This window comes from Nothoprocta perdicaria, unplaced genomic scaffold, assembly GCF_003342845.1.
Source record: "Nothoprocta perdicaria isolate Ctin4 unplaced genomic scaffold, notPer1 scaffold_288, whole genome shotgun sequence".
Classification (NCBI taxonomy): Eukaryota; Metazoa; Chordata; class Aves; order Tinamiformes; family Tinamidae; genus Nothoprocta; species Nothoprocta perdicaria.
Window position 1 is genome coordinate 132246 of NW_020455519.1, and position 54930 is coordinate 187175.

The following is a 54930-nucleotide window of genomic DNA, read 5'->3' on the forward strand; positions in this document are numbered from 1 at the left end:
GGCACGGGGTAGCGGGGGGGCAGCTGTAGGGAGCAGGCGGGGGGGCACAGGGGCTAAGGGAGATGTGAGTACCAGGGATGTGGGTACCAGCGGGATGCAGGTACCAGGGGGATGTGGGTACCAGGGGCATGTGAGTACTAGGGATGTGGGTACTGGGGAGATGTGGGTACCAGGGGGATGCGGGTACTAAGGATGTGGGTACCAGGGGGATGCGGGTACCAAGGGGATGTAGGTACCAAGATACGGGCACCAGGGTGATGCAGGTACCAGGAGAATGTGGGTAGCAAGATGTGGGTCCAGGGGGGATGTGGGTACCTGGGATGCAGGTACCAAGGGGATGTGGGTGCCAGGGATATGGGTACCAGGGGGATGCAGGTACCAGGATGATGAGGGTACCAGGGGGATACAGGTACCAGAGATATGGGTACTGGGGAGGATGTGGGTTCTAGGGGAATGTGAGTACCAGGGATGCAGGTACCAGGGGGATGCGGGTACCAGGGRGATACGGGTACCAAGGAGATGCAGGTACCAGGGGGAACTGGGTACCAGGGAGACGCGGGTACTGGGCAGAAGCCGTTACTGAGGCTGTGGTTGCCGGAGCTGCGGGTACCAGGGGGATGCGGGTACCAGGGGGATGCGGGTACYRGGGATACGGGTACCAGGGATGTGGTGCCTGGAAGATGCAGGTACCCGGGGCGTGTGGATCGCGGTGCCGCAGGGCTCGGAGATGGGCCCTGGGCACCGGCAGCAGCCCCGGGGCGCCCGGTCCCAAGGGAGCCGCCACCTCGCTGGGCGCTGTGTCCCCCACCCCGCAGGCTCCACACACCTCCCAGGCTGCCCCGCGCGGCCTCTGCCGGGCCCTAATCCCTAAATCCCAGCGGGATTAGCGGCCCGGAGGCGGGCGCCGGATCCCCGCAGGCGCTCGAGCCCCGACTGACCCGTAACGCCCGGGGCCGCGAGAGGAGCCCATGGCGCTGGTGAAGAGCGGCTGGCTCTGGCGGCAGAGTAAGTGCGGTGACGTCCCGGGGGCGGCGGGGACGGAGGCAACGGGGGCCTCACGGCAGCCATGTGTCCCCCTCCGTGTCCCCCTCCGTGTCCCCTCTCGGCGGCTCCCGCAGGCTCCATCCTGCGCCGCTGGAAGAGGAACTGGTTCGTGCTCTACCTGGACGGCACCCTGGCCTATTACCAGGACGAGAGGCAGCGCGACATGGAGGGGCGCGTGCACGTGCGGTACGGCTGCCGCGACGTGCGCGCCGGCCGCCAGTGCCGAGGTGAGGCCCCAGCGGAGCCCTTGGATCCTGCTGGGGGGGGGTCGGGGGGCGCCAGGACGCCTGGGCCCACGCGCCGGGCCTTGCAGCGCCGCAGCCGCCCGAGGGCAAGAGCCGCGAGTGCCTGTTGGTGCTGGCGCTGCGCGACGGCTCCAGCACGACGCTGTGCGCCGAGAGCGAGGACGACGCCGTGTAAGGGTCCCCCCCTTCCCCAGGCGGTTATTTACCCACCCCGCTTACCTAATTTGTACCCGCTCCGGCATGGGGCGGCGGGTGGGAATCGCGGCGCGGCCCTCACGGCCCCTCTGCTTGTCCCRCAGCGCCTGGAAGGAGGCCGTGCTGGAGGCCAGAGCCACCCCGGTGAGGATCCCCCAGGGCCACCCCGAGCTGCTCCCGGAGGGAGGACAGGGAAGGGAGGCGACGGAGCCGCTGGGGACACGGGCAGGGACACGGGGACAGGGGCAGAGTTAAGGTGACAGGGGCAGGTAGGGTGACAGGGGAGGAGTTAGGGTGACAGGGACAGAGTTACGGTGATGGAGGCAGTGAGGGTGATGAGGAGTTAGGGTGATGGAGACAGAGTTAAGGTGATGGGGGCAGATTTAGGGTGACGGCGCACAGTTAAGGTGATAAGGGCAGAGCGAAGGTGACGGGAGCAGAATTAAGGTGACAGAAGCAGTTAGGGTGACAAGGGCAGAGCTAAGGTGACGGGGCAGATTTAGGGTGACGGGCAGCTTTAAGGTGACAAGGGTAGAGTTAGGGTGACAAGGACAGAGATAAGGTGACGGGGGCAGAGTTCAGGTGACAAGCACAGAGTTAGGGTGACGGGCACAGAGTTAAGGTGACAAGCACGCAGTTAGGGCGACAAGTGCAGAACTAAAAACACCCCAGACCGGGTGCACCCAAATCCCCCTCTCCATCAGCACCAAGGTCCCCCCCGGCCGGGACGGGGACGGTCCCTGCAGGGGGAGCAGGGCAGGAGGGTCACAGCGTGTCCCCTGTCCCCAGGTGCACGTCTACGACCCCTACGATGACGACTACTACCAGACGGTGCCGCTCGACTCGCACCAGGCCGCCTAYGTCAGCTCGGGCTACTACGGCAGTCCCTATGGAGGTGGGCACCCGGCCCTCCTTTCTCAAGGGACGAGGGGCCCGTCTGCACCCCCAGGGGACACCCAGGTTGTCCCCGAGTCGCGCAGGTGGTGGGCTGAGTCCTGGCACACTCGGTGCACCTGGAAACAGGTTGCAGAGTTGAAGGAGGTTGGGTTGGGTGGAGGTTGGGTTGGCTTGGATGAAGGTTGGGTTGAGTGGAGGTTGGGATAGGAGGAGGTTGGGGTGGGTGGAGACTGGGTTGGGTGGAGGTTGGGATGGGCTGGATGAAGGTGGGGTTGGGTGGAGGTTGGGATGGGAGGAGGTTGGGGTGGGAGGAGGTTGGGGTGGGTGGAAGTTGGGTTCGGAGAAGGTTGGGTTGGGTAAAGGAAGGGTTGGGTAGAGTTTGCTTTGGGTGGAAGAGAGTTTGGGTGGAAGTTGGGTTGGGCGGAGGACGGATTGGGCGGAGGACGGATTGGGCAGAGGATGAGTTGGGCAGAGGATGAGTTGGGTGGAGGTTGGGTTGGGTGAAGGATGGTTTGGGTGGAGGATGGGTTGGTGGTGGACAAGTTGGGTGAAGGAGGTTTAGGGTTAAGGATGGGTTGGATGGAGGTTGCGTTGGGAGGAGGTTGGGTTGGGTGAAGGAGGGGTTGGATGGAGGTTGGGTTGGGTGAAGGTTGGGTTGGGTGGAGGATGGTTTGAATGGAAGACAGGTTGGTGGCGGACGGGTTGGGTTGGATGGAGTTTGGGTTGGGTGGAGGTTGGGTTGGATGGAGTTTTGGGTTGGGTGAAGGACGAGTTGCGGGCAGGACATTCACTGGGGCTCCCTAGAAAGGTGGGAAGCAGATGCCTCCCACAGGGACGGATCCCCAATCCCTGCTCCCCGCTCATCCCGAGCGGCCTCCCGGGAGCCGGAGCGCGGCCGGCAGCGGGCGCCTTTGTGCCCGCAGCTCCGGGCGGCACCCGCGTGGTGCTGCGCGAGGATCCCTACCGCGTCTCCGGAGACCAGATGGCCCTGGGGCTCCTGGCCGGCGCCGCCACCGGTGCCGCCCTCGGCTCCTTCATGTGGATGCCCTGCTGGTTTTAGGGAGCCGCTCGCCCCCCCAGAACACCCCCAAACACCCTCTCCACCCGCCCAACCTGCTTAAATCCCGGGATGCGCCTGGATTGAGGCCCTTTGGCTCCTTTGAACTAATCCCCCTGGGGGCAGCAAGTAGGGAAACGCGGCGGGCGCTGCCCCCTGGCACTGTCCTCACCCTCCTCCTCCTCCGGCCTTCCTCCTCCTCCTCCTCCTCCTCGCATCGCCGCTGCTGCCGCCCCCTCCATGTGAACCTTGCTGGCTTCGGTGGAGAGAAAAAGGGGAAAGACAAGCGGTTACAGGATGGCTAATAAAGGTGGCGCTTCCCAGCCCGTGTTCCTCTCCGTGTCCATGTCCTGCCGGTGGGAAACACTCCGGTCTCGCGGCTGCCTCCCGATTCCAACCGCGGCGACGGGGCTGTCGCCCTTGGCCGTTTCGGTGGGGAGGGAGCGACGCTGAAGGTCCCAACGCCTCCACGTTTCCATCTGCTTGGGAAAGGGGCTGGTGGGTCCGTGCTCCAGCCCTGGTGCGATCGGGAAGGGCTTAGAAAGGGCTGAAGTTCCCCAAAAAGCCTCCTTAGAAAAGGCTCTGGCAACATCCAAAGCCACAAGAGGAGCAGGAGGCTGGAGAGGAGCTGGACACACTTGGAGACCCAGAGACAGGAATCGATTCGGTTCCAGCATGAAGGGTCTTCCTTCCTTTTCCTCGCTGTCCTTTGGGATTACGGGATACAGGTCCCAGTGACACGAGGAAAAGGAACCACCGACCTCGCAGAGCCTCCAGGCTCAACATGAAACACACCTGGGTGTCCGTGAAGCCCTGGGGACCTTCTGGGGACCAGGTCAAATCCATGGCCTCCTTTTCGGCACCTCTGCTAGAGTGAAACCAGCCCAAAGCTGCCCCAAAGCTGCGACGCCTGCAGAGTGTTTGTGGGGACATAAAATCCAAGGAAACAGCAGCAAGACGGAGCACTTTTTTGGCATAGCTCAGCACAACACAGGAAAAGCAGCCACGCTTCCTTATCCCCCGCCCCGAGTTTCCTTTAAATAACGAGCCCTCCTCCATCACATATCATTGATGTTTATTTCAAGACATGCCACGTCCAAAAAAAAACCAAAAAAAAAAAAAAANAAAAAAAAAAAAAAAAGAAAACTTGCCTTTAACGTTGCGTTATAAAAGCACTTTACATCTCATCCCGCCTCCAAGTTATCCAGGCGCGGAGGGAGCTGCTGCGAGCCCAGGGCCCGAGTTCCAGCTCCCCGCCAAGAAGGCAGAAATCCCGATGTTTGGAGCCCGTTTTCCCAGGGGAAAAACAGTGGGGAGGATGATTCCCGATTCCCAATTCCCTTCTGCCTCCCCGTGAGTACGGGAGAGCCCCAAAGAGGAGCCTGYGGATTTGCCGGCGCCCGCGTTTCCCACAGGCTCTTCCCCCAAAGCCTTCCCAGCAGCTCCCGCCCGGCACATGGGGTATTTACGAGGGTGTCCCCGTAAATAAAAACTCACAGGGCAACTTTGCAACGACTTAGGAAGGGGCAAAACGGGGGCACTTGGAGCGGGGCCTCGCTCCGGCGCTGCCCGCCAAGGCCCTGCGCAGGTTCCTCCGCAGAAAGAAATGGGAACGGGRGGGGAAACACGGGATTACTGGAAAGATTAAAAAAAAATCGGAGCCAAGAAATAAATATCAAGGGGAAACAGGGGTTAGCTGTAAGCCTGGTTAAATAGGAAACTAAATTGCTGGGTGTTTAACCAAACTATACAGATCTAGGAGGAGGGAAGGTAACTAAACCAACTCGGAAGACTGAAAGTAAAAAAATGCTAAAAAATAAAGGCAGAAATCTGGGTAATCTTAAATTTCCATCCTATTAAATCCCTTCCTTTCCATCTAAGCTCTTTCATCTAGATTCCCGGATGATTAAACAGCCCTTCTCCTGATCCACCTACGGCCATGCTGTGGAAAAGCAGAATTCCTCCTCTCCCTGTCCCTGCGGGCCAGGGACTCGGCCTGGCACCATCGCATCTCTAGGAGGTGTTTTGAACCATTCCTTCATCTTTTTTTGCCCAATTTCAGAGCCTCCCGTCAGCTTAAGCTGGCTCTGGAACTCGTTTGAACGTTTCCTTGGGGAGCAGCAAAACGCCTTCCCCGCCGAGCCCCCGAAACGTCACGTTCTGGTCGCTCGGGGAATAACTTAGTTCATTGATGGGCTGGGTAAAAGGAAAAAAAAGCCAAAAAAAAGCAGYTGTTAAAACTCCTCGTGCACCCAAAATGTGCCTCCTTGCTCCTTATTAACGCACGTCCGGCCCGTCCCTCTCCCCAGGCTCCTGCAGAAGCCGCTCGTGGGCCCCACGTCCCTCCCTGCGCTCTCGGCTGCCTCTGCCGCCTACTTAAACCCGGCCCAAGGCCCCGCGTTGATGTTGGGCCCTAAAAACACGTGGGCTCCGACTCTCTCTGCTCCAAGGATTCAGAGCCTGCATTTGAATTGGGGTTTGTTTGTTTTATTATGGCGTGGGTAGTGTTTGCCCCTCGGCACGTGCCTCCTCTGCTTGCATTCCCAGCCGCTTTTCCAGGGAAGGGAACGGAAAGCGGCGGCACAAGCAGTTTTTAAGCACAGGCACCTCAGCTAAGTCCAATTCCAAACTTGCTCAGTTCCCATCATTTCAAAGTGCAAGATCATAACATATTAAAAAAGGAACAAATATTAAGAAATTGTACCTATCTTTTTAAAGTTATACCTAGAATATGCTGGAATATTTTGGCTTTTTTTTTTTCTTTTTTTTCTTATAAATAATGAAGACACCGACATTTTTCCTTGTGTGTGTGTGTGTGCTTGTGAAGCTAATAGATCATCTCCACGAGACAGCCAGCGATGATGAACTGCAATAACGTTATTACTGGAAGGGGAAGGTTCAAGCCAATATTCACACTGCAGTCAATGGAGAGTAGAGGGAGGGAAAGCCGTGATGTTCTGGAGAAAGGTAGAAGCCACGTGGTATTAGCAGGAGCAGCCTCCTTCACTGACAGGCTGCTCTTGAGGCTTTTCCAGTTTTATGTCGATCACTGCAAGGGAGCAGTTAAGGCAAACGGGCACCGTGTCCCATCCCTGCCAAATCCCACCCTGCACACGGGGGTTTTTAGAAGCAGTTTATGCCCATCAGTACCTGCATTTCCCCTGGAAAATCAACATTTCTTGGTGCTCTCGGCTTCAAACAGGAGCCCAGGGAGTTTTCCCAGAGCCTCTTTCCTGGCGTTCGGTTTTTGCTACGTACCCAGCAAGCGGACTACGGCAGAGCCAGAGGGTTCCTCAAAGCCCTGGGCCCTCCTGGGGATCTGCTGGGTTTTGAACGGTCCCCAGAGCCGCTAGCGACTACTGTAAACCGAGGGTTCTTCCAAAGGGAAGCCTGGAGATCCAGGTCCAAAGCAACGTGAGATTGGGGCTTGGCTCTCAGCGCTGCCCAGCAGCTGCTCTAGCTGGTGGGCACCCAAAAGGGGGTCTCACCTGCTGGCTGGAGGGAGAAATAACCCCTCAAACTCTGCAACTGGCCCTCCCTCCTGCCAAGCTGCCTCCCTTGCAAAGAGGGTTACGATGCRACGAGGACACAAGGTCACCCAAGGGCTCTGTGCAATGAGGCAGCCCCTGCCAAGCTACTCCATGGCAGCAGATTCCCTCGGGATGCTCCATGCTTGTCAGGCTTAACGTGTCCTTCCACAGGAGCTCCTGTCCCCAAGGACCCCCATGGCTGGCGGCTCCTGCGCGTTCCCCTTTGCTGTTAWCGCAGCGCCGGGCCTGTCACGTGCTGGATATTCCAGCGAGTCTCTTTTGGGGGCTGAATTTGCTTCTTTGTAGAAGTCAGCAGAAAAAACAACACAAGGAGGGCGAGAAAAAGGCCAGGAATTCATTTCCCACGCTTGGCTCTTTGGTTGATCTAAACCTAAGCACTGGGGGGCTGCTGCACATCAGCCTCATCAGCTCCGTCATGAGAGGCTCAAGATCCTTGAAACCACAGGGTGGAAGAGCCTACAGAGAATCCCCCCTGTTAATCCCGACGGAGCCACCCGTGCTCAACTCTTGCTACCTGCAGCGTGCGGGGAGCCAAACCCCACGCACTTCCATCACCCATTGGCAGCCTCTATGAAGCTCCCCAATAGAGATATCACAGCCCATGAGGCCAGACTTCTGCCTCCAGCTTCTCATTAATAAAAGCAGCTGCTGATTAACCCCCGATCCGATGCAATTCCGGCTTGCCTGGCTAGAGGAGAGGCTCCCGTACGGCAGCGGCGAGTGGGACGTGGTCTCGTCCCGTGTGCTGCAGCTCTGTCCCGCCGCCCCCAAGCTCGGCATGGAAAGGATACTGTCTTCTCTACTTTTGTCTTGTGTGCTTTCCATTCCAGGCAGGGCAGCTGCCACGCGCCGGAAAAGCTGGGGGGAAAAGAAAGAGAAAAGGCAGCGTGAGCGAGCGGAGCAAAATGGTATTTTATGGRGCGGCCCAGCGGATGCAGCCGCAGCACAAGGCTTCAACAGAGCCCTCAGTGTTATCCGCACGACGGGCACCGCGAGCCTGACACCAAATATGACCTTTATTCCCACCCGCTGCAAGCGCCGCTGCTGCTGGCGCTGGGCACAAAGAGCTGCTGGCTGCAGGAGTCAAAGTTGCTGCCGCCTTCCCCGCCAACACGGTGGGAATCCGGAATCTTGCCCTCAGCTCRGCCTGGCTCCGAGGCCACCACTGCTCTCCTGCACATAGCGGGACCTCAAACCATGAGCCCCACGTGGCACAAGTGGCCTCTGAGAGGCCAGTTTAATTCCTTACCTAAGGGATGTTATCACCTCTCCGTCATTCCCAGTGCCCCATATTCCATGGGGAAGTGAGCCAGCCCCRGGCAGCCTGTTTGGATCACGCAGGGAGCTCCTAAAGGCTCCTGCAGGTTTGACCCTCGGTGTCCAAACGATGCTGCCAAGACCCCAAGACCATTTTCTTCTAGTTTGACAGGCCCTGCCCAAGTGAATCAAGCAGGTTTTGGAGCTGCAAGATGGGGCTCCCATCACTGCGGGTGACACACCGGGATCCCGGGCTTCCCATCTCGCCTGTCACCGCTGCGTTGCAGGGGTGCAAAGACAGCTCTGGGGGCTAAATGGGGCTAAAATGACRGGCATAAAAGGGCCAAGCCACCTTCCCCTGTGATTTCCTTCATCATCCTCACTCCTGAGGCCACCGGAAAAAGCGGCACAGCTCCCATTTTGCAAGATTTGGACATGGCCACTTTGTCCAGTTTGTACGGATGAAACAAGGGATGCTGCAGAGCTCCCTTTCCTCAGCACCTCATCCCCAGCATTATTTTCCTTGCCATTCCCGTCAATCCGTGGCAAAGAAAGCAGCCCTCAGGATGGTATCTTCACTATGGAATGATCATGTAACACATAAGGAGATGCAAAGAGTGTGGAATGGGCTGCACTTTTGAGGATGGGTATCCGTGTCCTACCAGCCTGGCCTAAGTTAGGACGACCCTTTGTTGCGTTTGCTCTGAAAGAAAGCAGAAAATTCATCAGCTCACAGATTTCTTAGTGGATCCAACATGTTTTGAGATCCTAGCTGGAAAAAACACAGCCCAAATTTGTATTTWTTGATAGTGACACTGACTTGTGCATGTTCCCTCCCTCTCCCTTGGTAGATATTTATGAGCCTATATAAAGGATGCCCTTTATACTGAGAGGAAATATGTGCTTAAGGGAAAAGAAAAATCAGCTGATAGGAAGCAACTGGATTATTGCATTTAAAACAATTGCATTTAAAACAATTGCATTTAAACCACTGCATTGGCTGCTCACAGTCAGGACAAGTGTACAGTACAGTAATCCTCTCTTTACATTGAAGCCATGAACAAAATTAGGCCTTTAGTTGCATTTCTCCTCAAAATTAGCAGGCTATAAAAGGGAACTGAGCAAAGAGGAAAATCAACTTTCCTTGTTATTAACTTTCTGCTTATCAGTCGGAGCATATGTGAGCAAATCCAATTAGGGAAATTTTGCAATGGCTCAAAATGGAAGAGGAAAATGGAAGATTAGGAGCCGCCAAAGTGTCTTTCCCATCGAATCCCGCAGTCTCCTTCCTGATCCAGTTCTGAAAGAGCCTCCGCTGTCACCAGGCGTTTCTGTTTGTTTCCCAAACGTGGAAACACAGAAAGGATGCGAGGGATCTGGGTGCAGATGGAAAAGGTGGGCAGGAAAATGGCTCACCGAAGCACRGGCAAAATGTTTCCCCCCTAATTCTTATTCTTCAAGAGTGCTGCAATTCACGCCCAATAATTCGCGCCCATCAGACGGACAAAAATCAAAGGAGAGGACAAAGTGCCAAGCTGCTGGWTGGGGCCAGTGTTGGGAGAACAGGGAGACTCGAGGGCTCCTTTCGCTGCTGCCGTGAGAAAGTTGCTCCCTGCCAAGCACCACATTCAGGCTGCAGCTCTTTGAGGGCCGCTGGGGCTCCGGAGCTGGCGCTTCCGCGCACTCCTCGTGCCCCGGGGCAGCCAAATCGGCGCTGACACATTCCGGGCAYGAAACCCAGCAGGATTCCCTGGGCCAGGAGGCAGAGCTCAGATCTTGCAGGCTTTGGGAGCCCACTGATGGCGGCTGAAGCGAATCGGAGGCTAAGGTGCTTCAAGACAAGCTCCCTACCTCCTCCTTCAGCCTCCAGGCCGCCCCAACTATCATTCCCTGTTGAAATTTAGAGGAACCAAAGCCAAGCTGTGTTGTATTTCACCTGCCTAACCCCATTAGGTTTTATTTCACCTATTTAACCCCATTAGGCTTTATTTCACCTATTTAACCTCAGCAGTGGCTCTGTTCTCACTCTATCCATCGTGCATTCATTTTCCCTTCCACATCTGCTTTCCCAGAGCTGGAAGGGAATAGGATTTTGGTGGCTGCAGAGATGGCTCCACTTTAGCAGCTCCMGGAGCTGCAAAAGCTGTAAATTCTGCCCCATTTTGATGGAGTTTGATGGAGTTTGATAGTACACAAGTTGCTGACAGCCCTTCCCTCCTAGCTGTGCTGTGCATCGGAAGAAAAGGAAGAGGAGATGATAGAAGGATCCATATGGATCACAAACAAGTGACAAGGCCAGGGAGGTGGCAAAACCACTTTTCTCCCCAGATGAGACAAGAAATTACTATTTCTTCTACTAACCGATTCGGGAGTATGGATCGATTCTGGATCCCAAATAATCTGACACTTGAACTAAACTCCCTGCAGGAAAATTAGCTCAGATTGTTCTGCAGAGTCAGGCTGTATTGCTATGGAAAAAAGTCAATTAGTTGTGGGAAGCTGCATAAACTGAATGAAATGAAATGAATGAAATGAAACAAAAGAGATTTTACACAGGTTCTAGGTGGGACAGCCATTCTACTCCCCACACCCCTTCCCATTTCCTTGAAGAACTTACTGACGTGTCCATAAAAATCTCAGGCTAAGCAGTACAGAAATGGCGAAGAAATAAGTTGAAAAGAAAGGAAATATGAAGAGCTCGAGAACTGTTTCAACAGCTGCTTTCTAAGCTAGGAAAAAAGGAACTTTCAATTATTCCACAGGCCGCAGGAACAGCTTTGAAGTTCCCCAAAATCCCAATTCACGCCTGCAATGCCAAGATCAAAACCCATGGAAGAAAAACATATCCGTAACTATATAATATTTATGGCTTTTGCTTTGATTTTTAGCTGGAGAAGGAAGGCACTTAAGAATGGCCCTCAGTACAGAGGGATGCAGCCCACAGGTTCCCACGGCCACCCTTGTTGCTGCAGTAACCCAAGGGGTTTCCTTACAAAAGAGAAGCCCCCCCAACCTTCATTTTCCCACTTAAACTCGGGCACGATCCGCACGGGCCTCCCTTACGCAACCGGGAAGTCTCTGCGGATGCCAAYGTTGCAGCTCAGAAACATCTTTCTGCTTGTGGTCTCATTAATTCTTCAGCACAAGGCAAAAAGCTGCAGTTTGGTCCTTCAGGATGCATTAAATGGAGCCACCATCCTCAGCAGCAAAGGCAGCAGCAGCTTTTGGAACTACATCTTTCATCAGCTGCTGATATCCCAAGTTTTCCTGCTGGCTATCCCGGGTTTTCCTGCTGGCTTTTCCAGCTCCTCGCTGCTCCAACCTGAGCAGCGTCCCCTGCCCTTAAAAGCCATCAGCTACAGGCTCTATGGGCTAAGTTACCAGCTCTAGTCATTCCACTCCGCAGGGGATAATTTCACTAGCGATACCCAAAGTGCAGGATCATTTAACAACTTTTACTCCTATGTAAACAACTTTATACCTCTACTTTAGCACTTCTTTCACCGTTTTCCCCCAATTTGGAAGCACCTCATCCCCTAACATACAGTCTAAGCTGTCCAAGATTATTTGTTCTTGTTTTTTTTATGTCTTTCAATAAAAAGCAGTCAAGAATGTCTCACTGTACAGCAGCCTCGAGGCTGAAGGCAGCCAACTTCTCACTCACCTGTTTTACATTGTATCCTGCTTTTGCACTGGTTTCAATGAACATTACATTCAGCTCTTTGGCTTTTCTTTCTCCTTCCTCAATGGACACTTGTCTAGGKGGAAGATAAGAGAGATTTAAGAAAAATAATAATAATTTTAAGAAGACAAATATGTCAGGAATAAAACCCAAGGAGGTAACTAATTTCTTTACAGATCCCAAAGCATTTCATGTTATTCCCTTAACATATGGAGCACAGTTTTAATGAACTGTCACTGTTCTATGGTAAGGGAGAAAAGGAAAAAATTGGCTCCAAGAGCTCCCCAAAATGATCTAGGTATTTAAGGAACAGGGGGTACAACTCTGACAGAAATATTAAGTTTGTTAAGGTGGGAAAAAAAAAAAGATGATTTTTAAAAGGGATGGTTCCTTACACCTACTGTTTGTACCTGAGAAAGTTAAATATAATTGTTACTATTTTAGCTATTCTTCTGTTGATGCCAACTGTGTTGAATATTCCATTCTCTTTCCAACCTGCCCATTATGCTGCAAGCTGGTGCTTGGCCAAACAGCAAGCTAAAAATCAACATTCCTCTACTCACATCCACCTCCAGGGCGCTTAAAAGGAGCTTGAGCATTCCGGAAGGAAACATAAGCATTCCTTTTAAAGGGAATATCTGGAAGCGTGTTACAAAAAATGCCTAGGAGAGAAGAGCAACCTGCCAGAAATAACCATTTGCAAGAGGATGTGCTCGTCCGTACCTCTTATCCGCTAGGTCTGTTTTATTTCCCACCAGCATGATGATGACGTCGCTGCCCCGCTCCGTTCGCACGTCATCGATCCACTTTGTGGTCTGCTGGAAGGAGTTCACATCTGCCAGGGAAGAGYGGAGAGCGGCGTCACTGCGGATATTCCTCGGGGATCCCTCCCTAAAAGGCTCGCGAGAGCCAAACGGGGGCCTCGCGGGCTCTGGATTTGGCCTGGGAGGGTGATGAAGAGCCGGCGAGGGAAACCCTAGGCGCCCCCACGCCAAAGCAAATGGGACTTTTGCCATTAACCTCCCAAGGACTAGCAGGACTTCACTCCCTGGCTTCTATTTCCCCTGCGATGAACTGAATTGCACCATAACTTGATTTTCATTGGGTGGGAAGTGAAAAGTCTTAGCGCTGTTTTCTTAAACTAGATCCTACTTTGTTTAGTTGAACAGAAATCGCTTCCTAGCAGGACAGGGGAGAACGTGGTTTGGCCCTTCACCCTACAGGGCTCACRGCTTGAAAAATATCCCGAGAATGCAGCTCCAGCTGGAGCTTCCTCAGGCTCCAGGGCCTTGCCCAAGCATTTACCATCAACCAGGTATTTTGTACCACTCAARCACTTCTCACTTGCTCATTTTAGATTTTCCCTATGAAACATCAGGCAACAGCCAAAAGTAACTCCCAGTTTGCTGCGGACTGAGTCCAAGACAATTCCAGAATCATTTGCACAGAAATATCAATTTAAGTTATCAGCAGGGAATTTTTCTTAACTGAAAGCCCTGCAAGGCTGCAGAGTGAGAACCTTAGGAAGCTCTTCTGGCCCATTGAAACAGGACCTCATTTGAAACCCCTGTGGAAACGGGAGTCACAGAGCAGCTGCCATCGAGCTCCGCATTGGCCACTCAGTCACACGAGAGCATCCCAGTTGCCAAAGGATTTCTCAGTTCCTAAATCCGGGGGGCTCCGCAGCACTTCTTGGCAAGCGCTGCGTTTTCTTTCTAACTGCTTCTGCTGCACAGTAATATATTGTATGTCAGGCAGGCAAGACTTGATCTCTTGCCAGTGTCTTTCTTCTTCTCTTCACTACTTGGCAATAGGGAATTTGCAAGGCCGATTAAAAAGAAAAAGCGGGAGGAGGTCACAGATAACCTGAAATTTCAGCTCAAATGAGAAGTRCTCTTTTTAATTGTTCAAGTTTCTAGTGGTAAAGCCCTCACTCCTGCTGTCATCTCCTAGTCTTCATAAATGAGAGGACAAGCTCTTTTGCATTTGTATGGAGTTCAGCCATTGCTCTCAGCCATTTCTGGTTCAAAACTGACCAAATCTAAAGGTCWCTAATTCTCTCAGAACAAATTTCTGTTCTTCAAACATAAAGGAAGCCGGTGAGTTAGTGGTCTCTGGACTGAGRGGAGGGGGAAAAAGAAGGGTTGGGAAAAGCACTAATATTTTAGTTCACAAAAAACATACATACCTTAGTAAGAAATGAAAGAGTAGTTGTTAAAGGAGAAGGGTTTTAGTGGTGAGGTTTTACATACAACAAATGTGAAGGGTGGGTAGTTTAAATGAAGGGTTAACCTTTTCCTTCCCMCCCCAGCCCATGCCCAGATCTGGGGGGCGATGAAGTGGAGTGAGACATGAAGGCTCTAAGCTGAGGCCTCAGTAAATAGGCACAAATTAAGGTGCTGGAGACAGAGAGTGAACAGGGAAATGACCCAAAAGCAGATGAGAGGCAGGGGAAAGTGCAACAAGACGGCCAGCGCTCGAGGCTTCGCGAGGAGGGGACAAGGAGGTTAGGAAATAGTGTCCTTTTTAAGGCAGTTTATACATTACAGCCGCCAGGATCAAGGAGCCGGTTTTAAAACACGGCTACAATAAAAGAAAATCCCTTTTTTTTCATGCCAGAATGAGGAACAAGCACATGAGTGTGGAATGACATGCAAAGCTAGGCTAAAGGATGGAAAAGGGGCAGAGTATTAGAAATGCAGAATTCCCCCCACTCACTTGTGATATCATAAACAACAACTGCAACAGTGGAGTCACGAATGTAGCTAGGAATCAAGCTCCTGAACCGTTCTTGACCTGCTGTGTCCCATAATTGCAACCGTACCTAACAAAATCAGTCAAACAAGCAAGAAAAATAAGAAAAAAAAGGTCAAACCCGGTGCAAAATACCTACTTGTGATATCGTAAACTACTACAGCAGCAGCAGAGTCACGGATGTAACTGGGAATGAGGCTACGGAAACGTTCCTGACCCGCAGTATCCCACAGCTGCAACCTGATCTGTGGGTGGGAGAAAATTAAAAAAGCCAAAACTGCCACTAAAACTGAAAGAGTAAATAAAGTTTACTTGAAAAAAAAAAAAAGAAAAAGAAAACTAAATAAAAAAATACATAAGCTCATGCAGGGGATGCCTGGGGACTGGGAGCAGCAGCAACTGCCTCCTTGCTGGGAGCAACCTCTCCTAAGCTCTAACAGTGGCCAGGATGGAAGATGTGCCCCTATCTTGGCCTTCCCCTGTTCTTGGAGTTCAAAAACATTTTCCTGCTGGGGTTTTTCACTGCAAGGAGCTGCAAGGAAATTAAAGCAGGTTATTTAACCTGTGCTCTGCCTACACGAGGCTTGCAGGCCCTGTGYGTGTGACCTCTCGTGGGACACAGGCTGCTTGAGGAATCAGACCCACTAAATCTAAAAAGGGGAAATGGAGGGAATTTTTTGTTTTTCCAGAATAAAACGCTGGTTGTTGCTGTGAATTTAAGGTCTTAATGCCAGGTGACCTGCAGGCAGATGAAGCTGAAAAAACTCTCTTACCAGAAAGATTTGGAAAGAAAAGTCAAAATGGATTAAAAATGACAGAGGCACCAAGATGCACAAGGGCCAGGCTTGTTCAAGGCAACCATGGTCACCGTGAGTTTACCCAGCACTTCTGCAGCACCACGTAAGGTCTCCTCGCAAACAGCTCCACGACTGAAGCTCTTAATTAAGGAGCTGAGCTAATTGGAAAGGCCGGACTTGCTCCTGGGATTTCACTGCACGGAGTGGGACTGCGCTGAGCCAAGGAAGCATGAACGTATTTTGGAGSTATTGCTGCAGGCCAACTTGGTCAGCTTAAGTGATTTTAAGAGCAAACTGGCAACTTCATACGTGACTCAGTCTACATCCTGACCTCCCCTCCTGAAGCATCGCAAGCCAAAGGGATAAGCGGGGCCTCCTCCTCCAGATTCCCACCGTTCTCCACCCTCAAACCATCCCACCTCATCCTTCTCCACAAGAGCAGCACAATTAGGGAGCCCCTTGTGCCCCATGTGAAACGGCAGCGTTAGAGGGCAGGAKACCAACGGTGAGTGCCCATTTCCCCAGAGAAAGGAGCTGTCTCCCCGGCACTCGTGAGGCTGGGAAGCAGCTGGGAAATGAAGGGCTCAGTTTTGCTCTCCGAGGGATCTCAGAGCTCTGTGCTGCACCATTCGATCACAGCAGATGTGGATCCTGCACACAGAGAATTGCAATAAAAGCCTTACTCACTGTTCGATCTTCCAAGTACATGGTTTTCGATAAGAAGTCAATGCCAATGGTTGCCTGTTAACAAATAATATATATTAAATACAATTTTCATTATACATATTATATTTTATATTAATATAAAGAATATAATTCTTTTATATATATATATTAAAGAAAATRTGGGAATAGCTATAGCTATTCTCAGCAGTAGGGAGCACTACTGCTGTATCAGAAYTAAGTACTAATACCAGACCTAGAGGAAAATACACTGGGTTTCTTACTTTAAGGATGGGATTGTTTTGTGCATAGAGCCTGGAAGACGATCCAAATAACAGATTGGTTTAATAAAAGCAATAGTAAATAAAACARCAGAGTGCCCAGGTAATGGGTGAGAAGGGAAGCAGTGGGGTCTAATGGAGACTCTACTCTAGTTCATTGTGTTCGCTCTGAATCGTCGGATTTATATCATTTATCTATTTTTTAATACTTGGTATTACTTCCCTGTAATTAATTCCTTGTTATTTCTATATATATTCCTCGTAATTAATCTTCCTGTAATTAATTCTGCCACAGATTTCAGGTGGAAAGGAGGAAGTCTGCAGCCAGCCATGATCCATAGAGTAAAACTAGCCTCGAAAGACAAATAATTAAAAATAACATTTGTGCTGAGCAGGTTTTTGCAGCATGAAAGCAATTGGCCTTCCTCRCTTTAGTGTCACAACCTTTAAGGGACAAAATTACGACAAAATGTTATTTGTCTGTCTGTCCTCTTCCAAACTGTTTCGTGATGAGGAAAGGCATCAGCAGGAGCTCGAGTCAAGGAGAGGGTTCAGGCATTCAGCACTCCTGAACTTTTACTGAACAGGGAAACCCCAAAGAGGGTCCCCAGGCACAATTTTTACAAAAGGAGCCAAAAAAGAGGCTGCAGAACCCAAGCTGCAGTGATGCCCACAGGTGAGACGCAGGGAAACGTTGTGCAAAGCGTGAGGGGATGCTCAGATGGGGGAAGAAGATACATGGGCACAGGATGAAGCCAATGACCATGATCAAGGCAGGTTTATTCCACTTGCAAAGTGCTGTGTTTTAGTTGCATTTTCCATTTTATATGTTTTTTTTAAACATTTTATATGTTTTATATATTTTATATAAAATTTATATAATATATATATATTGTATATAGTTTACAGAATCACATAGTTTTTATATAGTATATAGTTTTATAGTTTATACTTTATATAGTTTTATATTTTCTTCCTTGACTCGCTAACACCCAGGGATACCCAAGGAAGCCCTAAGGCAAAGCCAGGACTATTCCCAAGTTTTCTCCCAAGCCACAAGCCTTAACCAACAGCCCCCTCCCGCCGAAGGCTGAGGCTAAAGGGAAGCGTGTCCTGAAACGTTCCTCTTGCATAACAGCAGCGTCATGTGTTTGCAGCTCCTGCTCTTTCATTATACATAACACGCCGTGCTGCAGAACAAGGAAAACCTCTCCTGGCATCTCCCTGGATGGGGGACATTCCCAGTAAAGCAGCCAGTATGGATGGCACGGTCCCATTTCCTGCGTTTAGGATTCTAGGCCAAAGCCCGGGGACATCTCAGTTGAGTTGCAAATGCTGCTTGCATGAAAACACCTTAGTAATAAACGGTGGGCAGCAACCAAACACCTCCCATGTAGCAGCACACGAAAGAAAACTAATGAGTAGCATTCATTTCTTTATTAAATTGTGTTTTTTTTTTTTTTTTTTAGATTTTATTAATCTGCAGCTTTCTAGTCTTACCAGCTGATCATGTAAAACCCTTTCCAAATGATAGGTGGCAGCAGCTTTCAGAAATTACGTGTTCAAAATTTATCAGAAATGCTCCAAAAGAGCAAATCTTCCACTAGCTTCCATACAGCCACAGTTAGTAACGTATATGGCTTGATATACATTAGCATTCAAGTACTTGGCTTTAAGAGGTCTCTAAATAATATTGGGCAGGAAATGTCTCTTCTGGCTTGATTCCTAACGTGTCACACAGTTCTGGTCAAATCACTTACATTTATGACTCATTCTCTTTTCCAACTATAGAAAAATAGGATGCATTTTCCTACTTTGGTCATGATTTTGCTAAAATAGAGGATTTTTACTCTATTTTTACTAAAATAGAGGAATGACATAATATAAAGTATATTAATACTAGGAATGCCTTGGTGATAGGTAAATTGGAGCCATCTTGTAAGCCTTTAAGAACTCTTAGAGCTTTAAGTCCCACTCAACAATTTTGCAACTGTTTAGCCTATATGAGACTAGCTTCCCATGGAGACATCTAATATTATCAGAGAGCACAGAGGGTCAAACCTCCTGGAAGAAAAAAAAACCCTAGGATGTAAACTCCATGGAGAAAAGGAGCAGACCTGAAAGAAAAATACTGTGGGAACAAAAAAAAAAAAGAGAGATTAAATGAAAGAACTGCATTCATATGTCCATGTAATTAAAGTGGGTAGAATGTGAAGGATGTTTGCTCCCAAGGGAGCGCTGATGTGTACTCTAGCCCTCCTACACCACGGGAGCTTTGCTTCTGCTGCCATTAAGTGCATCCCATTCCCTCTGCCTTGCCTAGCAGCAGCACGGAAAAACTACCAGGGAGATGGGAAGAAAAGCAGTAATGGGTAAAAAGACTTAAATGAGGGATATTTGGATAGACACTAACTGATAGAAGAGTCGTTTTTTTAATTACCTTCTCCTCCCCACTCGCCCCAAAACCTTCCCTGTTCTTTAGGGAACCAATTTGCTCTGCTTGGCATACGCAGGATGTCACTAACTGTAAATAAGTCCTGAAAGATGCTTTTGTTTGGAGCAGGGCCATCTGGAGCTTGGTGGGGTATTTTATAAACTGCTCTCATCTCAGGCTTAGTCTAGAATTTGAGCACTGGCCTTAGGAGTCTCCCTTACAGACCCTCCAGGCTCAGCTCTGCCACTACTATTTTCAGAAGAGCTTAGTGCCTCTTAGATTTCCGTCACAGATCCCTTTGATTTGTGAACGTCTGGTAGCAAACAGTGGAAAAAAACCCTGGAAGACTTGATTGATATCATTTAGGTGTACATGAGAGATCCAGCCTTTCAAACCAGGGATTATCCTGCCACAAGCAGGACAATGTACAACAAATACTGTCTTGAAGGGTTTGTTCAATGCAGAGCTTTGGAGATTSAGCAGGTAGGAATTGGCCCGATGTCCCAAGTCGTATTCACTGCAGCCAAGCGGATTCTTCCTGTAATGGAAGACCTGGGAATAGTGGGGAAAAAACTGCGATGGATTTGCTTACCTGGTAGGTGTTGTCAAAGCTGTCATACATGAACCTGGTGATCAAGGAAGTCTTCCCCACTGGAAGAAAGGAAAAAAAAAGAGGTTGAAGGAAGAAATTTCAGCGCAAGTCGGAAACAAAGCAGTTCAAAAGGGGTCAGGAGGAGCTTTGCTGAGAACCTCAGAGCAAAGGTTACCACGATGCCCTTGCTGCTGCCTTACCGTGAGGGCTTTGAGGCAGTAGGACCACACTGAGGTGCACGTAGGCAYGTGTAGCGGGGCAAAACACCCATCAGAGCCTTCCCCGGCACAAATGCTCCAGCAAATCCTTCCCTTTCCGGGTAAATACCCGGATTCTGATAGCAATGCTGATGCTGCAGCTCCGCAGGGGCTGCCACTCAGCCCGGCCAGGTTAAGCCTCCTGTTAACTCATGTAACCCTGAAACATGATTTACCTTAAAAGAGAAGGAATAGGAGGCTCCTTTTAAAACAACCACTGCTTAAACAGCTACTGCTTACACCAAGAATCAGCTGAGCTGGCACAAAGCTCAACTCCCACAACAGGATAATTTTTTCCCCATTCCAACCATCCTCACCAAAAGGAACAAGTAAAATACACAGGAATTGGAACCTCTGAAGTTGCCTGTCACAATATATTTAAGTTCCCTTATCCACAGGAGGGGCATTCAGCAAACAGCTGAAGCCGCTCATGAATTTATCACTTCCAGATGCTTCTCAAAACAAAACCAAACAACTAAAATCTGCAGTTTCCCACCACAGAGCTAGCAGCAAAGGCCAGAGCAACATCAGGAGAGAGCAGCAAGATGTGCATGCGCCAAATGTTGGGTTTTGGTGTTCACAGAAGCTTCCAGAGATGTTACTTCTCTGGGGAGGCCGCAGGACCTTCAAGAAATCAAAGGAATTTAAGGAAAAAGTTGCTTATTCTGCTTAAAGCAGCTTTTTGAGCCATCTGCAGCCTGCAGGTAACGCTATCGACTCTACTGCAGAAGAGCTGAACTCAAAGGAATCCAGTCTTTGAGGAAAGGCCTTCCCAAACCAAGAGCTGAAATTCCATGCAGTGTTTATCCTAAATCCTTTCCAACAGCTTGGGAGCATTTTGGAGTCAAGTGATGTTGCCCTTCCCACCAGGCATCTGCTCAGGGGAAGCCTCTCTAGAAACTCTACGTTTCACAAAGGTTTTCTCTTCCTTGAGCTTCATGCATTTAAAACAAAAGGGAGGGGAAAGAGGAGAAAAAAAGGGCTGAAAATACCTCAGAAAGTCCATGATTTCCACTCTAGCTTTAATTAGAAGGAAATGTCAGTTAATCTTCCCTTAAGAAACCCACAAGTTTAGGTCACATAAACAGATAACTTGTCCAGAGGTTACTGGCTTTATATCCTCACTCTTAAGAGAACCCTTCTTATATAATAATTAATAATATATTTAAGACCATCAGTTTTCCCTGTCTTCTAAATATACACAGGGCCCRGATGACCACACCAAATATGTAAACACAATAATTGGATTTATGACAGAGCTGGCAAAATAAGAGCAGATTCCCAGCAAGGAGAATCCCTTAGGAAGGAAGGAAGCAGCAAGGACAAGGCTATCTGGATCATTTTCCTCCCTCTTCAGAGCAGCAAAAAGGGGTCCCAGAGGAAGGTTTCACCCTTCGCTTTTGGATTTGAGATATGGCCACATCAGCCGAGTTTTATTTTTATATCAATTTTTATTCAGAGCTTCGTAATGGAGCATCAAGCTCCTGCGCACGCAACTTTCTTCAAGCAGTGCCAGAGAGGAACCAATTTATGGGATCCCATTTAAATACTTATTTTCACTTATTTTCTGTCCCCTCTTGCTCTTGAGAGGTTAGGAAATTCAAAGGCGCTCCCAGTTTGAGAGTGATGTCAAGCAAGTCGTGGAATCAACACTAAGAAACCATCTTTTAGCAACAGGAACCCAAAGAAAATGAGACTCGGCAAGAAAACACAGTTGAAGGCAACGCTCATGGACAGGAATAACTGTCTGCTTAAAACACAGATTGCAGAACGACTGGATAGACAATCCTGGGGTTTCAACAGAGGAAGCAGATATGATAACCAAGCCTTAACTCTGCTTCTCTAAGCGGCTTTTTCTTTTATTTCAATCTATTGAGTTAACTTAATCTCTCAGAAAAATGCGTCTAAGATGTTAGTTGGCTGTGAAGTAGCTAAAATATCCTTTAAGCCAAGGAAAGTTCCTACGTTGCTGGGACAAAAAATGTTAACATTATCCCTGGAAAAATCAGTGTGGCGAGGAGGGAAGGGCAGGAATACTGAGAATGGGTTTTGTTGTTGTTTTTTTCTTTTTTATCGCGGGACACAGTTTTGGCAGGGGCGCTGAAGGAAGTGCTGCTGGACATACTTGAGGCTAAGTGACAGGAAGGGAGGAAAAAACAAACCCGAAACAATTCGGGGGCTGAGAAGGAGCTCGGCCAGCTGAGTCTGCAAAGACCAAAACGGGACTGAGAGAGCAGGAGGGAAAAAGCAGTTTCTTGCCTCTTTTTTTCCCTCCCATAAATGAAGGCTTAACAGCTAAAAGCTGAGTCCAGACAAATTTCACTCACCAAAGACAGCTTGGAAAATCTGTACCTAAATGATACGTGGTGGTTTCTGCACTGAAACAGCCCCCTCTGAGCTAAAGGGGCTGCCTTATGGCCATAGCTCATCTTCCTCATGATGGGCTGTGTGGCCCATGGCATGGTTTTATGGGCGATATTACCATTTATTTTGGTAAATAAGAACACACAAAAGAGCCAGATAACGCACCAAGGATAGAAAGTTCCACGTGCATGTGGGAAGAACTTACTCACTGTGAGGGTGCCCGAGCCCTGGTTGAGGCTGCCCAGGGAGGCTGCGGAGGCTCCTGCTCTGGAGACCTTCCCAACGCRCCGGGATGGAGCRGGTACCCYRTGCTCTGGGTGTCCCTGCTGGAGCARGGGCTGCACTGGATGATCCCTAGGGATCCCTKCCAACCTCAACCATCCTGGGATTCTGTGAAAGGGTTGGTGGCTGCATCACCACAAAACCAGAGCCAGGTGTCCACACATCAGCAGCTCTCCAAAGTGACAACTGCACCAGGCACAACGACCCTGCTTGGGATACACGAAGCGTGAGGTTTCCATCAGCAAAGCTGCTTCTCGCCACGAGGGCCTGAATTCGAAGCGCAGCACTAAGCGAACGTGCTGGATCCACAGGCTCTGTCTGCAGGCCCTGTGCAGCTGCAGCAAGCGCCCGCAACGGCGGGACGCAGTCAATGGGTTCATGTCACCCTCGCAGCAATTCCCATCTGCCTGCAGCTACTACAGAAGCTCCAAGGTCACTCCCTGGCTTTCGAAACAACAAACAGTGCAAAAACCTCCGAGTAACATCTGCAAAGATAAACTCTGAAATAACCACTCCAGGCACCTTGTCCCAAAGCCTAAARCTTCCCTTATTTTCTCCACGTTCTCAGAGGCAGATTCTGTTAATAAAGACCCAACTTGCTGAAAGCACAAAGCAAGGAGAACCTCTCTGATCACATGCAGAAAAACAAGTAAGGGCACATTCCCCAAATTTCCCTTTCCACTTGCAAGACCCCTTGGAGAAGATGTGGTTGAGGGATAAATGCCAGTGACTACAACTTTCTTTCTTAACTTTATCATCATCTCCAGTGGAAGTTTTTAGAGGTATTTCCTTCATGGGAATCGCCATAATTGYGCTGGACCAGCAGGGATTGAGGATGAGGAAGAGTCTTTGTCAACATGAGGTACAAGGTCTTTTGGGTGCTGGTCTCCAACCAAGTGTCACAGTCACCTGCTTTGCCGCTACTTGAGAGCCCRTACATGAAAGAATCCTGGAAATTCAGACATCCAAGGAAATGGAAGGCTTGAGATAAGAGAACAGGCTTGTCCAGAGCCAGAAAAAAAGGCACTGAGGCAACAAGATGGAAAAGGATAGCTCAGAACAACAATATACTGAACAAAAAACATTTSGGGAGGTTATTTCCAAAGAAGCCCCAAAAAGGAAGATGTTCACACTCGACTTGGTAATCTGTATGAACCAATATTCAAGATTACTTTCAGATGCGTCAGCCAGAACTTTCAACACAGAAACATTGTATGGAAGAGATTAAAGGAGAGKTTTTTTTKKYYTTTTTTTTAAATCCTCCTCTGTATTTCACTGTTGTGTTAATGGAGATTTTACCCAGTTCCCCCCAAAGCAGCACACAAACCTCATTCATTACGCTGCAGAGCCAGCTGCCTGCATTCATTTAACTAACTCTCRGTGAGATTTAAGTTTATTCACAACCAAAGCTGAGCAGTTCGGAGGACAGCATCACATCCCGACGCGCRGAGCAGAGACAAAGCAAGAGCTGATGTCTGACCCAGTCTAAGCCAGTCTGACTCAAGTTACCCTAACTCAATCACAAAACATTTAAAATCACAAAATATTTTACCCCGGAGGATTTTTTATTGATTTCACTTGTGTTCTGCTGTCAAGCCACTTTTATTTGACCCCTTCTATCCTGATGTGAGACGCCAGATGAGGTCCCACCAAAGGGCTACCTGATCCAATACCGTGTATCTGTCAGCATCCAGTAAATCTAAAAAGCCGGAAGAAAAGATGCAGAGAATGAAATGCCTTGAAAACACCCTGAAACGCAGGCAGAACTCTGCTCTCAGTAAGTAGCTTCATTTGCAACGCAGAAATACGAAGTTTGGTTAAAAAAAGCTAAAATTTTCACTATTTAACAAAATTTCTTCCCAATCTAATTAAAAACACAGGGTGTAAGCTATAAYTTGTCCATTTGCACAGACAGGCTTCTTCAAGAAGTTTCAGACTGTTAAAAGGTTAATTGTAAATATGCAGAGACGGAAAAAAAGAAAACCAGACCTTGAAAAATAGCCCACAGGTTTTTAATGAAGCGGATTCAGTAATCTGGGAAGTCCTATCATTTTCTACCGAGGGCGTATTTTCATTTCCCTCCTCACAAGTAATTCACTTTTCCAATTTTGCTGGGTTTGCTACTCAATGGAAACAAGCCAGCCAGAGTCTGGATCCCACAGATCCGCAGGGGCAAATAAAGCACCTACAGCGAATCCATCAGCTTCGGAGGGAGTGAAGAAGGAGCCTCGAGATGAACACCTCCTGATGAGTGACTCCGTTGGGTCTCCTCCCGGTGCTGTTGTCACATCCRACTGTAGCCACAAGTTGACACATGAAATTAGCAGCTTCATTACTACACTCAACAGGAACTGGAGGCCAGGAGGAACCTGCAGCTAACTTGCTCGTGAAAACCATCTAAGCATTTATGTATTTCTATATCCGTCAGGACACTTTGGACAAGAAAACAGGATTTCACAAGGGATTCTGCAGGTCACACCCAATGAAGATCTGCAAAGAGGTCTGAGCAAATGGAGCAAACGAAAGGCAATAGCAGAGGAAAGCAACTGCTGCTCTGCTAACAACAGACCCCAGCACAGCGAGGCWGGTGACAAAGCCACCATCAGTTAGGAAGCTGGAAGTTTGGGGGCAATTTATGTTGTTTTTGTGGCATCCTCCACAGGCAAGCGATTCTAGAAAGGCCGACACGATTGATACCGTCCTCAAAGCGCCGCGTGTTTCTGGGCCGCTGAACCACTGCCAGTCCTGAACTTCTTTTCAGGTCACCACCCACCCAAACATAACAAAGCTGCTCTTTTCCTTTTAAAAAATATATAATTAAAACTAATTGATCCAGCCCTTCCTCTCTTCTTTTTCCTCTTCAAATTAAAACAGAGTGACAGATCAGGACAGTAAAAGAGGTAAAATATTAAAACTCGCTAGCTTAAAATTTTTCAGGATTTTTCCCTGTCTTTGAGGGGATCCATCATCTTTCACGGCTCAACTCCCCTCTACGCTTTACATTCTTTTAAAAAAGTATTATCAAATATTAATCAGCCTAGAGGTACATGGGATTTGTGGAATCCCAAGGTAACCCTCAACCACCTAAAGTGTATCCATCTTTTTTATTTTTTTTCCCCAATCTCAGATCATAACATTAGATATGACCTGGACGCGGGGTTAGCAGAGCTGTTATGAAGTCCTGAATACAATGTGAACATCTGGCTCGCATGTTGCTCGTCTTGTATTTCTTTTTCAACAAGGTGCTGGGGGCGGTTGATCCTTCTMATAAATCACCTTTTCACGTTTATGCACAAGTCCAGTAACACTATTACCCCACATTAAACAGAATAAAATCAAAGGTCTCAGGCCATAAACAGGAACATCACAGCAGCCTTTCAGCAACATAAGCAGTCCCAATATTAAGGTAAAAGCTGCATTTCCAAAAAAAAAAAAAAAATACCTAAAGAGACCATAAGCTAGGTATACAAGCCTAAAAGGATGATGGAAAGTGTGCATGAATATTTATGACTGTCTGGTGCAAAACAGCAGGAAGGGAAGCGAGAGAGGCGAGTGAAAAGGCCTGATGTACCGAGGAATGACATTCGCTCCAGACAGATTCCGCCTGGGAATGGCTGGTCTCACCTGCGGCTCCTTCTCGTGTGCTGCAAATAACAGGGAGACAAAGAAAGGGAGSAAAGGCAGTTTTCACACAAGCACTACTGGAAGGGGCAGGAGGCACCTTAAAGATCCAGCTCTTCTCCCCGGATGCAGCCTTTCCAACATGAGCTTTTCCATGGTTTCCAATAGGAACAGATGCACGTTTCAAAATTATAGAAGGAATTTCATACCATGCCACCGAAAAACAAATAAGAAACACATTTGTATCACAATCTAGATGTCAGAGCAGAGCAAAAGCTCCAGTCTCTGACTCAAGGCAAGGAAATCTAAGGAATCCACCAGATCAGAATCCATCAGGATCCTGGCTCAAGAGCAAAAACACAAGCTTGGATACACTTGGTATTTTAGGGAGAACCTTGCTATGTATTTACCCACTGGAGAGTATCCACACTCCCCAGGCAAACCCCTACAGTTAGATCATTCATTCCAACCCACACATTCATATTTTAGTCCCTTCAACCTGGCCGCAGCAACTCTCTTCCTGAAGGAACCTGCAAGAATTACATGAATATATTCAGAGAAATTTAAGAGGTTCTTCATCTGCATCAATAGATTTAGTTGGTATCAGATTTCTGCTTCCTGCATTTTTTCACCCTTGTAATATTACCAAAGGAGAAAGATATGAAACATCAGCTCTTTGAAACGCTGCTCCTACTATCTCGCACACATTGGGCAGCACCAGCCTTGCTTTTCAGTCCGAACTCTCTAACAGGACCCGTTCCTAACACTGAGCAAAGCCCAGAGGCGAATTACGGGACAAAATGCTGGGTTSTGCCACTCCAAAAGACACAACTGGACACTCAGATAAGAGCCCTTGAGGTTCCCTGTTCCCTACCTCTTGCTAGAGGATTCCTGGCTCCATTTGCCATCCCAGTTGGCTCAGGGTTGTATTTATAGAGGGCAGCAGCTCTGAGCTGCTCACGCTGCCCTCTGTAAGGACAGGTGCATGTTGGAGTATTTTGTTTGCTGAACTAGGTTCTGCTGAACAAAATCATCTCTTAACATCTCTGGAAGCCTCTGAGCAAAGGGGAATATCTTGGCTTGCCTGGAAGCAACTCTGCACCATCAGGAGGCACCAAAGACATGTCCTAGATGACTGAGGAGGTGACAGATGCTGCACTTCAACCGGCTGTTGAGCCTCTCTCTTGACTTCAGGCTGTAACTGTGACGTATGGATCCCCCAAAATGGCTTTTTTGGACATCTCAGCTTGGGTCCTGAGGCACAACAACCGCCACAGCATCCTCAACGTGTCCTCCCCTTGGACTAAGCTTCATCCGTGTACACCCGAGTGATACAAAATGGATGAGAAACTGCCTGCAACGAGCGGAGTGGCAGCTCCTCTCGAGGACTCTGCCTTTTATATAACCAGGCCACCAAGGCGCAAATGCCACACGATGCAGCAACGGATTTTTACAGCTGACAGCTCGATACTGAAGGATGACTGGATAAAAATCTGCTGTGCCACCGATCTAAGTGCTCCGTGCCATATGGAGAGATTTTCTGCTGTCTCTAGGCACTTTATAACAAGCAAGAGAAGCAAAGAGTTGTCACTTGCACTTAAAGTTTGGCAGGAGCCAAAGTGAGAGGAGGAGACAGAAGAAAGGTATTTTATGATTTTTTTTAATCACCATTTGCCTGTTCACTTGCTTGAGATACGATTAAGAACCCCTTTGATTTGTCAGTGCCACATTTGCTCAAGTCAGTTTTATATGGAGTTTGACACCCAAAAGAAAAGCTGAACTTGGGTTATCTAAACGCTACTGAGGAAACCAAAAATCCATCATTGAGTCTCCTCTGGTTCAATGACCAGCAATTCAATGTTGATCGCTTGGAGATCGGCTTCTCAGCACCATGGAGGAGTCTGGTGGAAGCAGCATCGCTCATCTGTCTACAAAACTGCTTTTACCAGCACGTTTTCCCAAAATCTCCTTCATATAGCACATGCTGTGTGTGTGTGTGTGTGTGTGTGTGTGTGTGTGTGTGTGTGTGTGTGTGTGTGTGTGTTGGCTTAATTTAAGGAAGTGATGAAGTTAAGGCACACATTGAAGCTGAGCATTAAAGGCAGAGCCTGTCAGGCACATCCTCCCTTTTCCATTTTGCTCTCCACAGGGTTGAGAAAGATCAATACAACTTTGTGCAGACTAATCACAATTTTAATGATCTAAATTCAGTTCTTCTTTCCACTAAGCAACCCCTAATAAGGGTTGGCACAGCTAATAAAACAGTAAGGCTCTGATTATTAATGCATGGGCAAGAGTTCCCTTGGGATCAACACCATGCCTTGTGACAGTGACAAAAATACAGGCTGATAAATAGCTTCATTACCCCTTGTTTTGCATTGGTAATTAGCTTTACTTTTCCTCCCAAATTAAGAGAGGAGAGAAACGTGTTTCATTTGTTCAATCGTGTCTATGAACAAATGAAACATCCAACATGGGCCAATGTTCCCATCCCATTCTATAGAAAAAAATGGAGATCTTTAGAGTTCCAAGCATCTGTTCATCCATCTTACTTTTGATGGATCAGTAGAATAATTCTAAGAATCATAAGAAAAAAATATATTAAAATATCAGTTTATGGTTTGCTATAAAGGAAATCCAGCTCAGCCACGCAATTAGCATCACTGCTAATTTCCCTGGCCAGAGGATTTCTATAAATGACAATGCGTCAAGACCAGAAAGAAAGTTTGATACAATTTGTGCTTTCTTCATCCAGTGTGATATTAGGCATCTGGGAGGCTGGGCAAGGAATTTTATGCAACATATTTCCAGTTTTCTGTTACAGAGAACATCCTAAACCCGCAGATGAAGAAAAAGGAATGATGACCTAAGAGGGACAAGACAAGATATAGAGGAGATAAAAGATCCCTCCAAGCAGTTTCCATCCTTAAGGAGTGCACAAGATGTGCCCACAGGTGTCAGTCTCAGAAATAGTACAAAAATCCAGAACCCTAGAACCACAACGAGGATTCAATCCTTATGTCCTTGCATCACGTTAGATGATTCTGACACAATCTTTGACCATAAGTCTTGGTAAAGATTTTGCTTGGTAAGCAAAATCCACGATAGAACGAGTGTGAGTGACTGCAATCTTTCCATCTGAAGCACATATCACCTTTCCTCTCCATAAGAACCTGCACTGAGTTTTGTTACAGAAGTTTTCTGCAGTTTAGGCCTTGAAGAACAGATTCTGGAAACTGCTTTCCAATTGCTTTATTGTTCCCTGCTTCTCTGTATTAGGAACAGGGCTACCACATAGCAACCAAATTTGTTGTTAACAAAGCGTATGTACGTATAAATATGTTCCAAGATCATGCCAGGATGGATATTACATTCTCAGCAGACCTCAGTTAATTCCTTAACTGCTTTATTTTAATTGCTTTAACAATCCCCTCGCATCTTATACACAATTTGAGTCTTTCTTTTTCCATTATTGCCATAGCTTAATGCTCACTTTATATATAATAGCAGTTAAAGGCTGAAGAGATTAATTCACTTTTTGAGTCACGTATTACATGTAGGCAGCATCATTCAGATATCCCCCCCAAAAAAGCAAAAATGAAAGGAAAAAAATTCACAGAGAGACTTTTATTAGCTAATCACTCGAAAGATTCATTTTTTACATCTAGATTTTATTTTTAAATATTTAACTGGCTGCTTCTAAAGTACCTGAAGGTGTAAAATGCTACATAGCAGAGATCAGGGTGATTGAGCCACTGCAACACTTGCAATTTGGTGCCTAATACGCTCTCAAAGGAGCAGTTCTAGTACGCGCAACTGCTGCTCTGCATCGAGCTCTTCTTGCAAAAAAGACTGAATTTAAAGCTCCTCTTGCTTATCGCATAGTCCACAAGCTTCAAACCCACAAGTTCAACATTTGCTTCCAGAATTAACTATATTCATGACTTGTTTCCACAGGTACCTGCATATAAATCCTCAAAACAGAACTAAGTTTCCCATAAAGGGCTTGAAAATGGGATAATCTCCAAAGAATAGGCTAATGCAAGAAATGTTGCTCTGAATTCTTTGGAGTTTATGCCATTTTGGTGACATTTCCCTGCAAAATTACCTCATTCATTTTCTCTGCAGTAAGGCTGCGCAAAGAATAACATCCCTTTATCTGCCACCATCTGTAACAAATTTTAAATGTAAGCAATATAATAAGGTAACCAGGGAGATTCTTCTTTCCTATACAAAAGTGCTTAAACATTTTCAGAAACATTGATTTTTTTCCTTTTATCGTTCATTCTCCTCAAGACCAAGTATTAATATTGACAATTGTAAGTTAGAAACACATCGGTGAAAATATGTGCTGTAATTTCTAGTGATATTTTACCCCAAACTGAAAAAACAACTGCCAGCTAGGGTTTCTGCTAGGAAACTACTCGGTTTCTTCATTAATAATCTTAAATTATCTTCCCTTTCTTATTTGTGAAGGAGAATTTATTTGTGTAACCTTGACGGTGTTGAAATTCCAGTGGTCACAAGGGCGATACAGGTCTTTTAATAGCAGTAATTGACATTTTTATAGCTATTCCGCACTCRGACAAAATGCAAGGGATGCATCCAAATGATTCAGCTTCCACTCCAGCTACAGAAATCTCAGGGCACTAAAGAAATCTGGGGTTGCCCAAGTTTCAGAAGACGCGGAACCATCATTGAAAAGACCAATCTGCATCAGTGAAGGATGTTCAGAGTCAAAGTGAGATTGGGCATTTGGGATACATCCTCAGTTTGTGTCACAAATCCAACCTAAATTAAGCAATCTTCCTCTCAGGACAGGTTTGGGCTTTCAATAGAACAAGAAGTGGCAGGAGACTGCAGGAAAGGTGACAAAAGACGCCTCAAAACTGCCCTGTTTCACTGTGGAGACATCTGAGCAACCTAACAGTTTAGTGTAACTTTTTTTGCTTCCAAAATATGTACAGTAGAAAAGTCTGAAGAGTTGGGACTATTTTGAAAAAGCGTTAACTGAACTTGTCACTACTTAAATGCCTTCACATTTCACTTTTTTTTTTTTTTGCAGTTTTGAATGTATTAATATCCCAGACAAGAAGCTATAAACTAATTTGCCCAAATTCACAGAAGTTCTGTGGCAAAGCAGGACTCGAGCTGAGATCTTCCATATGTAAGATGGATAACTTGAGAAGCAGATTTTTCTTCCTTCTCTGGAACTATTGGAAAGTGAGAAAAAAACCCTTTTTCCTTTCCTGTATTCTCATGCATACAGGTTATATCTATATAAAAAAAAAAGGACAAGGTAAATTGGGTCTACCGCCTTCCTTCCTCATATTTAGCTGAATTACCTACATATTTCTAGGTAATGGTTTATACCTCCTTAAAAGCTTTGAACCTAGGATACTACCACCTTGAATGGGCAAACTCATCCCTGCAAGAATTTTTCCTGAAGAATTACAATGGGAGGTTTGGGTTACTAGTAGGGACCTAATCTGTCAGTTCASACTCAGATGAATTTCACCCTTACTTATCACATTATGTCTTTTTTGTAGCTCTTGAGAGGATGAGCATTAGTTGTTTTGAACAGGTAGAGTGGAAAGGATCAGAATCCCTCAAATCTAGGTTTGCTTTACTAGACAACAGACTCTACTGCTATAAATTTAAACTTCATCCTTACTTCTTACTAGCTGTCCAAAACACCTCTAAAAGGGCTAGCTTAATCAAAATGCTCCATATTGTTGCAGAAACTCCTACTTACTTAAAATTAGCATCCATGGGCCTTGTTTTCTCTGCTCCACTCCTAATCATCTAAGGGCTGATTACAGCATCTAAGAATATTTGTTATTTGCAGCTGTTTCATAGTAGAGGGCTACTTTATATTCTCCACTTTCAAGACCTATAGAATATTCTCATTTGCCTCCACAAAGAAATCTATTTTTTCTCCCCATTCAAAATATGTGCATTACAGAAACTTCAGATCGAGACTCTGAAAGCAATTTGGAGAAGTAGCTCAAGGAAGTCAACAAAAGAAAAACACTACACAAACCTGCAGGGTATCGTGTTTTGTCTCTTAACGGTTATTAATTATTAGGAAGTGTCACTGAAGGAGCTCTATTAAAATTTCTTTTGGAACAGCTGGAAGAACCCAGTGCATTACAGGTTCAAGTTTTACTTTGCAACATTCCTTTTACCTTCAAATTTTAGAGGTAGATGGCAAACAAAAGCACTGCCTCCTTAAGCAACTAGCTTTTTGTTTCAGGATCCAGAAGCATCTTTGAAAGGTTTTGCAGATTTTCCTTCACAGAACTCAACCCAAAATGCTTTTCTGGTTATTAATGCTCAGCACCACAAGGTCATGGGTTTTGTGAACAGGGAACCTCCCAATCTACAAGATTTCAACCTTTCTTAGAGCCACAAGTTCCTGATACCTCATTTCCACAGATGCTAGGTACGGCTGAAGCAATCCCTGCTAGAGCTACCACCACTGCACATCAAAGGATTTATGGAGGCAAAAAAAAATCCTTTAGCCCAATCCCACTGTTTGGGATACACCAAGAGAGAAGATACAGCATGGAAGATAAAGCCACAGGAAWAATCCCACCTTTGCAGGGCTATGCACCAGCAACACCATCCATAGTTAATGGAATTAATGACAAGAAGAAAAATCCCAATGCAGGAGAGCTGTGCAGGTGAGGAGCCAAGAACACCCTCTATCCGAGTGCACGTTTCCACAGTGAAACACCTATGGTGTTTACTCTTTTCTATACTAAACGTTGTTCTGATGCAAACTAACCCAGCAGAGCCTGGCATTGAGCTAAGGGTACTCATGCGGCGTTTCCACATGCTGCACAGAGCCCTTGAAACAAGCTATCAGCCTCTTCCCAAATACATTTTGCCCATAGACTTACTGCTTGTTGTGCTTTTAAATTGTCTATCTCATTTTTTGGAGAGATAAGGCAGTTTAAAACCAAATAAATCTAAAGTTTCCAGAGACACAAGTGCTAAGGATAACTGCTCACTTTCAAGCCAACTAAAGAAGAGAAAAGAAGTTTTCCTTAACATTTCCCCAGCACTATTATTAGGTAAAAATGGAGCTAGTAAAATAAGGAGAAYAWTTCATTCTGTTCCTTCTTCTCACTRCTACCTCTCCCAAAATTCTGCCCTCTCACACAGCAGTAGTTTTTAACCTTGCTGCAGGAGGAAAAAAACAAAAGATAAGAGCCCCAGAGAGCTTCCTCCTCAGCGATTCCATCATCTTCACATAACCTACCACCTTCTGKGCCATACTGCAAAGACTAGGATTCGACAAGAGCAAGAGGACAGATTCCAGAGAGGCTCTTTTCTCTCAAACTATCTTCAGATGACATGCTTCTGAATTTCTTCTGAAAGAACCTTGAATAAGATGTTGAGAGAGTCCTATTTTGAGGTCCATGCAGCATGGGGGTTGAGGAGGTGCCTATCAGAAGGACCACCTGTGAGCTTGTGTTAAGTGCACCCCTGCACAAAAACACAGCAGAGATTTGTGAGCATTTGCAGATGCGAGTTAAGTTTATCTGTGGAGAACACCAAGGGACCACTCCAAAAATAACCAGTGGTGCACGCAATCCTCTCACAACAATTCTCATAGCTTAACTGGCATGATGCAATTCCCCAGCAACACAGGGGGAAAGTATCAGGAATTAAATTAAAATGCCTATCCCACAGCATATTGCATGAGYGGCAGAGAACCCTGCTTTTCAGTGCCTTTTTGGGGAGGAGGGAAGCAAACCAAAAAAAAAAATCTAACACTCGAGAATAACACAGTATTGCCAAGAAGTCACTCCAGGTGCTTCAGGCTCTCGCACAAGTCCAGGCAACATGTGGCAACCAATATGTTGGGTCAGGAATTCAAGAGCAGGGTTATCCTGACACCAAACTCCTCAACTGCAAGAGCTTTTCCTCTTGGGGAGTGAGTCAGAAGAGAGGCAACACAGACACTTCAGCTCTTCTGCCTGCTCTACCTGCTCTGCMGATGAAGAACTCCAAGCTATAAGGACGTTAATCCATCAAAATAAGCAACATTAGCCTGGCATAAGAGTTTTTAAGTTTTTCAACGTGTAGAACTYCTAAAAATTTCCTGAGATGCAGATTGCTCTGCAGGGAATTGAAACCTGCTGACAGTAAACTTGTTTTTCCCAGCTGCATTTCACGAATGTTTTAGAAATAGGCCAGGCAGCCTGAGGGGTCTGTAGACTCAAGGTTTAAAATGTCTTTCAAAGATAGGAATTTGGTTTCAAATAGTGGAAGAAGGGGGGGGGGGGGGGGGGGGGGTCTTTTTTTTTTTTTTCTTTGTTTTTTTTTTTTTTCTTTTTTTTGGCTTTTGTTTTTAAATTTCATTCTAGGGGGGAAAAAGCTACTATTGAATAACTTCAGGGCTGAAAAGCAAATAAAAGGAAGAGGGCTTATATGCGAAGTTAGGTTAGGAAAATGAGACATTTTAGAATAAAACACACAGTTGTGATATGCTACAGAAATAAATTTTCTCCTCAAACATTATTAAAGGCACAATAATAAATTCCTTCATACAAGGACTATAAGGATATATACTAGTTAAGTTCCTAACCATCTCTAACAATATATAGGCCTGCACAGCAGATAAATTGGGGGACTTCAGGCTGTCACACAAAGCCAGCTTAGAAGTTCACCAAGAGCTTTCTGAAAACCTTGAAAAAGTCACACCAAGCAGAAGCTCCCACTTTTTACCCCATCAAGACCTGCAGAAGAGCTGCAGCCACAGACAGTAAATACTAGAATTGTCATTGTTTGCCACTGGTGTTTCACATCAGTGAAGAAGCTCTATGCTGGTTTCAAATGCCTTGCAAATGTGTCATTCYGGACACTTCTTCCCCTCCCTTGCCAAAAAACCCATTTTTACCCCCAGGGATGAGGAATCCAGGATCACTAAGCACTGGCTCTGGCTCCCACACCTTGATAGGGAACTGTTCTAACTTGTGGCAGGCGGCAAACAAGGTAGAGCTTGGCATGTAACCCAAAATCAAGCAGACAAAGCCGCTTCTCAAGTCTCTGATTCATTTTCAGCTGTGCAAGTCATATACCGAATACAACAACAGTTTAATATATCATCCAGGCAGTTCTCCAGAGAAATATTTCTCTGGAGTGAAAGACTTACTGTGGCRAATGTATCCAGTGATTAGCCTCAGGTTCCTTTTGAATTTACTCTATAATCTGCAGTTTGATGGTTTGGAGAAACGCTAACCATACACTAGAGAAGAAAATCCCTCTGGTAATTTTAAAGTAAAATTGCAGAATTTCTAAGACCAAGTAAATTACCTGCTGCAGAGCAACTACAGTCTACAGACGTAAATGAAACCAGCTGCATCCTAGCATCCCTCTGCATTCACAGACAGAGAAGGGAAAATACTTTTTATGGAGCAAACCAACAATTACAAGACTGAGAGGCTTTCACAGAGACTTTTCAGGCCTGCTATTACACCATAATATCCCAAGAAGGATGCAAACTTCACAGGATGCCAGCCTGTGATCTGCATTCGTTTGCACTGTTTCAGGGTAAAAAAAAATCTCCCTGTCTCCATATCACACTGACGTTTAGCAGCAACTAAAAATATAACAGTGGGAAATAACTATGGTCACAAAGTAAAACATATGATATTGGATAAAAGCCACTAGGATGAGTGCCTTGCAAAAGAGGCAAAAAATATATCAGAGCTAAAATAAAAAATGACATTAAAATGGGAGAACTGAAAGAATAGGAGCATAATTAAGCAGGAAATACATGAAGGGCTGATAATAAGATGCAGCTTGGAAAGTTGAGAAGGCATCAAAGGAACCTGGACCAACGGGTGGGTCAGCAATGGAGAGGCTGGAAGGGACCTGCCCTGTGAAAAGCTCATGGAAAGGCATTCCTGAGGTTGGGAAGAAAGGCAAAATGAAGGCCTGGCATTCACGGGGCACCTTGGGTTAAACTCTGATTTTATTTCAACCATTTTAACGAGGCCTTCACCCTGCATCTACCTGCTGTGCTGAAAGGTTCTTGCAACTGTCCACGGAAGCAGCAGCAGTTCATCTTTATAATAAAGCCCTTGCAGAGGCTCTCAGGTGGTTGGAGACGACCAAGCAATTCGCAGCCATTTTGAGAAGCCAAGGACACAATATTCAAAAATTGCTCTAGCAGCAAATGCATGAACACAAAAACAGAAGAAAAAAAAACACCAAAAACAACAACAAACAAAAAAAGTAATATAGAAAGGGCAAATAAATTAAGAAAAAAAAAAGGACCTATCTAGAGCACTCTGGTAAAGTCAGGAAAGGGTCAGAATTTCCTCTGAAAAAAAAGATAYTGCAGCACAGTATTTCACAGCCAATTAATTTTGCTACACATGAAAGTTAAGCCCCATTCATCTACTCAATAAGGACTGCACCCATCAGGCAATATTCCCTGCAGTTTCGGTTGCTTTTCTGAAAGCATTCTCCATTTCCCTGCATTTCCAACAGAATGCCCTCCACCCCGGCACTGAGCTCTCGCTACTCTCACCAAGATTTATTGTTCTCCCAGTGCACACGACTGCTTTTGCTCCTAGCACTTACAATAAATTTTGTTCTCTCCATTTCCTCTACCACCTCAGATGTCCACGGGATGATTCAATCACCCATCTAGTTCAGATTCCTCTGCTAAATGTTCCTTCTGTCAGGTCATAAAGAAAAAAACCCTCCATCACTGACAAGCAGGGTTTCTCATGGCCATTTCTGCGCTGGCAGAAAAGGACAGAGTCAGTAATGAGTGAATACTTTCTGCTTCTGGAGGAGGCAACAGCTTCATTAAAACAAATGAAGTGCCTGGCCCTCCAAGCTGCAGAGAAACAGTGCTCAGATTAATGCAGCGCTGCATGTGTTCCTCACATCAAGAATATTGTGAAAATGGATTAGTTCTAACTCAAACCTGGACTGAGAGTACAGGAAACACAACAGGAAGCATTCCAAGGAATGGGATAAACTGGCCTCTGCATTAATTACAGAAACCCTGTAGTGGGTTTTCTTGCTGTAACAATTGCTGATTGCGCTCCTACAAGGGAATTGTTAAATAATGGTACTCAGCAAAGGTATAAAAAAAATGAATATCATTTATATGGTTAAAAACGTTAACAAAAAAACACACTAAGTGGGCAGATAAAGCTTAAAGAYACAAGATAAACTGAGTAAAACTTAACATTTTCCCATTAGCAGGTTTCTTGAATCTTCCAACAGCACTGGTGATTTGGCCATGTCTGAAGACAAAATGCTTAACTGCTCATGATCATGCTCCAATCTCTCCTCCAGGCTCTTTCAGTTCTGGGGAAATATATTTTAGATTTAAATCAAAGATGTGTGTTGATGCCTCCTACACAAGTCTGGATCAGAGAACACTACGAGCCTGCAAATCTCAGAATAGCTACGTGRCATCTCCAGGGGATACCGGCACATAGTCAAGCAATGGAAACTTCACAAASGACGCCCCAACTTTGGGCATTAAAATGGATGTGACTACCACAAGCAGAAAATTCCGGGTGAATCCATGTGCAGCAGTAACACAGCAGGAACCTGAAGTCTAAAAGAAGCCWGGGTCAGCAGGCAAGATTAAGCAATTTTGGAGATACCTTGTGGACTCCAATGGCCTTTGCATTAAGTTCAGTATTTTCCAAGCACAATATACATGCGCACACCCATACACACATTTACTGAACCATTAGTAAGGTCACACAGCTGAAAAACATTCATTATCTCCTAAAGTACTTGCTTTCCCAGATTAATAATTTTTCTTTGTGATACACTAAGCTGCAATTGATAAGAGCTGAATCTACCTGAAATACGCACAAAAAACTCATCTAACATATTTAATCCATGAAGTCCTACATTCAAAATAAAATAGCTGATATAAAGTAACTGACTTGATTGTTTGCTGTCACTGGACAAATATATCGGAGCTCCAGGACCTTGAGTTATGCTGAGGGGGAGAAGAAAGAATCCATTTAGTATCTCATCCTTGCTTAAGCTCTGTAAATAAATGAAGAATAGAATTGAAAATTTCCAGTTTCACTACTGGCCCATATTTTATTTTATATATTTGTATTTTTATATCCTGTTTCATACCAGAGCTCCCAGAAGTGTTCTTCTGTCAAGTTTTTTCTTGCAGGGTACTGAAGTCACAGGTGAGTTTTTAGGTTGTCTTGACAAAAACTTTACAGTGACTGTGACTATGTCACAGATAGGGACACTTGTGTGACACTGTGTCAAGATAGGGAACCTTGGGTTTCAAGCCACTGGAAGTTTCTGGTTGCTTTCTTGGTTTGGTTGTGGTTTGCCATTTCTGTTTGCTTTATTTGATTTTAATCAGGAGCATAGTAGCTTATGTCTCTGAAGACAAGTAAGGAGGTGGCTACTTGCCTTCATTACTAAATGATCATTACTTGCCTTMATTACTAAATGATCATAGAAGAAACATTTCATTATCAGAGGTCTAAAAGAATGGCCCACAGCTGTAACCCCTGTGACAATTTCCAATAGCTGGATCTTCTGCTCAGGTTGACCTCAGAGGGTTTTTTTCACCTTTAGTGCTCTATTAGCCCCAATGTGTCAGACAGCTGTTTCACAAACCCTGCACTGTGGGCTAAGAAAGAGCCCAGTATCACCAAACACTCAATGGGGCTAAAGATATAAAATTCATCATTATGCCAAGAACTAAAATCATTTCCTCCCTTATAAGATCACAAATAACTTCACAGAAATGGACTGAAAAACCTACAGAAGTGCAGAGAGATACCCTCTGTAAAAAAGAGAGCCATCTCCTTCAAGATCTTACCTATTCMTAATAGATAAATATCAGAAGGCACTAGGAGAGTAGGAATAAAAGTATTTAAGCCCTTTTCCCTCTTCTTCAAGAGCACTGTTGGAAGAGCTGCTTCCAAAATACGGAAGACAATGAACAGGACCAACATTCCAGAAGCACCCAAGCAAATGAGGCAAGTAATTCATGTAGAAAATGCACAAAGCAAAAATAATAATCCAAATCTGTGGAGCTCCAACCACTTGAGAAAATCAAAGCACTAGGAAACTAACAGCAGGAAAGACGGCAAGATTTTTTTCACTGGTGGGATAAGTTCACGCCCCGCTGCTGCTCGCAAACCAGAGGACACTTCTTTTTAAAGACACAAGTTACATGGGGAGATGGCCTCCACAAAGCACGGAGGAACATTTTTTTACATCATCTTCTACAATGCAGAAGTGACTGCAGCAAGATACAACAGGGGCTTGATTTTGCTTTCTGTATATAGTTATATTAATGCCCTTCAGACTTCAATATAAATCTGCATCATGAACTCACATGATGAAATAATCTCTCTCTTGCTGTGTCCCTGCATTCAGTTCTGCCCAAGCATAAACTGACATGTACAGAGCAAAAGATGCCCACATGCAAGACAAAACACTCAAGATGTAATTAAATACTGGGGTTTATATACCATGTTTACCACAAATAACCCAAAGAGAGGTGATGTATACACTAACTGATGTGACCCAGAAACAGAATTTATTATCTAACGCCTCAGGACTCATGAAAGTCACCTGACAAAACAACATCAAAGGCAGAACAAGGCTTTTTTTTTTTATTTATTTAAATAGAAATATCTAATTCTCTCAGTACAGAGCCTTACCTTTTCAGTAAAGATTAACATGTTTAAAATTAGTAAACTGTGTATAATCTATCACTGGGAGACATCATTCAATTAACRCAAGCACTGTTTAGGTTCCCTTTCTGCTGGTCACCCAGTGCTATATCCTTCTGCTGCAAATGAGAGAAGAAAAGAATGAGCTAGAAAAAAAAGAAGAAAGAGAAGCCTCTTCAGCTGGATGTGGATTATATTGCAGCGTGGGGATGAATTCACAGCACATGCAGGCTCTGCTCATCCACCTTGGGTGGGGAGGGTCRTGGGGGACAAAACCCATATCGCTCTGGAGCAGCGATGACTTGCAGTAAATCTCCAGGGAGGCTGCGAGTGACCTTACGTTGCTGAGCCGCACGCAGCCCGGCTGATGGGCCAGGGAGAACCGCAGCGGGGTGTCAGCTTGCTGCCCGAGGCACCGGCCGCAATAAAAGCGGACGATGCTAGAGACTCCGGAGACTGGAAGAATCTAGAGGTCAGGGAACAAGGGAAGGGATGGTGGTTTATGCTTTTTGCTTTAAAGAAACCCCAGTAGCTTAATGCACAAGAGAACCAGCAGCTGCTGACRAGCGTAGCTAGGAAGAATCACTGCAGTGGGCACGGACACGTCTAGGTATTCGGCATCCACTACCACAATATGGCTGAGAGGGAAAAAAAAAAACCACAGACCGCATCCACTGCACAATTTTGGTTTAAAGGAAGGTTACAAGAAGGAAATGCCTAGAAACATACATTTTTCAGAGCAAGATATCACCTTTGATCACACAATTGCATCTAAAGCGCATGCAGTAAATTAAGTCAAGGTAACCATCTCTTAACCTTAACATACATACTAGGGGAGAGGCTGCATACAATCAGCACAGAAGGTCTCGCCAACACTGTGCTCCTTTCCAAGGTCTCATTTGCCATTCTGAAGGCTTGAATGAAATCCCCACAAGCAGCAGGAGGATCTCTTTTAATTACAGCCTTCCAGCAGGGCAGACAACCTTTCGGCTAAACTGGAAGTATATGCAGCAATCCAGTGCAAGAGTTGTATAAAAGGGATGTTTGATTCACAAAAGCTACAAGAGCTTCCAATRTATTTGTATGTATTTATATATAAATACATATGTTTCCTTTCATCCTCAAAAGCAGGGATGACAGAGGGAGCTATGCGAAAGCAAACCACCCCAGACCCCCCCTGTGGAAGGTGAGGAGCTTCCATATTATTGCCATGATATGGAAGAACGTGATTTGAACGTGGATTGTTTCTGGAGCCGTATGTAATGGGAGCTATTAAGGAATAAGGGAAAAAAAAATACAGCAAATGGTATAGAGACAGCAGGATTTGAAGAGATGTGATGGGAATGCAGAGCAAGCCGAGGTGTGGGGCGCTGTGCTGCAGCACCCGCAGGCTGCACGGACACCCCAAGCTCTTCCTCGCCATGGGCAGAGCCGCGTTAGCACCAGGTCCAGTGTGGAGCAGCCCCTGAGGGATCGGCCAGATCGAGACAAAGGCGTCTGAAACACACAGCRCGGCTGCAGACACTACCTACCTCTTAACCAGCAGCCTGAGCTCATCAAGAACCACAGCACTCACAGGGCAATGTGTATTTAAGAGCATTTTGCAACGCTAGATCRAAATAAAATAAACAAAAAAACACCTCTCTCCTCCCCAGATTTGAAACTATCAATGGGAATCACTTAAGACCTTCCACTATGACCACAGATGATGAGGTTGGGGGCATGACAAGATTAGAGAAAGCAAACAGCAGATGCTATGTCCACCAGAAGAGATAAATTCGTGTGTAAACTAAGGGCTGCTGAGATTTAAGATCTGTGCTAGATGTCTCCCGCAGAAACACGCTAAAAGCATAAGGAAATTAAAGCTCCGAAACACAGGAAAACAGGCAGGGCACTTTGCAAATGCACAGGCAATGCTTTAGATTCATGCAGCCAAATAGCACCTTGGAGAAAAATGGCATCTTTTTCCCCCCCAACACACGACCCTTTTCCAAAAATCCTCATAAAATGGCTGGCCAAACAGCACCTCGGCGAGCGGATCAGGTGACTGAGCACCGAGAAATGCCCAAGTTGAACTCGCGCTCCCGCATTCCCGGCGCCATCCAAAACAAGGGGATMAAGGGAGAGGCTGAAGGAAAAGACCCACAGGCACAGGTAAAATCACATTAATCAGCAGTCTCGCCGCCAAGCTCCTCTGTATTTAAGTGAGGAAACTCCATGCAAGCCATGGAGGGGAGCGTTTCATCAGCTCCTGCCATGCAGGGAGCAAAGGTGGCTGAGGGAGCAAACACCCCACCCTGGCACAGGGAATACTCCACTCCTCCTCCTCATTATATGAAAATAAATCCTCAAAATTCRGCCAGGATCATGAAGCATCCCACAAATTAATGTCTTTTCCTTTTTTTCCCTTCACAGAAAATAAATAAATAAATAAATAAAATTCCCTAAATAAAAAAAAATAAAAAAAAGGGGGGGGGATGGATTTAATGCAGCAGACAGAGGCCTTCAGACATCCAGGTTTCTCCTTCCCCTCCCAGCCAAGACGGGGGAGGAAAAACAAATCTCATTTGCCACGTTTAAATATTTAGAGCGCCTCATCCACTGCACCCAGACTCAGTTTTCAAAAATAAACTGCGTCGATGCGTATATAATTATATTATGCACATATGCATAAATATATATCGATAAAATATTGAGGCGGGAGATATCAGGGGCTGATCACTCCTTTCCTAGCAAAACCAGGTGCGCTCGGGCTCAATGAATCAGCAGCTGCTCCCAGAGATGAGGCTGCCGGGGCTTAAAATAATAAGGAATAAATAAAATGCCGGGGGCCCGGCGGGGGGGGGTTGCCGGCCGGTTGCTGCGGGGACGCCGGGCCGGGCCGGGCCGGGCCGAGCCGGGCCGGGCCGGGCGGTGACTCACCGCTCTGCTCGCCCAGGAAGACCAGCTTGAATTTCCGCAGCGGGTTGCCGAAGTCCCCGCCCGCCGACATGATGGAGGAGCCGCCGCCGCCGCCCCGCGCTCGCTCCGCTCCCCGCGGCGGCTCTCGCTCGCTCTTCTCCCTCGCCGGCTCTCCGCGCACCCACCCGCCCCCTTCCCTCTCTCTCCTCCCTCCCGGGGCGCGGARGCGGCGGGCGAGGCCGGGCGGCGCAGCGGGCGAGGCCGAGGCGCGTTCGCGTAACGGGCGTCGCTCCGATCGCCTCAGAGGCCCCCGCGCGCGCGCGCCACTGACCCTCCCCCTCCTCCCCTGCGCTCCGCCGGCGGCTCCGCCCCCGCCACGCCCCCTCCTGCGGGACGTCCAATCGGAACGCGCGGGGCGGGGCTTGAGCCCCCCCCACACACACACCCCTCGTCGGCTGGAAGGGTGTTCACTCTGGAGTCTAATGGTGGCCGTGTGTCAGCTGAGGGGGAATTGAAATGCTTGAGCCCTTGGGCACCTGTAGGGGGGGAAGTGAGATGGGGAATCCAAAGGGGGAATCTCCTTGAAGGAGAGGAATTCCAAAGGAATACTGCAGCATGGGAAAAGCAAAGGCACTCCCATGCTCTCCATACGATGGCCTGTGGTCCTCATGTGCCTCTGAGCTGCAAAGGCATTCCCTTCACACCCCCTCCCCTAGCACTCGACCTCTTCTAGCACCCGTCCCCCTGCCCAAGCCCCTGGTCACCGCAGATGGCAACAGCACTGGGCACCCTGCTGCTGCYTGGGCCATCCCCATGCCCATCCATCCCTTCCTGAGGCCATGGTAGACTCTTCATCCCATCTCTCGACCCCCATGAGGATCCCACAAGCCCTTCTGGACCCCCAGACGAGTTTGCTAATTGCAGTCACCGCCTAAGCCTCTCCCTCCTCYCTGTCCTCCCCGAGCCGCAGCATCCGCAGTGCCTCCCGCTTCCACGCTCGCTTGGGGTAACAGGTTGCAAACCTCACACCTCTATTTTTTGCTTTGTTGGAGAAAAACGGCACCGGTTGCCCAGGCAGCCACAGGGAGCCTGGGCACCTGGATCAGCAATGCACAGAAACGGAGGAAGCTCTCAGCAACCTTCTGGATTGCAGGAATCAAATCCAGCCAAAACCAAAGCAGCCTCCGGGAAGAAGTCTGGATTTGGGTACGTTTGGGCTGATTGCATTTGCATCCCCCTATCACAGCCCCCCTTCCACTTGGGAACAGGCAGATTTTCCACCATTTCTCCATGTGGGAGGTTTCTGCCTGCTCTGAGGTCATCTCCACAGGACAAAGAGCTAAACCACCATGTCTGGAAAACTTCATGGAGCAAAGCTAATTCCTTACCGTATGCTGGATTTGTCAGTGGTCCACCTAGCTACAGAGCAAGGTCCRCATAGCTATAGGATAAGACTATGGGATAAGCTCCATGCAGCTATAGGGTAAGGATTTGCTTGAAATGGGGTCACCCTTAGCCATAAATATCCTTCATTCGGTGTCTTCATTTGAGACCTCTGCCCTCCACCTGTGTCTGCTGCATGGAAATTGTCATTGAACTTCTCTGCACCAGGGATTTATTCTCGGACATGAATCTCACCCCTACCAGAGCCTATGATTCAGGAGCAAAATAAGAAAGTATTTTGAAAACCAAATAGTCATCCTTTCTATTTTTGATCGTTTCATTCATATTGCTTCAACGTGATTAACAGCTTTTCCAAGTTTTTGCTTTTTTTTTTTTTTCCCCCCAGCCTTGAACTGCCAGTGAACTGAAAATGTGCCTTTAATACGGTGATTGAATTTCAAATACGTTTTAATAAGGGCATGAGCAAGAAATGTCATTTTGCTCCGCACCTGGCATTTGCAAGCGCTTCCCTGCAGCACTGTCTCCTGCTAAGACAGCGGAGAGGGAACCCAAACTGGCACGGAGCTGGCTTAAATAGTTCCAATATAGATTTTAATACATATATAAGTTGTATGTAAATGCCTTTTGCTTTGTTATCTTTGCAACCAGACAYGTTAGGAAGCAAGTGGAGACTTCCACACTGTCCTAGGGAAGCTTTACTGCTCTGGACAGCATGGTGGAGACCAAGAGATGGGGCAGGAGGGCCCATAACCTTTGGGATAGCTAAAAAAATACCATTCAAGCATCATCTTTGCTTCATTTGCTCTAAGCACCATGTTGGGACAGATAATGGGAAAAATCTTGCTGCAAAATGGGAGAGAAAGGATGGCTGAGGATGGAGGGAATGACCCCTCCAACAAGGCCTATATGGCTCCTATCAGCAGATGAGGGCATTTTGGGAGGAAAAAAGAGTGTTTTAGGTGTCTGTGGATGACAGCAAAGTGCCAACAGTGGTGCTGTATTTGTGTTAGGGGAAAAAAAAAGGCAAATTCTGGAGCCTTTTGGAGGGCAATGSTCTTGTCAAGGCAGGGGAGCCCTGTTTCCAGGCAGACGCGGCTCAGAGGAGACGCACAGCGTGCAGCACGGAGACAAAAACTGTATGTTAGAATGGCCCTTTTTGTTCTTAAAAATCCCTGCAAGATATCAGGATAGCGCTGCCATCCAGGCACAGGCTGTTCTTTCCCCGAGACGTTTCCGAGGACAAGGATGGCCATTGAAGGAGGAGGGGGAGGGAGAATTCCAGTAATATTTTCAGCCGTGCAGCTCTGTCCTCAGCCACATGTCCTGCACAGAAGATCAATCCCTAGTAGGGATGAAGGGAATGGGGGGGCTGTAGACCCCCTTCCTGAGCCCTGATGGTGCTTGAGGGGGCTCAACACAGGAATGAACCATTTTCCACATAGGAATCGCTTTCCACATGGGATTGGCACATATGATTCCCTTGTTTCCATGCACCACAGGAGCAGATGATCCCTTTCCAGCCACAGCAGCCCTTCCTTAAGCATTATGTCCTCCAGGGCTTCAAAGTCCACTGGGACAGAAGTCCAGCTCTCCTGGAAAGGGAGTGCTGGGCCTGGCCTGGCTGAAACTCTGCTCTTATCCTGGTGGCACCGGCATTATCTTTGCTGCGTGGCTCAAAGGGTGGTGCAACATCCCTTCCACATGAGCAGGTCTGTGCCCTGGAGCGGGAAAGCTTCCTGTGGGGACAGACAGGAGGGAGAGGAGCAGAAAAGAGGTGGGTTTGGGTTGCACAAAGGAGGCTTTAACACCTCCATGGCTGCTTTCCCTCAGAGCATCTCCTGACCACGTTAACATGGCCGCCCCGAGGCTGGCCAGGCCACACTCAACATGGCCACCGCACCGCGCCATGCCACGCTCCACGTAGCCGCTTGTGCGGGCCACACTCAACATGGCCACCCCAACGTGCCGCAGAGCTGCCCCCACGCCTATCAGGCTCGATGGACGTTGAGGAAAGCCAATCAGAGCCCGAGGGGGGGGTGGGACGGAACCAGCAGGGTAGGGTGGCGCTGGGCGGTGGCGTTGGGTGCGCCGTGCAGAGCTGCCACGTTGCTCTGCTCTTTGGCCGGTGACACCAGTGGTACTTGATGGGGCCCCAGTGGGACAAAGGGAATGGGGACATTGCAGGCTCACCCGGCACGCCACAAGGGAAAGCCCCCCTGCTTGTCCTTGCATTGCATTCTTGCATATTTCTTCAGCATTACATCTTTGGACGACATTTCACATCATTGCACCAATATCACCTGCTTCAACCCCAAAGGGGCAATCGTGCAGGCTGGGGGTGGCCTCAGCAGCCCCTCCAGACAGCGGCTTCCAAATGGTTGTGCTGTGACTTGCATGTTGGTCACTGTCCARCACAGAGGACTGGGCAGATCCTGGCTGCTGGTGGTGCCAGCCGGAGTGCAGCCCTGCAGGATCAGCGCATCCCAGCATGCTGCTGCTCACAGGCTCCGTCTGACCTAGAAGAGTCACTAATTAACCCCGCAAATTAACTGCATCGATCTTTGCTGTGCCGTGGCGCACGCTATTTATTTTAGCAGAGATGATGTAACCCACAAGTCCACGTGCTGCAAACACAGGAGAGAAAAAAACCCTCCCCTTCCCCCAAGACATGCCTAGTCTTAAAAAAAAAAAAAAAAGCTTTCCAAGAAAGCTGTGGAGCTTTTTGTTTGTTTGTTTGTTTGTTTTTCCCAAGGCCTCTCATACAGTGCTTTTTTTGGACAAAAAAAGCACATGAGTTCATGAGTTAAATAAACCGCGGCGTGTCCTGTCTGCATATTCCTGCTAAAACCAACGGCGTTAAAACAGCTGCAGTCTCCCCGTTACCGCAGTGAGATTCTGCCTTAGAGAGCCGGAGGTGGGCCGGAACGCGGGGCTCGGGCCGCGGGGCGGAGGGGGCGCGCCGCGCCGGGTGCACCGAGGCAGCGCGGGGGGCCGCTTTGCCCGCCGGACGCGGCCGCCATTGTCGCGGGTCAGCATGAGCGCGGCGCTGCGGCAGGTAGCGCAGGGCGTCGGTACCGGGTTCGGTTCCGCCATGGGGAGAGGGGGGGAAAGGTGGGGGGAAGAGGGGCGATTGGCTCAGGAGCCGGGCGGAACCGCCTCGGTACCAGAGGGAGGAGGAGGAGGGATCAGGCCCGGTTCTGGTACCGGGAGAAGGGGGCGAAGGGCCCGGTACTGGTGGGAAGAAAAGGGARCCGGGCCCGGGTAGGGATGTGGAGGGAGGAAGGATTCGGTCCGGTCTCGTCCTGTCCTGTCCCACCCAGGTACCGGTAAAATCGGTACCGGTGAAAGGGAAATGGGTCAGACCTGGTACCAGGAGGGATTTCGGGTCAGATCCATCTTTCAGGTGGATGTTTTGGGGCCCCGAGAGGGTCCCAGGAGCCATTTGGAGGGATGTGTCCTGGGAAGCACTGATGAAAACTTCACAAGTATTTGTATTTTTTAATTAATTAATATTATTAATTAAAAATACTGTTTTGGTGGTTCCTGGCAGGTTCTGTGCGTGAAAACGACGGCCTGGCTGAAGCCGGTGTCTGCGCTGTACAGGTGGGTGCCCTCAGGTCAAACCCGATGCATAAGGTGCGGTGAGAGGTGTTAAAAACACTCAGACCGTTCTACAGGCTGTGCCACAAAAGATATGTGATAAAAGAATATATATATATATATATATATAGCCAAGGAAAATCAGGAAGAAAGTGCTACAGGAGGGTAAAGTAGGGTAAAAATAAAAATAATTTAAAAAAAATGCAGGGTTCGCCAGGTGGAATTTGTGCTGCAGCGAGAACTAAAGGTGTTGGCAGCTCCTCACTGTCCAGCCCTAGCAGCAAAGGCAGGGTTGGGTCGTAACGGAGGGCAGAAATGCCTCCTTTTAAAGTTTTGGAGCAGGAAGAGGCAGAGGAAGATGTAGAAGTCTGGTTCCTTCAAAAAGACCCTTYGGTTTCTTCACGTTTTATTTAATGCACTGAAATCCTCATTGTGGATTGAGGAGAGGGTCTCATCCTCGTTCGTTTTGCTGGCCACACACTCAGGGTGTCATCTATGTCCGAGGGTATCTGGGTGTAGGAGCCCTCGTTCCAGGGCACTGTTCAGACGGGGTGTCCCCATAACTGGGGGGAACAGCAGCTTTTAACCACTTCTTTGTTCTCTCTAGAGCAGCAACTCCCCTCGAAAACCACCTGTGTGCTGCAGGTAAGACCTCTTCATTTTTTAATTCAATGCAAAATGTTTCTTACCCAAAATGAATAGTTTGCATTTGAGTGTCTCTGTTGGCTTTGGAATATTTTTTTTTTGAGACACATTTGGGTTGGTTGAACAACCGGGCTGGTGCCATCCTAGTTCTACCAGTACCTCTGTTCTTACCTTTTCCTCTATTCTGTCCTCAGTTGAGCAGCTGCTCCGGTGGCATTTTATGCTGTGGAGCACTTTGTCAGAAACTATTCCCTTTATTACTGCCCAGGAACTCACTTAAACACCTGTGAGGTCCCCTGTGAACATTTATTGAACTGGTGGAGTCCTCTGTAGCAATTTAAAATAGAATTTGATTTTGATGTGGAAGATAAATGGAASCGAGTGCCTTGGATCCTTGGAGTTCACTTACTCTTTGCTGTTTTGAGCTTCRTTTTAATAAAACGAAGGCCATCCAGGCTTTCGTTTCACCCTGGAGAAGGAAGTAGAAATAAAAGCTGATACCAATTTGGTTTGGTTTCYTAGCACGTGGATATTTGAACAGGGCTAGAGCTAAAATTAAGTGGGGCTCAGATCCATCATAATACCGTGCTGCCACCACGGAAAAGGAGACAGATGGAGCGTTTCATTAGTATCCTCACCGTGCACTGGCTCTGACAGGTCTGTCTTTTGTTTGTTTGCTTGAGAATTCACCTGGGAAATGAGGCTCCTTCATCTCTTCCTCCTTTATTTGCTGCTGGGACAGAGACTTTGCCCTCTGGGAACAATTGCTAAGGACAAACCCTGAGAGCCCTGCATGGATTTGGGGGCTCTCGCTGTTTGCAGAAGAAGGGGTGTCCCCTTGGAAACGTGTTTGCTCTGCTTTCCTTTTCAGGTGATGCCCKTGTGAGTTGCCACAGACACTACAGATCCCGTCCTACACATGGCATTGGGAGGTTTAAATATCTGCTCCCAAAGGAGGTAGGTAGAAGAGCTCCCTTACTTCGTCTCGCTTTCGATTTATGGATCTACATAACATGTTGGAACTATTCATTCCATGGCTGATGAAGTGTATTAAGAAGGAATTCAAGCAAAGTGACAAGTTTATTGGTACTTTTTTTCATTGAGATGGTTCTTTCTTATGAAGAACCCACTGACAGCACGTCGATATCTCCTTGTGTGCTGGACATTGTTTAATCTTCTAAGTAATTTGTGAGGGAAGAATCTCTTCCTCGTGTTGCTTTTAACAACCCAGCTTCAAGTTATTGCTGAGTGTTGTGAGCAGGTCTTCCTTGCCTTTAAACATATTGCGTTCCCTGAAATTTGGAAAGAAGACAGTCTTTGAGGAACGGGGAAACAATAACTCATCTTGACAGCTGCCTTGAAGGCAGGAACTCAAATAAAAGCAATTTGCTTTCTGCTGGTTGGTTTCTTCTGGAAGAAATTAATCATGGTGTGCCTGTATTTTCTGTGTGACTTCAGTGGTGTCGCCATCCAAGAACTGAACTGCTCCGTTTCAGAACATCTGTTAAAATAACGTCATCCCTATAAGGGAAAGTGAGAAGAGGTGGGCTAGGATTTTTCTTTTAACATAGTTAACAAGCTCTTCTCAGAACAGAGCACCCTCACCACTAGAATAGTCTCCCATGTTGGGCAAGAGCTTTTTGTTTTTCTTGCTTTTTTATGTTTCCAGCTGTGTCCAAACCAGATTGGCCCTTTCTATGTATTTGCTTGTTTTGCAGGCTCCAAAGAAGAGAAAGGATCGAGTACAGATGAAGGCAGTAAATGTTGGGACTGAACACGAGTACGGGGACATCAACATCCAGATGACTTCCTACGACATGTGTCTCGTGGAGCATTTTGCTAAACATGTGCACAGACTCTGCAACCGGCTCTCGATTCGGGTCAACGAGAGGTACAAAGAACCCGGCTCTGCCTTTGTTGTCAGTTCTGGAAACTTATTTATGTAAGGCTGAAATAGGATCGTTAAGATGCTGAATGGATAAATCTCAAGGGAAAGAATAGCTGTTGCTGTTCATTTCTTTGAGAAAAGGGCATGAGCCTGTGGGTGCTGAGCCTAGAGCTGCAGCCAGGAGTGTTGCAGAGTTTTTCCACTGCTTTTTCTTCCTGTTGTTTCACCAAGGCTCTTCCCTCTGTATGTTGTGGAGGAGCTGCAGAGAAGCACTACACTGCTCTATTGAAGTAAAATAATGGTCTGAAATTATCCAAATGATCTGAAATGTGTGTCTTTTAACTAAACCTCTGATTRTAAACACTGATTCCTGCTTCAAGCTCATTAAACCTATCAAAAAAACCACTTTCTGTACATTCATCCACCTCACTGAACTGCCAGCCTTGGATCTGCCATCCTGTAGATCAATCATCTATCTACGAGGCCTTTTTGCACCAAACAGCACTAGAAGCTGGGACCCATCAAGGATCCTGGTGGGTCTTGTTCCAAGAAGGGTACTCAGTGACACTCACAAGTTACAGCAACCAACCAATGATGAACTGGAAGCTTTCACAGATAAATCCTGAGACCATTTGTAAACGTAAAGCATCCTTATGCGTGTCCTGCTTGTGCCCTCTGAGGCTGCACTTCAGCCTGGGCAGAAAAACAGAGATTGTTCTTCAAAAAGGAAAAAATGGATGAGGTAAAATAAGAGAGAAGGGAGTATTTTTGTCCCTCTCTGCAGGTGGAAAAATTGAAGCAGGGGAAACTTGTGTGGTTTGCTCAAAATTGTCCTACAGAGATAGGAAATCTCTAGCTGAACCCAAATACTGAGAAGGTTAGTGGTGCAGGTAGTGGGATTGAGTGTGTTCTTGATGCTGTGAAAATCAGAGGCTGAGGTGGATTTACATGGATATTTACATGGATAACAGGAGAGCAGATCTGGTGCATGATCTTAAACCTTTTCTATTCCTCTRGGGAAAATAATGTCTTGCAAGGGGTGTGTTGCAGCAGTGTTTCTCAGCACGTTCCTGACCGGGGGGAGGCTCTGGCTGCTGATGAGGATAAATAGATGATTACAAAATAAGTCATCGCTTTAGCTTTCCAGCTCTCCTTCAACAGTAAAGAAATTAAAGTTCTCAGAGCTGGAAGAGGCCTTTGCTGGCAGTAATGCTGCCAACTTCTCCCTTATCTCTTTCCAGTAAAGCACCCGGCTTCTGCCAGCGCTTGATTTGCAAGATACATTGTTTGCATAAYTAATTCCTCATGAAAACTTAATCTTCTTCCATGTTTTCTGCTGTGGGAAGCTGATTCCTTCCTATTAAGAGGTTCAAGTCTATCCTCTCCATCCTGAAAACCTGCCCTGTGTTTTCTGCAGCTACGCGATGCCCACCAAGACCAACGAAGTGCTGTTCTTGGAAGAGCGGGGTTCCAAAATGCAGCTGGGCGCAGTCCTTACTACCCACCAGAGGGTTGTCCAGGTATGACCTGGTGTTTGCTGATAATTCTGCTGCTCTTTTTTGCAGCACTAACTATTTCAGGCTCTCAAAACCCCATTAACCGTAGGAGGTAAGTCCCTTGATCAAACATGAGTCAATTCACACACGATTATGCCTCTCAGCAAAGTCTAAGGAGATTTCTTGCTAAAGGTTACTCTGTTACTCTCAAAGTAGAAGCCAGAGAGATGGGCTTTCTGGCTCCTCAGTTCCAGCYGTGGGATTTATTACCTCTTTTATGCAGAATATTAGATGCAAAGAGTAGAAAAGTTGCGCTTAAGGATGACTGATTGCACAAACATGATCAAAAATAGAAATAGCATCAGTATTTCAAAAGCGCTCCAGTAACCATTGAGGTGAATAGGCATTTCTCCTCAGAGCCTCTTTTCTTCCTGTTAGTGTGTTCACTTGCTGTGTGCCAAACCTCTGCACTACTTTATTTCTGCTTTCAGATCTGTGGTTTGAGTTCGACGTTTGCTCCGATTCTCTTGGAAATTATTCAGAGTAACCAGCCTGAAGGGGTCGATCTGTTAGTGAAAGAGGTACGTTTAATTTTGCCAATGCAGGGGAGAAAAAAAAAAGGAAATGGAAAGCAGTTGTTACATATGTGATGGATTTGATTTGAAACTACGGAACTTCTCTAAAGGCTTTCAGGGTCTGCTGTTCATTTGCACATTCCCAGTGTCTCCCAAAACTGGACCTCAATCTGTGGGGGAAAAAAAGCAATACTGATAATCTATTTTGTTTTATTTTTTGCTTGGAAATGGAAATAAGTTGGGCTCCCAAAGGTGCTTTTCCAGGCAATCCCATACACTTCTGGGATGCTGCTTTCATGTGCTCCTAAAGCTAGGACTCAGCCTCCAAATCCTGGGTCCTGCTCTCAAGGAGTTTGCTCTAAGCAGCTACGTTTGCCTTCTAGACAAACCCCTACCTCTTTCCAGAGCTCTGAGGGCTTCAGGACTGAGCTTTGTTCCTAACTGGACTGGAGATAAGGACTGGACTTAAACCCTTGTTGTTTGACATTTAGACAAAACAGTCCCAGAAGTTTATTCAAGGACTAAAAGATTTTGCAGCTGGAAGATGCATTAAATTCAAGTATGAAACTACTGTTGGCTTCTTAGTGGCCTTTGAAGACCATTCAGTTGTCTCTAGCTCTGCAAAAACAGGGGGAATATAGGAGAAAGTCTCCTGAGCCCAGTAATCTTCCCTGCTTTGGTCACAGGCTGGTGTTTCTGCCTTAGGGCTGCTATTTCTTTTGATATTTTGGCTGCTGATTGTTGTCCGTTAGAGGTAGAACTGTCACTTTGTGCCTTCTGCAGAGTCACTGTAGTCTGATGCAGGAAGCCCATAGGAGAGACCCAAGTGGGTTTTCTAGGACCAACAACATAGAAGAGAGTTTAAGACTTTAGGCTGCTCTTACAAACCTGCTTCCCAACAAAACTCAGGCTTCCATGAGTTTGGGGAACACTTAAGTCTGCTGTTTTTCCTGCTCCTCAGTGGGATGGTGTTAGTCTTCCTCTGGATTTAGCAAAGCACTCGAGGTGACTTTTGATTTCCTTCTGTTTTTCCCCTCTCCTCGCAGCACACAGAAGCCGACTTCAAGATGCGATTAAAGTCTCGCCCRGAACTCGAAGAGCTACTAGCACAGATGAGCTGAGCCAAGGAAGGATTATCCATCCGCTGCAGAGCCCTCCCTGGGAAATGGAAGTTTCTCTTTCACGGCTGCTTGAGCCTCCACAAAATGACTGTGAGCTCTGTGCTTACAAGGTTGTCGCAAGAAATTTGTGCTGTTACCAGACATTTTCTTGTAATAAAGACAAATACATTTGATCATCTGCCTGGTTTATAGAGGGAGGGAATAGGTGAAAGGTGCTTGTTTTACTACTTCCTCTTTGTTTCTGCTCATTTTGCTTTTAGCAYGTGAAGATTCCTGCTAGCAGTCTCCACAGGTTAAGAGAGCTAAATATAAGTGGAAGATGTGTTGCTTTYTGTCAGTCTGAAAAGGGGACTGAGAGACATTTTTGAGGACCTTTTCCCCCCTGGACTCCAGCTGTAAGTGCAGGCTCCTCCCAGACACCCCATTCCCTGTCATTACACCCCAAATTCTCCCCAGTGCAGCTGACATGGAAGTGTCCATCCTGCTCCTTCCTTCCAAGAAAGGCTGAAACAAAGCCCTATTCTTGCGGAGCTGCTCGGATTGCAGCTCGAATGGAGCCCTGGGAGAGTTGAGAGTGACTGTCCCCACGCGGCTGAACAATCACAGCGTGACAAGAAGATGCCACAGAGGCCAGTGACAGCGACGCTGCTTGGACTCCATGTACAGACTGACTCCTCTTCCCTGAATTTCTGCCTTTCGAGGCACAAAGGAGGAACTTTTCCTTGTCTCTCTTAAGCCACTCCACTTCCTGCAGCCATTTCGCAGAATCACAGAATGATTTGATAAGGGATTTGATAGATTTTTAGAGGAGCAAAGTGGTTTTGGGAATTCTCTGGGACAGAGCAGGAGATGAATGCTTGGACAAGAAGAACTAATACAATTTGGGTCTGATGCTCCTCAAACACCAATTTGACTCCCAAATTTATTGGTGGGGATGCATCCTCTCTGGCCAYCACTGTGAGAGGGGAGTTAGGCTGAGCTTGTCCCTGAGAATAGACCTCACCACTCATCCTTGCTGTTGGGATGAGTCRGATCTGAGGTTTCCAAAAATTGCCCTGCTGAGCAGGGCTTGTGCTGGCAGCGCTGGCCAGTGGGGAGCTACGAGGTGCCCTGCTGAGAGGTGCCAAGGATATTGTCACCAAGACSCACCTTGTGCTGCCTTTCTGGGGGATTTAGGGATGGAAAAACTGCTCCTGGGCCTCACRTGGGCTGAATATTTTGTGGGGGACAGCAGGACACAGGAGGCCTGGTGTCCTGGAGGGGAGAATCAGCTTCCGTGGTTGGGAACCGGCCAGCAGCAAAGGGGAYATGGGGAATGGATGGAGGGCCACCCATGGGTGGCTCTAGGGTCCCCATCCCTCCCGGAGCCTGAACAGGAACGCGAGGAGGAGCCAGGTTTGGGGACAGCCCCTCTTGGTCCATTAGACCCAGYGGATAACGAGGCTGGTGGCGCTCTCCCCATTCCCATCATAGTTCATCCCAGTTCCCACCACTCTATCCTTCCCCAAAAGCCGTATTTCCCCTCGTCTTTTCCCGCTCCGCTGTCTCCCAGCCCCGCAGCCCAACCCGAGCTCCCGAGGCAGGAGAAGCAGCGCGGGCAGCGAGTTTAACGGGC

General features: G+C 47.1%; 3 protein-coding genes across 4 annotated transcripts; 2 read left to right on the forward strand and 1 right to left on the reverse strand.

Annotated features, from left to right (window-relative positions):
• Positions 1-839: 839 nt before the first annotated feature.
• PLEKHB1 (pleckstrin homology domain containing B1) lies at positions 840-3560 on the forward strand. Its single transcript, XM_026041567.1, has 6 exons — positions 840-1005; positions 1119-1271; positions 1358-1460; positions 1589-1628; positions 2274-2379; positions 3305-3560. The coding sequence occupies exons 1-6, from the start codon at positions 969-971 to the stop codon at positions 3439-3441; spliced, it is 576 nt and encodes a 191-aa protein (XP_025897352.1). The 5' UTR covers positions 840-968; the 3' UTR covers positions 3442-3560.
• A 1297-nt stretch (positions 3561-4857) lies between these two features.
• RAB6A (RAB6A, member RAS oncogene family) lies at positions 4858-19520 on the reverse strand. Of its 2 annotated transcripts, none has more exons than XM_026041562.1 (7): positions 19450-19520; positions 16167-16220; positions 14822-14927; positions 12652-12763; positions 11911-12004; positions 7781-7847; positions 4858-6487 (listed from the first exon to the last, which is right to left on the reverse strand). In XM_026041562.1, the coding sequence occupies exons 1-7, from the start codon at positions 19477-19479 to the stop codon at positions 6423-6425; spliced, it is 528 nt and encodes a 175-aa protein (XP_025897347.1). In that variant the 5' UTR covers positions 19480-19520; the 3' UTR covers positions 4858-6422. The 2 variants fall into 2 exon arrangements, with proteins under 2 accessions (XP_025897347.1, XP_025897346.1); XM_026041561.1 differs by lacking the exon at positions 14822-14927 and adding an exon at positions 14647-14752 and having other exon boundaries at positions 19450-19503.
• A 27477-nt stretch (positions 19521-46997) lies between these two features.
• On the forward strand, positions 46998-53488 carry MRPL48 (mitochondrial ribosomal protein L48). The gene is made up of 8 exons (XM_026041559.1): positions 46998-47045; positions 47541-47593; positions 48198-48235; positions 49107-49192; positions 49954-50126; positions 51541-51643; positions 52111-52200; positions 53241-53488. Exons 1-8 carry the CDS (start codon positions 47025-47027, stop codon positions 53313-53315), a joined length of 639 nt encoding a protein of 212 aa, XP_025897344.1. The 5' UTR covers positions 46998-47024; the 3' UTR covers positions 53316-53488.
• The last annotated feature ends 1442 nt before the right edge of the window (positions 53489-54930 follow it).

Coding starts and splice junctions, on each gene's coding strand:
- RAB6A (XM_026041562.1), bottom strand. CDS start 19,479: ATGTATGACAGCTTTGACAACACCTACCAG. Junction 12,764..14,821: donor AGTAGTTTACGATATCACAA/GTAGGTATTTTG, acceptor CTTCCCTGGCAG/ATGTGAACTCCTTCCAGCAG. Junction 7,848..11,910: donor CAGGATACAATGTAAAACAG/GTGAGTGAGAAG, acceptor TTTTCCCCCCAG/CTTTTCCGGCGCGTGGCAGC.